General features: G+C 34.9%; 1 protein-coding gene and 1 pseudogene across 3 annotated transcripts; one reads left to right on the forward strand and one right to left on the reverse strand.

Annotated features, from left to right (window-relative positions):
* Nucleotides 1–12459: 12459 nt before the first annotated feature.
* Ltn1 (listerin E3 ubiquitin protein ligase 1) lies at nt 12460–59417 on the reverse strand. Of its 3 annotated transcripts, none has more exons than XM_078044508.1 (30): nt 59274–59417; nt 53281–53484; nt 52520–52618; nt 51654–51884; nt 49173–49225; nt 47321–47501; nt 45210–45383; nt 44478–44668; nt 43684–43819; nt 41799–42614; nt 41307–41348; nt 38435–38624; nt 37604–37843; nt 36644–36797; nt 35841–35985; nt 35300–35486; nt 32985–33144; nt 31996–32100; nt 30639–30781; nt 29651–29786; nt 29311–29455; nt 28192–28405; nt 27529–27766; nt 26921–26995; nt 22553–22739; nt 18236–18407; nt 16821–17041; nt 16195–16389; nt 15016–15056; nt 12460–14148 (listed from the first exon to the last, which is right to left on the reverse strand). In XM_078044508.1, the coding sequence occupies exons 1-30, from the start codon at nt 59313–59315 to the stop codon at nt 14064–14066; spliced, it is 5202 nt and encodes a 1733-aa protein (XP_077900634.1). In that variant the 5' UTR covers nt 59316–59417; the 3' UTR covers nt 12460–14063. The 3 variants fall into 3 exon arrangements, with proteins under 3 accessions (XP_077900634.1, XP_005323627.2, XP_040142894.2); XM_005323570.3 differs by having other exon boundaries at nt 15016–15183; XM_040286960.2 differs by lacking the exon at nt 59274–59417 and adding an exon at nt 58854–59144 and having other exon boundaries at nt 15016–15183.
* On the forward strand, nt 22888–23910 carry LOC106144815 (E3 ubiquitin-protein ligase RNF220 pseudogene; annotated as a pseudogene).
* Nucleotides 59418–67608: the final 8191 nt, after the last annotated feature.

The following is a 67608-nucleotide window of genomic DNA, read 5'->3' on the forward strand; positions in this document are numbered from 1 at the left end:
AAATGTTAATGGCTTAAACTCACTAATAAAAAGACATACGCTGGTAGGTTGGATTAAAAAAAAAAAAAAGACCCAAGAATATGCCGTTTTTAAGAGACTCATCTCACAGGAAAAGACATCCACAGACTGATAAAATATACATGGCCTACATAAGCAAGCAGGGGGTCTCCATCTTCATATCAAATAAAGTAGACTTCAAGCCAAAGTTAATCAAAAGGAATAAAGATGGACATTTCCTACTGCTTAACAGAACCATACATCAACAAAACATAACAGTTATAAATATATATGCCCCAAACAATGAAGCATCTACGTTCACCAATCAAACTCTTCTCAAGTTCAAGAATCAAACAGATCACAACACAATAATTCTGGGTGATTTTAACACATCTCTTTCACCAACAGATGAATCTACCAAACAAAAGCTAAACAAAGAAACTATACAACTCAATAATACAATCAATAACTTAGATTTAACTGACTATATATAAAGTATATTATCCATCAACGAGCGAATACACTTTCTTCTCAGCAACATAGGAATCCTTCTCTAAAACAGTCAATATGTTATGCCACAAAGCAAATCTTAGTAAATACAGAAAAGTAGAGATATTACCCTGCATTCTATCTTACCACAATGGAATGAAATTAGAAATCAATGATAAAATAAAAAATAAAAGCTACTCCAACACCTGAAAACTAAATAATTCACTACTGAATGAATAATAGGTTGCAAAAGATATCAAGGAGGAGATTTAAAAATTCATAGAAATAAATGAGAACACTGATACAAAATATGAAATCTCTGGAACATGATGAAGGCAGTGCTAAGAGAAAAGTTCATTGCATGGAGTTCATTCCTTCAAAGAAGAAAAGGTCAACAAATAAGTGACCTAACATTACATCTCAAAGCCCTAGAAAGAGAAGAACAAATCAACCCCAAAAGCAGCAGGAGACAGGAAATAGTTAAAATCAGAGCCAAAAGCAATGAAATTGAAACAAAAGAAACAATTGAAAAAATTGACAAAAAGTTGGTTCTTTGAAAAAAATAAAGAAAATTGATAAACCATTAGCCATGCTAATGAGGAGAAAGAAAACTCAAATTACAACATCCATGATGAAAAAGGAAATATTGCAGGATCACATTGGTTGTACTCTGTTGCCCTCCCTATCCCCCCTCCCGCCTCCCCTCCCATCACTATTCTCTACCCATTCTACTGTGACACTTATCTTTTTTTTTCTTCCCTTCCCCCTCACACCATCGTATATGTATTTTGTGAACCTACGAGGGTCTCCTTCTGTCTTCCGTGCAATTCCCCTTCTCCCTCCCTTTCCCTCTCATCTCTTTTCCTTGTTTCATGGTAATTTTCTCATGCTCTTCCTTCCTACTCTGTTTTGAGTCACCTCCCCTTATATCAGAGAAGACACTCGGCATTTGTTTTTAGGGATTGGCTAACTTCACTTAGCATAATCTGCTCTAATGCCATCCATTTCCCTGCAAATGCCATGATTTTGTTATTTTTTAGTGCTGAGTAATATTCCATTGTGTATAAATGCCACATTTTTTTAATCCATTCATCTGTTGAAGGGCATCTAGGTTGGTTCCACAATTTAGCTATTGTGAATTGTGCTGCTGTGAACATTGATGTAGCTGTGTCCCTGTAATATGCTCTTTTTAGGTCTTCTGGGTATAGTCCGAGAAGAGGAATAGCTGGGTCAAATGGTGGTTCCATTCCCAGCTTTCCAAGGAATCTCCACACTGCCCTCCAAATTGGCCGCACCAATTTGCAGTCCCACCAGCAATGTACAAGTGTACCTTTTTCCCCACATCCTCAGTCAGCACTTGTTATTGTTTGACTTTATAATGGCTGCCTTTCTTATTGGAGTGAGATGGTATCTTAGAGTGCTTTTAATTTGCATTTCTCTGATTGCATTTCTCTGATAGAGATGGTGAGCATTTTTGTGTGTACTTGCTGATTGATTGTATATCCTCCTCTGTGAAGTGTCTGTTTAGATCTTTGGCCCATTTGTTGATTGGGTTATTTGGTTTTTTGTTGTTTAACCTTTTGAGTTCTTTGTATACTCTGGAGATTAGCGCTCTATCTGAAGTGTGAGGGGTAAAACTTTGTTCCCAGGATGTAGGATCCCTATTTACCTCACTTATTTTTTCTTTTGCTGAGAAAAAAACTTTTTAGTTTGAATATGTTCCAATGTTGATTCTTGATTTTAACTCATGTGCTATTTGTACATGTGGAAAAATGAGAATTCATACCCTATTTGAATCAAATGTATGATATGTCAAGATCATTGTATTGTCTTGAGTAACTAATAAAAAAACTAATAAAAAAAAGAAAAAGGAAATATTACAATGGACACTATAAAAATACAGAAGATAATTTGAAATTATTTTGAAAATTTGTACTCCAATAAAATAAAAAATATCAAAGACACTGACAAATTTCTAGAGGCACATGATACGCCTAAACTAAATCAGGATGATATACACAATTTAAACAGATCAATTTCAAGCAAGGAAATAGAGGACACCATCAGAAGTCTACCGACCAAGAAAAGCCCAGGACCGAATGAATACACAACTGAGTTCTACAAGACCTTTAAAGAAGAACTAACACCAATACTTGTCAAACTATTTCATGAAATAGAAAAAGAGGGAACACTTCCAAACACATTCTATGAGACATTATCGCCCTGATTCCAAAACCAGACAAAAACACATCAAAGAAAGAAAATTTCAGACCAATATCTCGAATGTATATAGATGCAAAAATTCTCAATAAAATTCTGGCAAATCGAATTAAAAAAATATATCAAAAAGATAGTATATCACGATCAAGTCGGATTCATCCCAGGAATGCAAGGTTGTTCAACATATGAAAATCAATAAATGTAATCCATCACATCAATAGTCTCTAAGATAAAAATCATATGATCATCTCAATAGATTCTGAGAAAGCATCTGATAAATTACAGCATCCCTTCATGTTCAAAATGCTTGAAAAACTAGGGATACAGAAACATACCTCAACACTGTAAAGGCTATGTATGCTAAGCCCCAGGCCAAAATCATTCTAAATGGAGAAAAATTGAAAGCATTCCCTCTAAAAATTGGAACAAGACAGGAATGCCCTTTGTCACCACTTCTATTTTATATAGTTCTTGAAACTCTAGCCAAAGCAATCAGACAGATGAAAGAAATTAAAGGAATACGGATAGGAAAAGAAGAACTCAAGTTATTACTATTTGCAGATGATATGATTCTATACCTAGAAGACTCAAAACATTCCACCAGATATCTCCTAGAACTAATAAATGAATTCAGCAAAATAGCTGGATATAAAATCAACACCCATAAATCAAAGGCATTTCTGTACATCAGTGACAAATCCGCTAAAAGTGAAACTAGGAAATCCACCCCATTTACAATAGTCTCAAAAAAAAAATACTTTCGAATAAATTTAACAAAAGACCTCTTCAATGAAAACTACAACACTCTAAAGAAAGACATTAAAAAAAAAGACCTTAGAAGATGGAAATATGGGCTGGGGATGTGGCTCAAGCGGTAGCGCGCTTGCCTGGAATGCACGAGGCCCGGGTTAGATCCTCAGCACCACATACAAAGATGTTGTGTCTGCCGAAAACTAAAATAAAAAATATTAAAATTCTCTCTCTCTCTCTCTTAAAAAAAAAAAGAAGATGGAAATATCTACCTTGTTCTTGGATAGGGAGAATAAATATGATCAAAATGATCATACTACAGATTCAATGCAATCCCAATCAAAATTCCAATGGCATTCCTTATAGAAATAGAAAAAGCAATCATGAAATTCATCTGGAAAAATAAGAGACCCAGAATAGCCAAAGCAATCCTTAACAAGAAGAACGAAGTTGTTGGCATTACTATTCCATATTTAAAACTATACTACAGAGCATAATAACAAAAAACAGCATGGTATTGGCACCAAAATAGACCTGTAGGCCAATGGTACAGAACATAAGACACAGAGTCTAACCCACATAACTTCAGTTATCTTATATTAGACAAAGGCACCAAAAATGTAAGTTGGAGAAAAGATAGCCTCTTCAACAAATGGTGCTGGGAAAACTGGAAATCCACATGTAGCAAAATGAAATTAAACCTCTATCTCTCATCATGCACAAAACTCAACTCAAAGTGGACCAAGGACCTAGAAATTAAACCACAGACCTTGCGCCTAATGAAGAAAAAAAATAGGCCCAAATCTCATCATGTCGACTTAGGCCCCAACTTTCTTAATAAAACTCTTGTAGCACAAGAATTAAAACCAAAAATCAATTAATGGGATGGATTCAAACTCAAAAGTTTCTTCTCAGCAAAAGAAACAATCAGTGAGGTGAACAGAAAGCCTACAGAATGGGAGCAAATCTTTATCACAAGCACATCAGATAGGGCACTAATCTCTAGGATATATAAAGCACTCAAAAACCTTAACACCAAAAAACAAATAACCCATCAATAAATGGGCAAAGGAACTAAACAGACACTTCTCAGAAGAGGACATACAATCAACTAACAAACATGAAAAAATGTTCAAAATCTCTAGCAATCAGAGAAATGCAAATCAAAACTACTCTAAGATTTCATCTTACTCCAGTCAGAATGGCATCTATTAAGAATACAAACAATAATAAATGTTGGCAAGGATGTGGGGGAAAAGGCATACTCATACATTTCTGGTGGGACTGTAAAATGGTGCAGCTAATACGGAAAGCAGTATGGAGAACCCTTGGAAAACTGGGAATGCAACCACCCAGGTATCCCACTCCTCAGTTTATACCCAAAGGACTTAAAAATAGCATACTACTGGGCACAGCCATATCAATGTTTGTAACAGCACAATTCACAATAGCTAAATTGTGGAACCAAACTAGATGCCCTTCAGTAGATGAATGCATAGGGAAACTTAACTATATATACACAATGGAACATAACTCAGCACTAAAAGAGAATAAAATCATGGCTTTTGCAGTAAATGAATGAGGCTGGAGAATATGCTAAGTGAAGCAAACCAATCCCAACAAACCACAAACTCAAATGTTTTTTTGATATGAGGATGTAGATGTGTAATAGCGACTGGGGATCGGGGAGAGAAATGGAAGAACTTTAGATAGGGAAAAGCAGAGGAAGGGGAAAGGAGGGGCAAGGGGATATGAATGATGGTGGAATGAGTTAGACATCATTACCCTAAATACATGTATAAGACATGAATGGTGTGAAATATTTTGTGTACAACCAGTGTCTTGAAAAAAATTGTGCTATATATGTGTAATATGAAGCAAATTGCATTCTGCCATCATGTATAATAAATCAGAATAAATAAATTTTTTGAGATGTTGATAAATATTAAGGCTATAATCTCAAATTTTAATAATAAAATATAAATATTTTATTTATAATATAAAACAAGACAGAAATGGAAATAAAAAGTTCCCAATTAATAAAAAAGCAGACACAAGAAATTATTAGAAAACTAACTATAATGCATCAATAATTATATAAACTATCTAAATATCACAATTAAAATACAAAAAAACATACATTTTAAATGCATACTCAGGCTGAGGTTGTAGCTCAGTGGCAAAGTGCTTGCCTAGCATGTGTGAGGTACTGGGTTCAATTCTCAGCACCATATATCAATAAATAAAATAAAGGTTCATTGGCAATTTAAAAATATTTTTTTAAAAAAGCGTAATAACCTCTAGAAAATTATGGCCCTTCCAAAGTTTTCAAATATTGACATATTAACTAGTATAAGGAAAGACAAAGGTGCTTTCACAAAATCTAGATTAAAAATACTAGTTAAGAAGTTATAAGATACACTGTTACTTGTTTCTAGAATATATTTTCCTCATCTTCCCCAGCAATAAAATTTCTGATTTTTGCCAGCTTCTCTTGCAGTTAGCATGGACACAAGAATAAATCCTTTCTAATAGGCTGTAAGTAAAATTATCTATGTGACTTCTAAGGAATGTTCTTTAAAAAGGGAACACAGTCTTGTTTTTCCTTCCTTTGTACTAATTATAAAGTGCAAAATAAATGTCTGAATCTTGAGGACTCATCTTGGACCATAAAGTGGAAATCATGTTGAGAATATTGTCCAGCAACCAGATAGTACAAACCCAGGTCCTGATGATAATAAAGCTATTACAGGCCTGAACTGCTTATATCTAGACTTCATTTACAGAGGCAAGTAAATTTCTTAGTTTAAACCATTTTATCTTTATTGTTTTTTCATTATGAATCAAACCTAATCCTGTGTTCAGAAGAGCATCTCCCATAAGTAAATATTCTTGCCATTACTCAAAACCATTCTCTCTCCTACTGCTTGGTTTGCTTTCTCTTTATTTGTTCACCTATTTGTACAGATTCTTGTCTTATGTGTTCTTATTTTGTCCCTTATTGTCTTGTGTCTGTTGAATGTATGACATTGCTTCCTGCCAATTCATGAAAGAAGTTCACTTTGTTTAGTCCATATTTCAGGTGTTATCAGTTGTTGGAATCCTTGATCACAAGGCTCTTTCTTATCTTCTGAATATTTAACAAGCACACATCTGACTAATGTAATTGTCTATCCCTGTTGACCTTATGTCAAAGTCATAACCTCCTCCTGGCAGAATTTTCACTATAATCCTAACTCATATGATTGATTGATAAGGAAAAAATTGCTTAAAAAGACCCTCTCTTAAAGAGACACTAGTTAGTTCGTTCTCATTCAAGCCATTCTGAAACCCTCTCTCCTTGTACAGCTCTTTTTGTGATGCTGGGCATGGAACTCCCAGCCTCACACATGCTTCAAGTGCTCAACCACTGAGCCAAATCTCCAGCTCCTTATCTGGATTTATTTTTACCATAAATTTAAACCTTCAATCCTTCTGCACATTCCTTTACCTCCTAAACAAGTAATCCTTTTCTCAAAGTTTTTCTTAGGAAAGAACAATTACATCATATCATATTCCTTCAAAACTATTAAACTAGCACATAGATCTACAGAAAATGATTTTGAACCTTGGTCTAGAATCAAGTTGAGGCTATTAATTAATCTCTTCTTAACCTTGAAGTGATTTGCTGCAGAATTCAGATTACTATTACTTACTTATTCTCCCGAACTACCAAGTATGTATCAATCAGTTCAATAATCATTATCCCCTTCTGTGGGAGAAAAAACGGTTAAATGTAGCAAATAAAACAACAAACCTAAGAAATGGTTTAAATAGCCCAGCTCTTCATAATTAAAGAACTTATCTTGAAAACGTAAGCATATAGGAAACAAACTACATAAGAATGGGAAGCTATGATTAATGACACGTGTAAGCAGAGGGGCCATGGGAAGAATTAACATCCTAAGAAGCAAACTACCCAAAATTCCTATAGCAACAGCACTCCAGGAGACATCAGTACTTAACAATCCCCTAATATTCTTCTAAACTCCTTCAGAGAATGGTCTACAAATATTGGACAGTGAAATACAGATATATCATGTTACCTAATTCTCCTAACATAGAACATCAAATCCCTCAGAGTACTAAAGCTACAAAATAAGTGGAAATTTCTAAGAACTTATTACATAATTTTGGGAACATTATCAAGATATAGTACTTTTTTTCCATGGCATAGCCATTGCTAATAATTAGGGATTGACTTAACAAATGGAACTTCAGGTAAAATTAATTACAGAATTATTTTTTAAGTTCTAGAAAATTCTGCATAGAATTAAAGTATAGCTAATCTGGACATATACCTATACTATGTATGATTTAAAAAACAACAAATGAGCTACATCACAGAACTCTAATGAACAAGACTGTAATCACAGGTAAAGTATCAGGAGCTGAGCTTAAGAGTTCAGACTGACTCTAAATTATCATAAACCTTTCTTTTTATATATACATGTAAGATTAGGTATATACTATCCAATATAGCAACTTTGCTGGGCATGGTGGTGCACACCTGTAATCCAGCAACTTGGGAGGCTGAGGCAGGAGGATTGCAAGTTAAAGACCAACCTCAGCAACTTAGCAAGAACCAGCCCAAAAACAAGGGAGTGGGGGGATTAGGAACTTGGCTTAGTGGTAAAAAGCCCCTGGATTCAATCCCACCTACAAAAAAAAAAAAAAAAACACAATAGCCACTAGCTACATGTGCCTACTGAGACTTAAAATGTGGAAGTGTAACTGAGGAACTAAATTAACTTAAATTTTAAAATGGTCATTGCTTGATATAGTTATTAGAAATTTTAAGTATGTTTGGAACTTGGGTATGTGAATTCACTTTTCAGTTGTAAATTTTCTGAAATCTAAATACAGATCAAGTATCTGTAATGAAAACTTCATATCCAAATTGAAATGTGCTATAAATTCAAAATATACACTGGACTCCAAAAACTTAATATGAAAAAATGTAAAATATGTAGTTGATTTTTATACAGATTACATTTTAAAATAATATTTTGGATATACTGAATTAAACACAATGTGTTAAAAATAATTTCATCTATTTTGTCTTACATATTTAATATGCCTACTAGTAAAATTTAAAATAACATGTGGCTCACATTATATTTCTATTGAATGATAATTAATCTGTGTTCTAAGGCAATTGTTCTCTACCAGAGGCAATTCTGCCATCCAAGGGATACTTGGCAATGTCTGGACACTTTCTGTTGTCACAAGGGGGGTGGTACATGGCGATCTAGAGGACAGAACCAGGATACTGCTAAACATACTACAATACACAGGACAGATCCCCAAACAAAGAATTATACAGCTGAAAATGTCAAAAGTGTTACAGTGAGAATAACCATTTCTCAATAACATGGCACACATCAAAACTCCATTGCCTCAAAAAAAAAAAAAATTCATTGACTTACTGGGCATAGTGGCAGGCACACACCTGTAATACTAACTACTTGAGAGGCTGGGGCAGGAGGATCCCAAAGTAGAGGCCAACTTTGGCAATTTAGCAAGACTTGTCTCAAAATAAAAAATAAAAAGGGCTGGGGTAGAGCTCAGAGGTAAAGCACTCCTATGTTCAATCCTCAGTATTGAGGAAAAATTATTAATTACCTGTTATGCTTATCATTTGACCCAACAATTGACCACTTATATTAGAGAAACTGCATCCTAATTAGTTGAAGGATCTTCAGATCCTGTACTAAATTCACCTTTAAAGCTGATTATATCACTCAAAGCTAACATCACAGTGGTGACTGATTAAAAGCAGCCCCCCAATATATCCCCCCATCCCCATCAGCTAAGTTCAGGAAAAACATAAGGATATCTGCTCTTACCAGGGTACTTAGGAAAAACAAAGAATTAAAAGACATCCAGACTTTAAAAGATGAAAATCTATTTCTATTTGCAGGTGACAGGCTCTGTTTAAGGAGAAAAAGCAAGGAATTCATTTAAAAAAAAAGAAAAGAAAAGAAAAAAAGAACATACTAGAATTAACAAAGGAGGTTTCAGGGTATAAAATTAATATGCAAAAATAATTATAATAATGCCATAAAAAGGATAATATTATCAATTTCTCTTGTTTCCCCATCTACTGGCATAACCCTCTGAAATCGGAAAAACTTTTTTACCCTTAGGTGATGAAGAAGAAACCCATGATTATGGTTCTACAGTTTGACAAATATCCATGCTCAGAAGTCAGTTTGAACAATTCCTTCCCAAATTCTCACAGATATTTCTTGTTAGTGGGTTTTAAACAGTGAAAACAAACAATGCCAACTGGTTACATAACAATTAAACCAAACTCTTTCAGAAGCTAGTACTTTGCCAGAACCCAAATATGCTCAAGCGGTCAAATCTATGGTTCACTATTGTGTATGTCATATTGAGAACAACTGATGTAGATTTGTTTCTGAAATAGTGATGAATTTGGAGACAATCTAGATTCTTAATCTATTCAAGTACCTCAGTAAATCTGGACACAAACATAAAAATTATCTGATGTGTTGGTGCTGCTAACAGAAATTTTTGTTGTTCTTAAAAGAGAAATCCACAATGAAAAGACATTATCAAAGCTGCAGAAAATAGAAGACTCCCATAATAAATACCCTATTCTAACAAGTCCCTTTGCAAAGAACATTTATTTAAAAAAAAAAAAAGAAAGATGAATAATAACTGGTTGCAGGACCCCTGAGTAGAGTATCTGGCAAAGCCAGAAGAGCCACCTAGGTATACCAGAAAAACTTAAGTTGGACATTTACTGTCCAATTCTTCCCCAAGATGACCTATTCTAGTAAGAACTGATTGATCGTGATATTAAACAAATGAAAGAGACAAGATTTTCAGGTAGCAGAAGTCATAGCAGAGCTATCTTCTTTGGATAGCTCCAAAGAAGTCAAGAAGCATGGGAAAAAGAACAAGACTGAAGAACTTCTCATAACTAATTATAAAGCTATTTTTTTAAAAATGTAGAATTAATAACAGATAGATAAATAGATCAAGGGGACAAAATAAAGCCCAGAAACCAACTCATACATACAAAAGGATATAGTAATATAAAACAGGAGGCACTATAAAGTTAATGGGAAATGAGTGTACTATTTATATTTACTAAATGATGCTATCAGAAATATCTATCAATGTGGAGGGCGGGGATATAGCTCAGTGGCAGAGTGCTTGCCTAGCAGGAATGAGGCACTTGGTTCAAGCCCCAGTACCTCAAATAAATAAAACAAAATAAAATAAAGAACTGCTATCAATATGGAGTAAGAATTCTATCTAACAACAGTAAATATATATATATATATATATATATATACACACACACACACACACACACACATATTAACCAGCAATATATACATATACATTTAATATACATATGTATATATTGCTGGTTAATTATGCACATTTTGAAATTTAAAACTTTTGTGACAAAATATAATCAAATTTTCTTTCTTCTTTTTTTAATCTCAGGGGAGGAACAAATTTTTAAAACCTAACACCAAAAAAAGGTTCATTCATAAAGGAAAAGAATCATTAATTTGATTAAACTAACTGAAAAATTTCTGCAAAATCAAAGATTCACAAGACCATGTTAAAGACAAGCCACATACTAGAAGTTCTATAACAGATAATCAGGAAGACTGCAAGTAATCTAGTAGAAAAACAGGCATAGATTATGGACAACAAATTTATAAAACAATGAACAATAAATATAAAAGAAACAGTTTCTTGGCAGATAGGAAAATATAAATTAAAGAGCTACTTATCTCATAGCCCTCCAACTAGAAAACTTAAAAATTCTGATTAAGACTAAGTGTTGGTGACAAGGTAGGAAAAAAAACAGAATCCTCTCACATGGCTGCTGGGAGTGCAAACTAACACACCACTTTGGAAAGCAATGATCTAAAGTCAGAGTACACATATCCTACTACCTGGAATTCCACCTTGAGGCATATATCATTTAAATAAGGAAGAATGACAAAGAATGTACACTTGCAGCACTGTTCAAAATGGCAAAAAATAACTGAAATGACCATCAGTGGAAAGACTGGTAAATAAATACTAAACAGCAATTATAGTAGGTAAAAAAGCAAGTTACAAAAGATTACCTATAGTAGGATATTATGACTAATTTTTTTAAAAAACCACTACATATTATTTATGGATTCAAATACATGATAAAGTATAAAATCTTAAATAGAAAGGAGTCATACCAACTTCAGAATAGGAGGCTAGCTCTGCGGGTGGGAAGGAGGAAAATGGCGCCGGGAGCAGTACAAAAGAGTAACATTTTATTTCTTTAAAAATCAGAGGCAAATATGGCAAAATAGAAGGTGAAGAGTACAAGGGCATTTATATTAATTTTTTTTGTATATTTGAAATATTTTGTAATTAAAAAGAATTTTAATGGGCACATATGGTATATCAATCAAGTAACATTATTCACACCACAAAAATGTATCAATAACATTATGTAAACCACAAAACATATGCACATACATTAGAGCATGAGATAAATAATAATCAAAAATAAATTTTAAAATCTGCAATGGGGGTTTTAAATTAATAATTTTGTAATGAGGTCTGAATCTCATGCAATTTTATTATGTCCTTATGCTAATATTTTAAAGGCTACTATCCTTTTTTATAATTGTTAAAACTATTATAAATAAAATTAATTTAATATTCTAAATTTCAGTATTATTTTGGAAAGTTTTTTCTAAATATAAACAGTAACAAGCTTTACAATTATACTTACAGGTCTTAAGGACATATATTAAGAGTCCTAAGTATGAAGAGTAGTTATTTAATTAGAACTACTTAATTACACTGTTTCAACAAAAATCTGTTGCTTTAATACTTCTGTAGAAAAACAATGCTCTATTGTTCCTTCTTTTTCCCCCCTACTTGGGGTTGAGTGAGAAGCCAAGAAATACCAATACTGGAGAGGTTATAAACAAAGTTTTATTATAAAACCATTTTTAAAGGAAACGTGTGTAACTTTCACAGGAGAGTAACACAATCCTTTGGGATTACTATGTCAAAGACAGACATAGAGAATATTTTAAAAGAGGGGTCAAGAAGAGGTAGTAGAATTTTTGCTATCTGTACTGCATTTACTGACTCCGAGTCTCAAGGCTAGAAAATAAGATATTACAAAGAAAACTTTCAAGAACAAAACTGTGTAGGACACTACACCTACAAATACAGCTCAAGAGATGTGCAACTCACACATTATATTTCACTCAACTATAATCCTCTGACCACATTCATACTATTTCAATAATAGTCATTTTACCCAGTTGATGGTAAGCAATAATTTTATTTAACATGAGTTGCTTTTGCCAATTAAACATTTGCAACACAAATGATTAGCTGATCTCTTAAATAGCCTAACTATTAGATATGCTATTTTCCATGAAATGGAAGACTGTAATAAAATTATTCTAAGTTCCAAACTTCCACACTTTTATACTTTGGGCACAATTTTTAAGAGTAATAGTGCTGTGGCAAAAGGCAGGTTTTTACCTACACATATACTTCAGCCTATTATACTTAATTTTATTTAGTACTAAAATCCGTAATTTTCATTTCTGGATGCTGAAAAAAAAAAATTAGCTTCCCTAAATCCCTTATTTAGTGTAACTTTGGCTAGTTAGAATAGCAAAATTTGCTTACAAAATTGAAAGCCTCCTAAAACATTTTTAAATGTTGGTTTTTCCATCAATCTTAAAGTTCCAATTATATGTATTTCTTCCCTCTCAATAGAGGGATAACTTCCATTTTGCTTCACAAATGAAATAATCAAATTACCTTTTCTCTCTAATTCCCACTCTCTGAAGATACACTCAAAATGAGTAATAAATTCACTGACAAATTTACTATTCAAATTTCACTTAATACATGGAAATAATTCTTCCACAAGCAAAAGGTCAGTGTCATGAATTTAATTTTCTGAATTTCGTAACCCTTGATAAACGGAGGCACCTTAAAGTTCAGTTTACATTCTTTTATATAGGATTTCATAGCATGCTTCAAATAGCTTAAGATAAGCCATATTAATAGCTTACAGTTAATTTTTATCATTAAAATAATCTAAAAAATCAAAACACTACTAAATTTGCTGTCATAACTAATAAATAAGTCTTAAATCAACTCTCTCAATTCATTTTGGCTGACTCTTGGACTATTCTAGAACACAGACCAACAAACCGAATGGGTTTATAAGTTATAATATAGTTGTACAATGTTTTCACAAATTTTAATTCTATAATTTAGGGCTTTTGTATTCATTTTTAAATATACAAAGAGATTAAACCATTAATATAAATATTTTCTCTCAAATATGTAATATTCTTTTGTAAAAGAAAAAGTTTCCAAACATTTACAAAGCAATCTAAAGATAGGTAAACCTGATTTTAAGATTATCACATTAACCAAAATAATTTTCCAGAGAAGGTCCTATTTAAAAGTAATGCTGACTGGCTTTCTCACATCAACACCTTAAGTTGGATCCAAATCCAATGCCTTTGCTTAATTTACTTCAGGGATCACTTCCAATGGAAAAAAATCTCAGAAAAAGGTCTCACGACAGAGTGGACAGGTGGACTTGTTGCTAGATGTAAACCATTTGTACTGAAAAAGAAAAGGTTTTAAATGTTAGGAGAATTTTTTAAAGCTATCATCTCATAAAAATACATCAAAGTAACCTTCAAATTGATAAGATAATATTAAGGGATAATATTAAAATTTTTCTCTCCCCACGTCTAAACACAAATCAGCACAGTGAACATTACTTCCAATTGTATATAACTTCCAAAGGCTACCCTAGATTCTTTCTTTCTAGGCTCATGCTCAAAACCATAAAAACATAAGAAAGACCAGTGAAGCAAGTTAACATAGGGAATTGCCTTTTTGACATGATGTTTAAAAGTGTAAAGGGCTCTGATGCCAGAGGGCCCCAGCTCAACTCCTGTATCTTTTCTCATGTCTAGATCTCACTTGGTTATCCATTTCTTGAGTGCTAAGAGCTCCATTAGAAATATCTACTATAGAAGAAAGACCAATAGAGTAGAGGAAGGGGATTCAGAAGGAGAAGGAGAGAAGGGCACCGGAAGTAGTGGAGATGAAATCTACCAAACTGTGCTATGATCATGTATGAATATACCACAATGAATCTCACTTATATATATATCATAATGCACTAATCAAAATAATAATATAAGAGAGAGATCAGTAGAGTACATCAAGCTAATTAGGGGGAAGAAAAAAGAAAAGGTATTGGGGAGTTAGGCTGATTAAATTATGTTATATGCTTGTATAAATATGGCATAATAATTCCCATGTTATGTATAATTATATTATAAAAAAAGAAAAAAATATCCTTTTATTAAAGTACTTAGATGCTATAAGTCTCTATAATAATTACTAATTGTGTTCTTTCCCAAAGTTAAGCATCGAGACTACACAAACATACGAAAGTTAATTTTGCCTCAGACTTACCAAACAGGCTGAATGGAACTTTTTCTTGCATGTTCTACAGGCTTTTTTGGGAAGAGAATAGTTGAAACCATGAATGACTGAGAAACAGATCATGCAATCTTCAACACCCTCAAAACGTTTATCTACGTTATTTTTCCATAATGCTAAGCCTTCCATAATACTTCCATTCTGTTAACAAAGAGAAAAATAATCAGTATATACTAAAGACTATGTTATTTTTACTCTCAATTTCACAAATTTCAAAGTTGAATTAAGACAATCTGCCTGACTACATTCACATCTTCTAAGTTTTATAAGTGCTGGCTTTTTTGTTTTGTTTTGTTTTAATAATCTCCAAAGTTTTTAGGAACAGATGTAATTTTTCTCCATTAAAGTTAAACTTCAAGGGCTTCTGAACTATGATTTTGATTTTTTTTGACGAAATTCTTAATAATTAAATCATAAATGACCTAAAGATCTCTCAACTATTAACAAAAATGATCAGATTACTTTACCTTCTCAAATGATTTATTCCAGCTTCACAATATTGGTGAAAATGTTTTAATTTTTCTTTAATGCAGAATGTCTGAGATATATCACAATGTTCAAAGAAAACTAGAGGAGACTTACAATGTGTTTATAGTTCAAAGGTCTTTCAAAGTGGGATTTCTCTAACCAAAGAAGAGTTGAAACATAAAAGTAGCCCAGAGCCAGGCGCGGTGGTATATGCCTATACTCCCAGCAGCTCGGAGGCTGAGGCAGGAGGATCACGAGTTCAAAGCCAGCCTCACCAATGGTGAGTCGCTAAGCAACTCAGTGAGACCCTATCTCTAAATAAAATACAAAATAGGGCTGGGGATATGGCTCAGTGGTCCAGCACCCCTGAGTTCAAACCCTGATATCAAAAAAAAAGTAGCCCAGAAAGAAAGCATTCACTAGTCCATTATCCTTCAAAAAAGTCTCAATTTCCATTTCCTTAATACCATATATTATTCTACATCTTCTATACTGCCAATGAAATAAAATCAATCCCTCTCATACACCAGAAAATAAATTATAAAGCCTTAAGAACTAAAGCAGAGATGGCATATTTAAGCACATATCTTAAGCAGAAGAAACAACAGTTTGTGTTTAACTACCTTTCAAAGACATAATCTCTCTCTCTAGTTTGGGAATCCAAGTGTATGAGCAAAACCTTACCTGATGGGTGAGATAAGTGCTGAGCTGCAGCATCCAGTTCCGCCACTGCTGAACAGCCACTCCAACTCGTTTCCCACTTTCCACTGTTATTGAACCCAATGGATAATTTGAAGGCAGTTGTATTATAAGTTCAATGACTATGTCCTCAATAGTGTAAGTAGCCATTACTTCTCGAGTAGTAGCTCGAGCTTTAACCTAAAACACAAAAGGTAATATTTTTGCCAAATTCCTTTCTTCCATTCAAAACACATTTTGTTAGGTTGACTTAGCAGCTAATGTCTTCACAAGGAAAAAACAGGTAAACATTCATTTATCTGACACAAGCCATTTAATAAGTAAGTATACTTAGCATGTTTCACAGTGATTTTCTGACACAGTTTGTGTTAAAAGAAAATATGCTATTCATAAAACTGCATATTATTATTAGGTTTGTCATATATCATTTTAATAGACAAAAGATGCCCTAAGTATTAAATATTACTTTTATATCTACCATATCTTTCTCAAAACACAACAATCAGAAAATAAGGTAGACAGATTTCTGTAAATTCTGAATCAACTCTGTGATATTTATAATGACAGATATAACCAATTCGTAAACTTTTCTGGAAAAAGACAATACTAACCGTCATGCCATTAAATAGCTGTGTACTTGTTTGCACAGAAGATATTTCTTGAAAAGAAAGAACATTGCTGACATACTTGCTTGTAAATCTATCTACAATATTAAAAACACGCTTCTCACTGCTATTCCACCACAGCCTAACCATGGCAGGCAAATCTTTTAAAGTCATATGATAGACTGAACAAGCCAAGTGTGGAATATGGTATGGAAGAGTTGTAGTTTCTGAAGAAAAAATAAAATTCTTAGTTAGTTATATGCACTTACAAATAACAACAGCCTTGTATTAGTAATTTCCTTAAAAAGTCATCCTTAATCAACAAGAGTGTCTAGCTCATAAAACAAACACACCAGAGAAACCAGAACCCTAGAGTATTAGCATCCTGCCACACATTCAAAATGAACTGCAAGAATCGAATCAGACACTACTATCCTATGTGCATATATGATAACATGACCATTATAATTCTATATCACATACAAACAGAAGAATGAGAAGTTATTCTCCATACATATAGAGAATATGGTATGTACATATGTCAAAATACATTCGACTATCATGTACAATTAAAACAAATATTAAAAAATCTTCTGTAAAACAGAAAAAAAAAAATGACAAAGGAGGGGATGAGATTGTGGCTCAGCGGTAGAGTGCTTGCCTAGCAGGTGCAAGGCCCTGGGTTTGATCCTCAGCACCACATAAAAATAAATAAATAAAATAAAGATATTGTGTCCAACTACAACTAAAAAAAAAAACTACAAAAGAATGACAAAGGAAGTAAGAGTAAAAAATCCCACCTGACAATTAAAATCTGCCTAGAAATAATACTCGGTATTTCACATAAAAGACCACAAATAAAATGGAGCCCACATATTCTTTGTCATAAATTATGAAAGGGAGTTTGGCCTCCTCTTCTTTCTCCAGAGCTCACTGAGCTGCTGTGCAAAAGTCCTAGAATAATCACTTTAATATTCACAAGACACAGTTCAGCTCTCTTAAGACATTTAAAAACTTTTTATTCTTAGTAAAGTATTTATAATGCTGTAGTATAGCTAAATGACTTTATGTCTACCATTTTGACTAATACTTTAGCTACTAGAATGAAGGAAACAAATTTTACTCATCTTGTTTTCCTAACTGAAGACTACTTATTATTAACATGGCTACAAAATATTACCATATAACTAATACTTGCTTATAGAGTAAAAGATAAAAACCTCTACACTTTAAAATTATTAAATTCTCTACAACCTTATCCACAAGATTTATTTGTCCTACTTAAAGAAGTTCAGAAAATCTTGCATTTTAACATTCTTTAGCTAGGACTCACATTTGTCATTATGCCCCAGGGTAAAGTTTATTACAACCTAGTCTGAGCCTAGTCTCTAGGAAAGGACACAAATCTGTATCTTACTGACCTCTAATACTCAGCTGGAGCTCCTCAGTAAAGAAAGTTTTAGGGTCCTTATTTGAAACCTCAATAGCTGCCTCTCCATAGGTTGGATTTTCTGGCATAAGCCTGAAGAGGTGATAGAGTAATTTATTCAAACTCTTTGTTTTCCGAAGGTACATTGAATACAGAGCCCGAAGCTGATAGAAAGGCAAAGAATTTGTTAGCAAATCCAATTAAAGCAAGACCATCAGCAGAACAAAACAAACTGTAACAAATTGTAAAAACACAATTTAAAAAATGCATTAATTTGAACACTCAACTACATGCAAGAGTCATACAAAATATATGCCATATTCTCACTTTCCAAATGTATCATATGATGTGACCCTGCCTCCTTTCTTCAGACTGGCAGAACTTCTCATTAACCCCTCCTCCCTCATTATTATACATATGCTTCTAACTTTTTCTCAAATTGTGTCCATTAATATGCTCAGTATGGATGGCTTGGAGTCACTTAGCCAAGAAAATCTTTTCACCATTTTCCACAGATGACTTTGACTTGCTCACTGTCCTCCCAAGTCTTCCCCACATTCCTTCCACACCATAGTCCTTAATCTTGTAAATTCCTGAGTAAAACAGAACTCATCCCATTTTCAAGAATAACCTATTATCAAAACTACATCATCCTTTTAGTATAGAAAGCACAAACTAGTTAGTAGTTCATTATGTCTTGGGGTCTCCTCACTTGTTTATCAATTAGGAAATTTCATATACAAATTTGGATTTCTGGTTTCTCTTTTAAAAACAGGAAAATCTGGTACCACTGGAAGCACCAAAGGTATCTGTGTGATACTTGTGTCACATTTACTTTGTAGTTCTTTGGTATTTTCATCTGTTTTAACATTAATTCTCCTACTATACCATATATCTATCTCTTAGTACAAAAACACCATTTTGTGAATGTTATGACTACTCAAATACAATGATCAAGCTATAGGATTTGGGGCTGATTCTGAAAACATGTTGATCAAAGTACCTTTACAAGAGAGAAATCTGTGGATACTACCTTTATTGAGCAATCAAAATTTAACATCACCAATAAAATCACTGATATATGCCTCCTGAACTAACACCCTGAGGATACATCACACAACTTGGGCAGTAAGTACTATTGCTAAGTTATTAACCAGAATCTACCAGAAATATCCAAACATCTGAAAAAACAGAAACAATCAGAAACATCCAAAAATCAAAAATTACATGATAGGCTACAAACAGCTATCCAAAACAACAAGAAAAACATGAAAAGTATGGGAATTATAGGTTAAAGAAACTAAAGAAATAAAGCAAACAAATGCAAACATGATCCTTGACTGAATCCCCAATAGAGAAGGAAATAAAACTAAGGATAATATGAGGCAACTATAGAAATCTGAATATAAATTAGACTATATTCATGTACCAAAATTATATTTCTTAAATATAATGATTACATTTTGCTCTTATAGAATGTTTATGTTTACTTATATCATGCCCTTATTCTTAGGTAATTATATACTTAAATACTTTTGGCAAAGCATCCTGACATCTGCAACTTAAATCTCAAAGGAGGATCAGCAGAAAAAAAATATAGAACTAAATTATGTTGTGTGCATGTATGAATATATAATAATTAATCTTACTAATAAGTATAGTTACAATGTGTCAATAAAAAGACTAAGTAAATATAGAGAAAACATAAGCAAATTTAGCAACATGTTAAGAAAAACTTGTGGATCTAGAAGGGTGTGTGATTTTTTCATTCAAATTATTTTCCAACTTCTCTGTAAGTATAATTTTTTTTTTTTTTCAAAACAAAAAACTGGGGCTGGGGATGTGGCTCAAGCGATAGCGCATTCGCCTGGCATGCGTGCGGCCCGGGTTCGTTCCTCAGCACCACATACAAACAAAGATGTTGTATCCGCTGAAAACTAAAAAAATAAATATCTTTTTAAAAAATTGGAGAAAGAAAATTTTTTAAAATTAGATCAGTGGGTTTTTTAAAATTAATAAAAAGAAACAAACAAAAAACCTAGACTATGAACATGACCTGGACACCCCATGCTCAAAAACTTGTATAGAAATGTTCACAGCAGCCAAAAGTATAAACAAATGTCCACCCATGGATGCACAATATGTGGTATTATCCTGACAATGGAAGATCTTTCAGAGATGGAATTGTTTACTACAAAATTGAGTAAGTCTAAAAACTATTGTGCTAAGTGAAATAAGGGAGATACAATTTATCAAGTTATCATAAAATATCCAGAATAGGCAAATCCATAGAGACAGAACATAATTAATGGTTGCTGAGAACCATGGGGTTTAAGAGGGAATGGGAAGTGAAGAAAGTTAGTATTAATTTCCAAGTGAGGAGGTACCCCAGAACATAACAGAAGTCTTCGCTTAGTGGCTTAATAGTAACTATTTGCCCAACAGGAACACACCCCAGAACATTTTCATATTAAGATATGAGTTTGTTTGGGGGATCTTAAAAATATTATAAAATTAGTGGTTGGTTGTACAACTTTAAAAATATACTAAAACAGCCAAACTGTACACTTGAAATGCATACACTTTATAGGATGTGAAATATATTTCAATAAATTTAAAAAACACAGAGTTTTGTTTCCAGTTCAATCTGATTTGCTAGAAGTTTTTGTTGTTGTTTTTTTTAAGAACGTTAAGACAACCCATAATTTCAGGATTTATCTAATTTGCTTTATTTACTGGGTTATTCTGACATTATCTTCACAGCTCAGTTCAGGTTTCAGGCTCAATAATAAATGTTGCTATATAATTATCTGCACTCCTGCCCACATCCTGACAATAAAAACATGCTAGATGGCCATTTTCCTGATTTTTGAATATAAGATAATAAAAAAAAAATTCTTCTATATCAGAGGTTCAATCTGCTGCAATCTTTAAAAGATCAACAATATTTTAAGAAACAAATGTAAAAGCTTAACAAGGACTTCTTGAAAAACATAAGCAAATAAAACCAGTATAAGTCACAAACTGTGACAGGCCTGAAGACAAATAAAACTAATCTATGAAACAACTAGATCAACGTTGATTTGATCTTCTCCTTACATATACAAATGTAAAGACATATAAACTGATGTATTTCTGCCACAATATGGATGTGAGCAACAACACAAACAATAACTTTAATAATTCTGAAAAAATCACAGTGGAAAGGAATACCACAATATTTAATCACATTTTAAATATGAAGTAATAAACTAAGCTTTTTGTATTGACCTGTCAAAGGTGGCACTTATTTTATTAGGCTGATTCAATTGAGATTTGAAATTTTTTTCTAAAAGAAAAAGAAACTTGGGCTGAGCATAGAGGTAGAGCGCTCATCTGGCATGCGTGAGACACTGGGTTCAATCTTCAGCACCACATAAAAAAATAAAATAAAGGTATTGTGTTCACCTAAAACTAAGAAATAAATATTAAAAAAAAAAGAAAGAAAGAAAGAAAGAAAAACTAGAGTAGATCTTCCCAATTTCTTCCTGGATAATGAGAGCTTTCTTCCAAACATGAGACAACAGAGACATCTAGTGGCTACTGGAATACTCTGGGCATAATAATTACAATAGAATATTTTCTCCATTTAGATTACACTTTGAATTACACAGGTAATGTCTCATAGATCTTTCCCTGAATACTGATTTTTCTAATAGGTAAATTTCCATTTATATAACCACTTTTAAAAAGCAAGATTCCTGCCAGCATGGTGGTGCATGCTGTAATCCCAGAGGCTCGGGAGGCTGAGACAGGAGGATCAAGAGTTCAAAGCCAGCCTCAGCGATAGCGAGCAACTCAATGAGCCCTGTCTTTAAATAAAATACAAAATAGGGCTGGGGATGTGGCTCAATGGTGGAGTGCCCCTAGTTCAATCCCCGGTATCCCCCACCACCACCAAAAAAAAAACCAAGATTCCATGCCGGTTCTTTTGAAATTACTATGACAGTACAAAATTAAAAACTATATGAAATATTGTTCCTTATAATAAATAGGTGTGTGACTACTATATTCAGTTAGAATAAAAACTGATGAAGTTGCATTTCAGAGCTTAATTATTTTGCCAAAAAAAAAATTATATCTGGAAGAGTAAGGAAGTAGTAAGAAAAGTAAGTAATAGCAGAGTTATCTAAACTTGGTCAGATAAAATTAGATTAAAATGTAAGGCATGTCCCCTTTTGTTCTAAAAAGGATGGTGTTTAGAAAAGTTGTCATCTGGATTTGATCACCAGCATGAAGGAAAATAAAAAGTTGCCATACATTTATTTACCTGAGATGAAGCAGCTTTGAAGAAAGTTAGTATTAATTTCCAAGTGAGGAGGTACCCCAGAACATAACAGAAGTCTTCACTTAGTGGCTTAATAGTAACTATTTGCCCAACAGGAACACACCCTAGAACGTTTTCCAGCAAGTCTTCTTGAGTACTGAGAAGAGACATCAATACTGCTGGTGGTGACCTAGAAATCAATGTTTAAATAGCAACATTTTCTTCAAAAGTTAACATACTGACAGTGTTTATAAACTTCAAGCATTTTTTTTTAAATAGCCATTTTCCAAAACCCTTTTAAAAATGTTCTCCTTTATACATCCAATTTTAACTCCTAATTTCACATAACGACAAATGACAAATCTAAAAGATATGCTATAAAATATGGACCCTAGAATCCGCCAGCATTGTCACCACCTGGGGCCCAGAGCAATGGAGGCCGGGGCTGGGGCAGCCATAGGGTCCCATTAGAACAGCCTCCGATGGCTATGCCAATGGACTGGGGGAGCCGGGGAAGCAGGGGACCGGAGGGAGGAAGTACAACCAGCACACCTGACTAAATGTGTAGATTGGGAGCCAACCAGCACACCTGACTAAATGTGTAGATTGGGGAAATGAAATGGAAAAAGTAAAATGAGGCCCAGAAGGAAGGTTCCTGCATGGCTGAGGATGATGCTGTGAACATAGAACAAGAAAACAGCAACCGCTTTGAAAAGTATGAGTGCTGTGGGCAGACGGATATGGGTCACTGCTCTCCCAGAAGGTGGCTACCAAGGCTCTGGCTTTCTCATGTACAGCCGCGAGAACCAGGACAGTGATCTGACTTGGATGTGGATGGGGATGACAGTATGGGAAGCCACAATACACGGAGACAGAAGTTGTCATCTCTTATGTCAGCTCGAAGCCTGGTGAAGCCAAGGAGAAAGAAGCATTCCAGGGAAGCAGTCCTAAATGGTGGCCCTCCCAGGACCTGTGCCACACCTGAGTTCTCTAAATGGGCCAGTGATGACATGCCATTCACCAGCAAAGATAAAAAGTAGCAAGCAGGAGGTCATGCAGAAGATAAACAAGAACAGGGACATGGAGAAAATCTCTGATTCAGCTGTGACCATGTTTGAGGCCCTGAAGGCTCTGAGCGATACAAATGCCTCATCTGCATTGATTCATACTCATTGCCCCTAATGTCAATCCAGTGTTGGCCTGTACAGTACAGGAACGCTGGCTGTGGACTCTATGTTCCAAGAAGCTCTGCCCTCAGTGCAACACCATCACAGTACCTAGAGACCTTCAGAGGATCTACTTGTGAGCTAGCCACCCAGGCGGGCCTCGCCCCAAGCAGCCTCACCTGCTCCCATCCTCTGTGACAGTGACCCTCTCCCCTTGTACATAATGCACACAGGATCCCTATGTACATACATTCACATGCATGCACACAGATATACACACACAAGACTCTGGAGCCAGAGTGGAGGCTGAGGCCCAGGCCCTGCCTGCTAGCTCCCACCAAGCCTGGAGACCATACCCATTGGGCCTCTGTTCCCAGGGTGGGGTAGGGAGATGGGGTGGGGAGTAGAGAGGCAAGGCTCTTGAAATTTCAGCTCCCAGAGGGACAGACATACAAACACCAGACTGAAGTACATGTAATATAGACCATGTATATTTACAATGTTGTTATAAATAGGACAACTCCTTTGCCCTCCACACCCCTAGCTTTAGTTGTATGATTTTCTTTTTTCTTTTTTTTAAAAACCTCTCTCTGGAAGCAGTGCCTCCCTCAGGGCTGGCTGAGGGCTTGGCCCATCCCCTCTTAGGGTACCTATCGGCCTCTCCCACTCCAGTCATCCCTTCCCTCTCTCGTGTGCTTGGTGTTCAGTGGTGTACATTTTTCCTCCCAGATATCAGGTACATGCCCTGAGAGACATAACCCTCTTTAGTCTTAGCTCATGAGGTTCTTCATAACAAGTTGAGAGTAGGGCAGGAAGTAGGTCCAGAGCTGAAGCAGAAGATGAGGTTGGGACTGACTGAAGGTGCCCCTGGCTGCCCAGCCTTCTGCTGAGAACCATTCCTGGGAATAGAGATGCTGTTCCAAGGGAAAAGTTGTCTCCCCGTCCATCCTGTGGGCCCTGTGGTGTGATGCTATGACTGTACATTCTATACAAAGGTACTTACTTGTTCTTTTCCTTTAAATTACATTTGACATGGATTAAAACAATATAAACAAATTTTTTAAAAAATGGATCCTAGATGTTAGCACTTTATGACACTTGAAAAACATCTATTTCAACTTTCTGCTTTATAGATAAAAATCACACAATCAGGAAGTCAAATGATTAGTACAAAAGCTAGGAGAACTGTAAGTCTTCCAAGTTTTACCAAATCCTTTATCATTCTCTAAAGGGCAGAGAGAGGATTGAGACTTGGAACTCTGTCACTACATCTTACTTTCTATTTTGCTGCATACGTTCTACTTAGCAGTATAAATAATGTCACAATCATCACGATTTATCAAAAGAATAAACAGGAAATAATTATGTGCTTTTATAAAACAGGAAATATTTATGTGCTTTTATAATCATAAGACTAGGCTGGACAATGTAATGAGACTTTTGTCTCAGAAAATAAAGGGCTATGGATGTAGCATTCTCAGGAAATTTAACATTTACATTAATTCACAACAATGTAAGTTGATTTTCTCCTTTACTGAACAAATTAACACTTCCAGGAGAATTTAAGAGATTATTTACATCTTCTTCTTTTTTTTTTGACCCAGGGCCTTGCACATGCTAACCAACTGCTCTACAACTGAGCTACATTCCTAGTCCTTTTTATTTAATTTTGAGACAAGAGTCTCACTAAATTGCCCAGGCTGGTCTCAAACTTGTAATTGTCCTGCCTCTCCAAAGAAACTGTTTTATAATCATGTGCCCCACCCTCAATTTTCTCCTTTTGCATCTGTGATCTTTCTTCTCTGTGACTTCCTTCTTTCAGACCACAAATTCAGGCTTTTCTGCCTTTATATCTTCAACATCTCTATCTTCAAGTACCAGGACTTCTCTATTCCTTAACAGTAGTCGCCACACCTTACAAATACCAGGTCTGAAATCTTTTTACTTCTCATAATGCCCTCTACATGCTGCTTTTAACTTCTGTAATGGCCTCCTCCTCTGTTTGCTTCTTAAGTATAATTCATGCCTCACACTATTGCTAGAATCAGCTGGTTGTATCTCAACTCCTACCAAATAAAGTCTCAAATCTTAATTTAGAATGCCATTTTTGCCACATGTGGTGACACACACCTCTAATCCCAGCTACTTGGGAGGCTAAGGCAGAAAGATCACAAGTTCAAAGCCAGTCTCACAGTGAGACTTTTATCTCAAAATAAAAAATAAACAGATGTGGATGTACCTTGGTGGCAGAGCACCCTGGGTTCGATCCCCAGTTACACAGACACACACAGAGCCATTTTTAAGGACATCATCTATTCACTTATCCTGATCCCTTGACTACTCTTCTAGCTTAATCTTCCACCAGACTCTGCCTACTCTGTATCTAGTGGCTTATTTTTTTTCATTCAACAAGTGACAGTAGAACCATTCTGAATGCTGTGGATATAGTAAAGAATAAGACAAAAATTCCTGCCCTCACAGGGCTTACACTTTAGCGAAAGAAGATATTGACAGTAAAAAAATGTTAAGTGGCAACATTCCCCAAGGGCATCCAGAACATTCATGCCTCAGTGGCTTTGCACATGACATTTTCTTAACCTATATTCTATTTTTTGTCCTGTTGAAATGTTAAACAACTTTATTTTTTAATTTTTTAAAATTTGTTCTAATTAGTTATACATGTTAACCAACTTTAAAGGTCCAGTTTAAACGTCTCTTCCTTAAGAGAAAGGCTTATCTTCCTGGTGTACAATAACTATGTACCCATAATATGCTATCCTTCCTTTTTCTTAGCACTTATCATACACTATACCTTTTATTACAAGATAGTACCATCGATATTTCATTATTGTATTCTTTCCACAGCATTTTAAATACTTTTCACAAAGTGGGAGCTCAATAGATATTGAACTCATACCCTTTTCCACAGCTACTATGTGGCCAAACAAAGTTTTACAGAATAATAGGCAAGCCAAAATGTGATTTAGAAACAATTAAAAGAGAAAACACTTTTGGGTAAATTTTACATTTCAAGATAACTTTAAAATAGTCTATCCACAGAATGAATATGTACTCTAAATTGAGAGTTTCTGTGTTGTTTAGTCTTAAAAAGACATAAGGTAGATTATGACAACCTAATAAACCAAGTTATAAAAGCAAACAAACAACAACAAAAAAGGACAAAATAAAACAAAAAGCCACTCACAAGGCTGGTTCTTCTTCTTCATCTCCATATGACTTTAGATTATCCTGATCGTACTGTGGTAATTCAGGCATTAATCTGGAAATAGATTATTTTAAATATTTTAAATTAGATTATCAATTATTATACCATATTTCAGATCACAAAGACTAATACTTATTTTGAATGAGGAAACCTTTTGTGTTGTTTTGGGTACCAGGGATTAAGCCCAGCAATGCTTAACCACTGGGCCTTATCCCCAGCCATTTTTACTTTTTATTTTGAGACAGGGTCTTGCTAAGATTCCAAGGCTGGCGTCACACTTGCAATCCTCCTGACTCAGCTTCCCAAATTGCTGGAATTACAGGCATGCACCACCATGCATGGCTTATAATGAAGATACCTTTTAATGAGTTCTTTATAAAATAACTATCTATGGCCAGAACTATTTCAACATAAATTGGGTAAGAAAAAAAATGACCAAAAAGATCAAAAAAACAAGTTGGCATTCCTGTTCCTGAAATAGTCAGGTCTCCTTTTTATTTTTAATTTGGCTTTTTTTCAATGATTAAAAGTAAAAAATGTATATATTCTATTTGTTAGACCATGGTAATATTCACTTAATTGCTTACTTGAAGAGCATATGATAAACAGCAATTTGCACAGGCCTAGCTCTGAAGAGGAGTAATGGGGCCAATGTATTTAACAAAGTCTGGAGATGTTCTGGCAAATTTGTTTTTTGGCCAGCAACCAATTTTACAGGAAGTTTCTGACTCAACAGCTGATCCTTCGAGATGTATGTTAATGTTTCACACATGGGCTTCAGCATTGCATTCTTAAAGGATGTTTCAGACAGATCTTTGTCTTCTCCTGAGAAAACAAATTAAACACACACACACACACACATACCAAGAGAGAGTTGATTGATTCATGATCAACATCATTTAAGAAAATGAAAATTAGACATAGACATTACAGAATTCCTAACTAGAAATAAGAAGTGAATACTTATTTCAGTTAATCAACTGTTTTAATGACTTTTACTACATTCTTTAAGAAAGCAAGCAAATATTCAATAAAGATGTTCTACTCACATTACCCGAATTACTATTATTTTCATGTATAATGGTCTTTGGATACACTGGCCATTTTTCTATTTGTGTCCATACTGCAATGCAGCATCATATACAAGCTTTTTCTTCTCTTTTCTTTTACTGTATAGTACTATTCAATTCAAACATCTAAAGCTGTTGTTTTAATCTATCATTCTCATTATTATTTCCTTTTTTACTTGCCTGTAGCAGTCACCAAAAGAGGCAAAAGCAAACTGTGGATGCCTTGGGAAAAAAATTCTTTCCATTCACTGATTAGATTTACAGGAAGATTGCCAATGGTATCCAGAGTTGTTGAATCAAAAAAAGCACTGAGATCACAGGCCAAATCACAGCTGACACAGGCAAACAGTTGTATAAGTGGAACAGAACACAATGCCTGATTCTCATTTGTTGTCTGAAGAAACAACAGAAATGAAATCAGTAAGCTGACTTCTACCAGAATACTATGAACAAATAAAGGGAAATTCTTCTTATACTTCTCTGTATTATAAAATAAAAAAGCAGTTGAAGTGTACAGTCTGAAGAAGTTTATGTATGTTACATCACAACAACTTTTTTCAAAGTAAGATACTAGCAACAACTTATTCTGAGATGCCCTTTTTTATTTATAAACTCTGGAAGAAAATATTAACATCTACTACTTCCCAGTTACAATACATTAAACGTGCATTTCCAATCACCTCAATAGCCCTGTTACAAGTTGCACACTAAATTATTTTACAATAAAGAAACTGAAATCATATAGGTCAAGTTTAAAATCCCAAGTCACACAGCTAATAATCAGGTAAAGCAGAGACTCAAAAAACAATTTAGTCCTGACTGACTTGCCATCCTGAAGGCCACAACCAAACTCTGGTTGCTTTGGGTCATAAAAAGAATACCAATATCCTCTTAAAATGCATTTTAATATCAGCTCAAGGATCTCATCACTGAATTATGACGATAGTCATCATCAGTCATTTTCCTAGTCTGCCTAATAGTACCCTTGTGAGTATAACATCTACAAAAAAGAACTAATTAAAATCACCTAAAGAATGTGATGAGTAGCCAGGCATGGTAGCACACATTTGTAATCCCAGTTACTCGGGAGAGTGAGGCAGGAAGATAGCAAGTTCAAAGTCAGCATTAGCAACTTAGCAAAACTCTGTCTCATATAAAAAATAAAAAGGGCTAGGGATATGGCTCAGTGGTATAGTGCCCCTGGTTTCAATCCCAGTACCACCAATGAGTAAATAGTTCTGATACACACAGGTAAGCACAAAGACCAAACAGAAGGAAAGATATATCAAGTTAATTTACCTCCAACCAAGCCAACATGGAACACATGATGAAGTCCCATTCACTCTGTGCCAAAGGAGATGAGCAATACTTCAGAAATAAGGAAAGGAACCGGATTATTTCTATATTTACACCCAGTACCTCTGGACTTGCTTCTGATAAATTACTGTAGTGAAGATAAAAACAAAACAATCAAACCATATTAAAGAATTATATTTAATTAGAAAATACTTCGTTTTAAATCATATACTTATAAATAACTGACTTAAATATCTACCATCCTATTACTGTACAAAATTATAACTACACATAACCTAGGTCCACCTTATATATGGGAAGAAAAAAATATAAAATCACCTACCAACTAAAAAGAAAAATATCTTCATGTTCTTTCTTCCAAGATATTATAATTTTTAATATACCATGTAACAGCTCTCCATCATCTATGCTTCTGGTTTGCAGACAAGAATTAAAAATGGCAAGATGTCCAAAACCTCCTAGAATAAAAAAATCAAAAGAAAAGTTTAAAATTTTTGAATTATATTGCTACTCTAAAAAAGAAAGTCTACTTTGAAAAGCTAAACTCTTTCTTGAGAAGTGCCCAAATCAAAAACTCTTTAGAAAGGCTTATATGAAGGAGTTAACAAATGAGCATATTAATATAGGCCAGAGATCCTATCTCCATAATAGCACCTAGTACAAAACAAAAACTATTCTAAATCTGATCAGCTCTTACAGAGTCTGAATCTTTAGAATCCCTACAATTTTCAAAATCCATCTTCTGATGCATCCTAACACTTACCTTCTTTCCTTAAGGACACAGTATTCCTTAACTACAAAATGATAAAAGCCAATCTTCAGGCACCGTCATCCTAATGTCTTATCAATTTGTTATATAACAGAAGCATAAAATAGGAACAAAACAGGGGAAAGGCAAAAAAGAAAAAAAAAACAAGGGGGAGAAATGAATTACAGTAGATGGGGTAGAGAGAGAAGAGGGGAGGGGAGGGAAGGGGGGATAGTAGAGGATAGGAAAGGCAGCAGAATACAACAGAACTAGTATGGCAATATGTAAATCAGTGGATGTGTAACCGATGTGATTCTGCAATCTGTATATGGGGTAAAAATGGGAGTTCATAACCCACTTGAATCAAAGTGTGAAATATGATATGTCAAGAACTATGTAATGTTTTGAACAACCAACAATAAAAATTTTAAAAAAAATAGGAACAAAACAACGGTAATTCAATTTATTACTTTGCTACATTTAGTTTTACATATTAAAAAAATACTTCTTTCATCTCAAGTAATTATTAAGATACTGAAATATTAATTGTCAGGCAACTAACCATCAGTACTGCAAAGGTCCTCCTTAGTCCAACCCAAAAGAGCAGGTATACATTGAGCACTGAATTCTTTCTTTTCTTCTTTTGACAAAAATGGACAGAGACTTTGAATGGTATGCAAATTGCCTTCTGTTAGTGGAAAGAAACTGTTTAAAGAAGAAATATGAATCACATTTATTCTACGTATACAGTTATTTCATAAAATTCTTATTCAAACTATTCCAAAGAACTAATAATTCCACTATATAAATACTTGACTATGATGAGACTGACAACTGCTGATTCTAGATGATGAAATTTTACTTGGTTTGGTTTGGTTTTGTTTTACTGCTCCTCTTTCTATATAGTCTTAATTTTTTTAGATGAACATAATTTGTCCCCTATGTATGACTTTTTAAAAAATATTTTTTTAAATATTAATAAATATTTAATAAATAATTACTATACCAACGGTCTGGGGTATAGCACAATGATTCAGTACCCTTGCCTAGTATGAATGAGGCCCTAGGTCAATTTCTATCACTGCAAAAAATAAAAATAAAAATGTACAAACATACACACATAATTATAAATATGTATATATACAGATATATATATATTATATATACATATATATGAATATACTATCAATATTATTTCTTTTTTTAATATTTATTTTTTAGTTTTAGGTGGACAAAATATCTTTATTTTATTTTTATGTGGTGCCAAGAATTGAAGCCAGTGCCTCTCGCATGCTGGGCAAGTGTGCTATCATTTGAGCCACATCCCCAGCCCTCAATGTAATTTCTTATTTTTTGTGTCATTTTTATTCTTTGAGTTATTTTTACAATGTAAGCACATCTACTTATCCCAAATAAAAAGTTCTAAAACAAATTTTAGATAAGATCTATAAAAATCAAAATTTAGTTCAGACTTTTACTATGCCAGAATACATACATATCATTAAAAAATTCTTCTTGGTGAATCACTCAATTCAAAATGTTTGTGAATCTCAGCTGATGATAAAGTTGAAGTATTAATGTGAATGCTGAGTGCTACACTAGTATATCCAACCCCACAATCTACTTTTGTAACAAATTTATTGCATTTCTAGAACATATTTCATGGGATAATCTTTATTTAAGAGAAATAAACCATTTTCACATAGTGAATAAAATGATGAAAGAAGTGTGTTGGGAACAGAAAAAGATTTGGGGGGAATATAGAACATGAGTTGCTTTAAAGTTTTACTTTTCATTCTTTAATTTCCTCATTTCCTAAACCTTGTTTTTCAGATTTATTAAACATTATTCATCAATTGGAGATTGCCAGGTAAGCAATTATAACAAATTACAAAATAAAAACTTTTAAATAAGAATACCTTTCTTTTCTTTTATAATGTGGCTTTACTTCATCAGATGAAATACTTCGGGAAAGGATCAATTTGGCAATAATGAGAGACCAGAGTGTGCCATTTTCCCTGGATCTAAACAAGGAAGAAAAAAAATTACATTGCATTTGGGAAGCATTCTTAAAAGAGTTTTAAACATTGGCTATCTAGACTACTTTTACAGAATTAAAATAAATCACTTTGTAAAGGCATCAATTCACCCAAAACTTCACATCCAAGCAAGTATCATAATTACCCAAAGGACTGGGAATTTAGGCTTTTAATTCTCCTTCCACAACTGAGACTGAGCTCTCATTCCAAGTCAATTCCGAAGTCCCTCAAATCACAACAAAGGTGATGAGCTTGAAAACCAGACACTATAGCTGAGAAAAGGATATCTCCCAGAGGATAGCTAGTCTGGATTAGGGTGAAAACCCAACAAGCACTAATACCCACTGAGGAAAGTTGTGAGTGTCAAATTTGTGGATTGGGGTTGGAGAAGAAGCGAGGTCCTCTGCCACTATAAAACATGCTCAAACTATTATACACAACTGATAACCTCTTAAACAAAAAGTCTTTTCAAAAAATCAAATACCTAACTACCATAAGATCCACAATGACTGTTTTCATTATGTACTTTCCATAACTTCATGCTGTGGTTGCAACATTAAAACATACCTAGAACATGTAATAAAGATTGAATCTGAAAGTAGAGGCAGGACTGATCACACATAACAAATTAAAATTTTCTATAGGGCTCTATTTCTTTCATCAACATCTGCTCCCTGAATATACAAGCCAAGACCAAATATCCCCCCCAAAATATTCAATAATATCCATTAAGTATTTACCATGAATATGGATTATTTCACTCAAACCTCCAAAACATTAGCATGAAGTGGGCTTATCCCTTAGAGAAGACAAAATCATACACAACCAAAACGGTCATTTAAAAAACAGAAATTGAAAAGGATTCTTACCTATTAAACAGAAGCTGTAGAAGGCCAGCAATATTACCAAGCACACGAAAGTTATCAAATGTAATGTCCATTTTTTGAAGCATTTCACAAAATCCAGTCACAAAAATAGGTGGATTGTCTAGCTCTTCACACCACTGAAGTGAATAGAGCAGTTCTGCAACTAACAGAATGGACAGGACTAAATTATCAAGTGTACATGTGACTAAACTCTTCAATCATTTTCACTTCGATGCCTCATTTTCTAACACTGCTATGCCCACTTACCTCAAAACATCTATAAAATGAGTTTCAAATCTGATTTGAGATGTACAAGGATAATGAAAACTGAGAAGAGTTGTCTGACAAAGTATCACCCTTGCCAGGTATGGGGCGGAGCCTGTGCCCTAGTCTGAGCCACGCAAGAGGCTTGAGAGAAGATTGAGATTAGGAAACTTGGTTAAAAATATGACAGGGGAAGGGGGTTAAAAAAACACCACCATGAGCCCAAGTAACAGAGTAGTCTGGTCTGGATTCAATTCTATGTCCGCCTCAACTGTATATACATAGTTAACCCTGAGGACACTACAACTTATCTTACAGGACTGTTGTGAGAATTAAATGATCAAGTGTCTATCACAAAACCTGGCATTCATAGGTTTATAATACATAAAAATCACAGCTCCCTTTTCTAAAACCACATACAGATTGTGGAGTCAGAAGCCTTGAGACCTAGTTCAGAAAAGACCTTCACAAGCTATGTTAACTCTTATCAAGTCAAAATATGTATGTACATTCCATGTATGTATTATATATCAAAATACATTCTGCTGTCATGTATGACTTAAAAAATTAAAAAAATAAAAAATAAAAATAACAAAAATTTTAGAGATCAAGTGATAGGGTTGATAAGAATTAGTAGCATGGGGCTGCGGTTGTGGCTCAGTGGTACAGCACTTGCCTTGCATGTGTGAGGTATTGGGTTTGATTCTCTTTTTTTTTTTTTTTTTTAAGAGAGAGAGAGAGAGAGAGAGAGAGAGAGAGAATTTAATATTTATTTTTTAGTTTTCAGTGGACACAACATCTTTATTTGTATGTGGTGATGAGGATCGAACCCAGCGCCTTGGGCATGCCAGGCGAGCACGTTACCGCTTTAGCCACATCCCCAGCCCTGGGTTTGATTCTTAACACCTCATAAATAAAAATAAAGGTCCAGCAACAACTAAAAAAAAAATTTTAAAAAAAGAATTAGCAGCACAATTAATAAAAATGAATTATTCCTCTAATTTCCACTTTTGTTTGGACAGATTAATTCTGAGCAAAACTGTAAACTGTGGATTTGCCTCCCCCTGTCCTCAACGAAATGTGCAGCTGGCTAACTTCCACAGAGGATATATTCTCTTCTATTAGTAACTATGTTAGAGCTGAGAGATTACAAGAAGACTGACACAGTGCAAATCCTCTACCTTTAGTACCATCTATATAAGCCACACCATTAATCACAGTTGTTGTTCTTCCCCTCCCCGCCAAAACACACAGACAGGTTTATTTAGGAAAGAAGATAGACATTCCAGGGAGAACAAAGTCAGGGAGTAATCTCAAAAGAGAGATGCCCTTGGGGTAAGCAAAGAATACAGTCTTAAGGAGAAAGCAGGCTATCTTCCATCTAATGCAGGTCTCCGAATGGAGAAATTTCCTGAGGTTCTAAGTCCTCTTGAAATTCAACATTTCAACCTCCACTTGTCAGAAAAATAATTAGGGCTCAAATTTAAAGATATAGAGAGGTTCAGCTGGGTGCTGTGGCACACACCTATAATCCCAGCTGCTTGGGAAGCTGAAGCAGGAATATCACTAGTTTGAGGCCAACCTCAACAACTTAATGAAATACTACCCTATCCCAAATAAAAAAAAATTAAAAGGGCTGTGGTATAGCACAGTGGTTAAATGCCCCTAGTTCAAGTACTTGGTGCAAAAAAAAAAAAAAAAAATACAGAAGTTCAAAAATCAAGGGAAAATTCAGAATGTTTGATAAAAACATACCAAAGTTTCACAACCACTCTCCTTAGGGCATGTGCCCCAGGATCTCCTTCTCCCTATGTCATACCAACTTGATAACTGATTTTATACCAAATTATGCTGTACAGCTAACAAATTATAGCAAGATTTCAGTATATATGAATCCAATTTGCAATTTAACATCACTTAAGTAACTGTAAGCTTCCTATCACTAAAATAATTAATAGAAAGCTAAAGATTCTTAAATATTTAAGTTACTATGTAAATATTATTTTAAAATTATATTTATTTGTGCATTATATCTAAATTCTCATATTACTTACTTATTTTCTCAAGCACATTATTTTCTAGGACTATTTTCTTCTTTAGTGCAACAAAGATCATCTTGCTTAATAATGCTGAAGTACACAAATGGCTGGGAAGTGTTTTTGTATCTTGTTCCTTAAAATCTGTTTTAAAACACTCATAATTTAAACTCAGTCTTCCCTCTAAAAGCGGTCTGTATAACCACTGTGAAAAAAAAATAGATACAATTATATACAAAAATCATTAACATTCTAAATAATTTACTATCTATGTAATTCATGCAGGAAACAGCTGAGGTTATTAGAATGGATAGTTTATTAGTAAAACCTCAAAAACATGGAAGTTTGGTTTTTATTACAGGAAATTATCAACATGTATATTTCTTCAAGATTTCTAAGGACAAAACCAAGCCTCATTCACCTTTACACCCAGCTCTGACAATGTCAAAGGCAAAACAAGATACTCATTTTTTTTTCTTTCCCCAGAAAATAAAATATTCAAGTCTGTATGAAATCCAAACTTTAGAATGTGATATGCACTCTCCAATCTCAAACATACCTGAATAGGAAGAGACTGTCTCATCTCTTCCCACTCACTGTTGTTTGGCATTACACTTCCAATATAAACTCCCAAAAGATAAGTACCTTCACTCTCTAGAAGTGTATTTAACAAATCATCAACAGCAGACAAGAGGACCTGCAGACTGAAAATAATGTAAAGAATTTAACTGTTGTAATTATGACCAGCTTTAATACCCTAATAGATAATGAAAGAAAAAAGACAAAAATAGAAGTAGCAGTAAATGACGCCCTCTTCCCTGTAGACATACAGTCAAACAAAATAGAGAGCTGCTTCTATTTCATAATGAAGGGGACTAGATCAATTTCAGATCCGATATTTCTGAAATACAACTAACTTATTTCATGAAAAGAGCACAATTCTTTGATCCAACCCCAAAAACCTCTATAGGCACTGTTTCCACTCTTATTATATGTATTTAGGTATGATATGTGAAATATATTTGTAATTCAATAAAACAACCAAGAACAATGAATACACATGTCATGAGAGATTACACTTAAAAAATCTACACCAGCCTTCAACACAGGATAGTAGTACCACCATATCACTGACCACAAATTAGCAGTCCAGCAGATAAAACAAATCATTCTTCAATTAATTGAAAGTTTAATGGAAGATCATTTTAAAAAATTGTTTTGGAAAAAATATGTATATTTGCATCATCTCTTAGAGTCCTATAAGTTATTTTTCATAGGCACTCACACTAATCATGAAATCTTATTCAAGGACAATGGCTTAGTATAAAAGAGACACTGTGCAATTGTCTACAAAAAATTTACCTTGTGTTATCCAAAGATGAAGACTGAGCTTGTGTCTTCAGCCACAGAGCAGACGAATGTAGGAAGGTACTCTGTTTATGTGTACTGCCAGTTTGATGAACCAACAAATTTACACCAGAGAGCCAAGTATTTTTCAGTTTACAGATTAGAAAATCTAAAATTAAGATGTTAATAGGAATTTATAATCTCACTGAATTAAATCTCATCAATACAAAATATCTTAAAGAACTCATTGCAGATCTGTGATATTTAAGATATCATTTTAAAAATAAAATAAAAATTCAATTGCTAAAAATCAACTGTGCTGTACACATGCAACACTACAAGCTAGCCTGTATCATATAAATGTAAAGTAGTAAGATTTTATAAGTTAAGTCATTTACTGCTCTGAACTTTTTTACTAAAGAAGTTTTCCTTTTGGAGATACAATAAGGAGATCACTATTTCCAAACAGACAAGTTAGTATTAAAGAAAGGGCTGGGAAAGAAGGGTTCTCTATCATATCATTTTTTATATCCCTTTGATAAATAAATGGGAGTTGACACATAGGGCAAGAATAAGTTTTGCAATGACCTCACATAATCTCAACTTCATTTTGATATGCACCAAGACAGAATGTTTCTTACAATAACAAAGAAATAGTATTTCCCTCTTCTTATGAATGAGGAAACTGAGGCATCAAGAAATTAAGCAAATTGCCAGAGCTACTAAGTAGAGAGGCTAAGATTCTAAATTATCTATTATACCCCCTTCCAAAACTATTTCTTTGATCAAGTAATACCTAATACATCTTTAATTTGGTTTCTAAAACTGATTTAAACAAGATTGTAGATATTTACTTATAATGCTTTAAACTTTCAAACACGTTATGATTCAATTAATAAAGCCTGGGCACTTACACTCACTATGAAGGTCAGAGCCGGAGATTCCCAACAAAATATTTGAGCAGTAGGCTATTACCTGGCAAATGTGTTTTTTCTTTGCTCTGAGCACATAACTGAAAGAGAGTTAATAATAAATCTTCAGATGATGGCATTAGCAAGCATCCTTTTGCTGAGCTGAAATAGTTATACGCCACATCACAGATAAAAGACACTGATGAATCACTATTTTCAGCTTCTGACAATGTCTTTGTTTTGTACAGAGTTTCATGAAGTTTATCAATAATTCTTCCAACATATACTTCTCCAATCAAGTAATCTAGAAAAAAAAAAAGTCCAAACAAAAAATAAAAAATATTAACAAGTGTATTTTAAAATATCTTACCTTGAATTAGCTTTTTTATGTGGATTTTTAAAAAATATTTTTATTAGTTATAGATGGACACAATCCTTTATTTTGTTTATTTTTTGTGGTGCTGAGAATTAAACCCAGTGCCTCATACATGCTAAGCAAGTGCTCTAAAACTGAGCCACAACCCCAGCCCTTTATGTGGGTCTTTTAAGGTGCTCATGTATTACATAAAAGATTACATTAACAAATCAATCTGTCCTGACACATAAAAGTCCAAAGATAAAGCAGTTTTAAATTAAGTTAAAAAAATTGTAATAGTTTACAAAATTAAGAGTAGCTTTGCCATATCCAAAACATTTTGAATAGAAAATACTAAATACCTTTGGAGTCACACTATGAAGATGAATAAACATTTAGTGTACTTAAAAAAAAAATCAAGATATTTGAATAAGTCTCATTAATCTGAACCAATAATTTGCAATCTGAGCAAGGAATCCCCTCAAAAGGTGAAAAGAATTATTATCTCCTGCTAGAGAACAAAAAACATATTTTCCCTACCATTTTTAACATGTTGGGATAATACCAAGCTTAGAAGAGTCCATTCTTCCGAGAAGTGAGAATCTGAAGACAAGGTGGGTTCCAATTTCTTATTACAAAGACCATCTGCCAAGGCAACCAGTTTCTCTCCAAGGATATTGCCTTTTAGCCAAGAAGTTACTAAAGCATGTTTATCTGAACTAGAACATGCCTAAAACCATAAAATTAAAGCAAAGATTAGAAGCAAGATCAAAAAGTACAAATTTCTAAATTATTATCTGTACCATTATCACCACCCTTCATCATGATGGCCTTAACTTTATCCCCCACTCCTCCTCATCCTAGTGTTCAAGGAAGATTGGCATATACCCTGTTCCCCACTACCTCTGGTTCATGTACACTTCCATGTGTTACAATGTTTATCCTCCCAACCATAAATATTACCCCTCTTCTTTATCAAAACCCCATCCACTCTTTGAAAATCAGTTTAAATCCCACCTGCTTTATGACATCTTCCCCCATCCACTCTAGCCCACAAAGATCACTGCTTTTCTCTGAATTTCTAAAGCACTTACTGGATTGTATTATTACTTAAATGTTTCATCTGTGTATGTCTTGTCTTTCCAATGAGATTGTAAGTTCCTTGAGAGCAGAGACTGTCTTAAACTTCTTTGATACCTGCTATCAACACTGCAGTTATGTTCAATGAATAATGAATGCATGAACTTTGAAGATAGATTTATAAATGCTCTATAGATGACATTTTGTTCATTAATTTTGCTAAAATTAAAGAACAATTAATGTATAATAATGGTAAATTACTTCAACATGAATAAATGGACTTATTTCCCCAAATTCTATGAAACAGAATTACTGGGGATAGGTATCTGACAGCAACTTATTTATTTGCATTGGGTGGAGAAGTAAGGAAAAAAACTTGTAAATCCACCCCCAAAAGCATGCTGATCCATGTTCCCAGAGCTTCTTTTGCTTTATGGGCTGAGAAGAAAGGAATTTGCAACTTGGTTCATTTCAAAGCAATCTGGAAAAAAAAAATCCAAGTGCGGATTGGGTAATGCCTGATAAACTGCTTAACCTTTTATTTAAAAATTGTAAGTAATCAGAGCTTATATTTTAGTCCAAGCTTTACCATTAAACTAGCCTTATGACCTTGGACAAATCTCTTAACCATCTGGGCCTCTCTACTAATTTGAAAACTAGAAAGATTAACCTGCATAAACCCGAAGGTCCTTTTATGATTCCAAATTTCAGTTTTGTTTTTTATTTGTTCATTTTTAAATAAACTGATTTTATAACTCTACCTAAAGAAACAGGTTCTATAAATCATTTAAAAATATTTAGCATTTAAATGGCTATAATACTGGCTTTCCTAAAGTAATTTACCAAATAAATCCAACCTATTCTATAGAATTCTTGTAGTGAAAAAAAAAAACAAACTTGTGAGTAAAATGTCTCTCAAGTTAGCAAGTCATAAAGTTCAACATCTTATGCACTGACATGTTTAATGTAAAAATCCAAGCAGCTGTAAGGAGATGCAAGGCTAATGAGTCATAGAAACACAGGAGGCAAATACTAGCTAGGAACTTCCAAACAGTATGCTGGAAGCAGATATTCTTCTAAAAAAGTCTGAATACTAGGACTACCTGGTAGGAGTTATCAGTCTATGTTTATCTAATTATTGACCCCTGCTGAGGATGTAGCTCAGTGGTAGAGTGCTTACCTAGCAAGCCTGAGGCCTTGGGTCCAATACCCAGTACTGCCAAAACAGTACTCATCATTCTAATTATTGACTCCCTCAGCTGAGATTCTAGGCTTATCAAGCAGCCATGTGATAATTTGGCATTTCATGTAGCTTGGCTATGGGAAAGGAGGCACTGAGTAAATTAATAGTGTGCCTGGTAAGTTATACGTTCATTGAATAATAAGAAATGTAAAATTTTGTATGTTTTGTAAAAGTAAACTACTGGGGAAAATGGGAACTTATTGTTTAATATACACCAAGTATGGGTCTTACAATACAAAAAAGTTCTAAGGACTGGTTGCACAACAATGTGAATATACTTATCACCACTGAACCGTATATTAAGAAATGGTTGGAACAGAGTTAGGATATATATAAATCAATGTTAGCATGCATAAGGCCCTGAGTCAATTCCCTTCCTTCCCAGGAAGGAAGGAAGGAAGGAAGAAAGGAAGAAAGGACGATAAATTTTATACTAACTTTAAAAATAGAAAAAAAAAACTTGTAAAACAAAAAAGCAACAAATGCTTTAAAAGGAGGAAGAATTTTAGATGGCTAGTCATTCTAGTTGGAAAAATGCTATAACCTATCTTCATTAGAAAGGAATACTTAAGCCATTTTTTAAAATTCTAAGTTGTGTGTTCTTTATTTTCACCATTAATATTCCTATTAAGTCAAGTTACATGTCACACAAAAGCTGGAATATTTTAATTTGCCTTCACAGTATTCCAGAGTAGGGAAAATTTAATTTTCTGAACTGTTCTAGCAAAGCTACAACCACTCAATTCACTTCTACAAAAGATAAAGTACCTAGGATAAGAGTAGCAACTTGCATACTTAATTAAAAGATAATAAAATGTTTAATTCTCCCTGCATTGCTTGTTAGGAAAGAAACACTGGCTTTCCCAGAAATTGTTTGTTTTTTTCCTGATATGCCTAACCAGAAGAATAACTGTACAAAAAGGCAAAACTAAATGTCTTCTCAAATTAAGGTAAGGAAGTTAAAATAGTAAGGAAGTTGTCTAATACAGGTACCCGATTACCTGGCCATATTCAGTGTGTGAATATAACTGTGGCTTTGACTTTTCTATACCTACAAATACAAAAAAGAAAGAAAAAAGCCTAAGATACCTTTTGAATAACCTGATGAAGAGAATTCCATTCCAGGTCCTCCTGAAAGAAGAAAAGGAGTTAGAAACAATATGCTAAAATGAACAGCAAAACTTTTAAAAGTACTGAAATCTCCGTGTAACCAATCCAAAACTAAAACATTTTCGTCCAATTTTAAAAATTATGGACTGAAAGAACTCACCCTTTCATTCCTAACTTTTTGTCATTTTGTTTTGCTGAACCTGCCCAGAAGCCTCAGATACTTCTCAATCAAAAATACATAGGGTTATTTTGTTTTCTTTTGTTTTGGGGTGGGTATGAGGTGCTGGAGATTGAATCCAGGGCTTTGTGCATGAGAGGCAAGCACTCTACCAACTGAGCTATATCCCCAGCCCATATTGCTTGTTTTTACATTGACATTCATAGGCAAGAAATAAAGCAAAAACAATCCCAAGAAAACTTCTTACTCTCATTAATATTACAATAACTTAGAAAGATATACAAAAGTAATACCTTGGTTAGATCATCCAAGACATCTTTTCTTTCTACGTCACTTTCACAGCAACAGAGGGCACTATACAAAATGTCCACCAGGAAACCAGCATCTTTCCTTTGATCTTCATTTAGCCAACCTATTAGTTTATGATATAAAAATTGCACTGCAGGATTTTTTTGTGCAAGTTTGGTTATTTCAAGAGGTTTGCCTTTGACAATACTCTCTTTTTCATCACCAAGGAGCATTTTAAATACTTGGCTTGAAGAGAAGGAGTCAAGAAGAGTAGACAGAAACCTTAAATGTTGCTCTGACTTTTGTTCATTAACATAATTAATACTCATCTCTGCAAGTTTACAGACCAAGTCTTCCAAAGGTTTTTTCCTTAGAGGAGACATAATGTCTGAAGAATTATTAGTGAGAAAAGATTCAGATTCAGTTGGTAATTCAGAGGCTTCACTGTTCTCTCCTTCTGAAGATACATATTTTTCAATCTCTTTATTACCTTCAGATGTCTGATCAGCAAATCTAACCTTACCATTTTTTTTTTTATTTGATTTCAAGGAGCTCTTTGGCTTCTGAAGGACCTCTAACAGGTTAGATACACCCAAAACAGATTTAACATCAGCCTCTGGCTCATTGATTTTCTCGACACAGATCTCTGATAGTTTTTCCCAGAAATTGAACAGTACATTCTCCAAGTTTTGCACCATTTTATCATCTTTTTCTATGTCTGCTTTAGCTTCCCAGGAACTTAAAGTTTCTGCTAAATGGTTAAATAATTGACCATGTTGCAATCCTGGATCTTTGAGAACTGTATCAATAAAAGGGATCAACTGAAAGAGAAAGTAAAATATATAAACATTCAGTTTTCAAGAAAAATAAATTTTAAACAAATTTATAAAACTATAACATTTCATATTTAATAACCAAAAAACAATTTTTCCTCAGAACTGCGAAAAAAAAGATCATTTTATATCATACAAAAAAGATCTATCATACAAAAAGCTTAATGATTCTACCATATTCCACCTGAAATTATTTATTTTTGTGATGATTAACCATGATTTATAATCCAGTTTTCTTTGCATCTTCATGACTTTTTCAGGTAATTTTTGGTTTTCTTTCTTTTACAGGAACATCTAGATATGAGACTACAAGTAAAAGATGAGGCCTAAAGAATTCATAACTTCTTAATAAATTTCAAAGGTAAGAGAAGTTACCTATCTGAGACAATAACAACTAAGATCTAGTCTTCTGTAATTTCATTAATTTCTTATTATAGGGACCATACTGTGGAACCTGCTTTCATTACTAGATTTAAAAGCCAAGCCCAACTGATTCACAAAAGTATAAATGTATTTGAGTATTTTAAAAGTAACAAGATGGGGCTGGGATGTGGCTCAAGCGGTAGCGCGCTCGCCTGGCATGCGTGCGGCCCGGGTTCGATCCTCAGCACCACATACCAACAAAGATGTTGTGTCCGCCGAGAACTAAAAAATAAATATTAAAATTCTCTCTCTCCTCTCTCACTCTCTCTTTAAAAAAAAAAATAAATAAAAATAAAAAAATAAAAGTAACAAGATGATATTATACAATTTAAACTTAATACAAAAGATAACAAACAGCATCTTTCAAATTCAGAAAATTTTGCACTGTATATATCTCAAACAGGATTTTAAATCCAGAATTTGGTGTATTTAATCAGCCTAATGTATAGTCATTAGATATTATATTACACTAGAAACTAACAAAATAGAATTTTTACTTACTTGGTCGAACATACACATTATTTAAATAAAATCTATATATGGAAGGCTAACTACTGAAAATGGCAACAAGAAACAATGAGCTTATGTCTTTATTATGTTTGTACAAAGCATTGTTGATTTTCATGTTAAGTACCTGATCATTGATGAGCATCTGTTCAATCTCTTCCTCGCCTAAGTTTTGTTGCATTATAAAACGTAAGCATTCAAAAAAAGCAGACACTACTGCTGAGCACTCTGAAAAGCTGGTTCTAATTCTCTCTGTTGCCAGCCTAAGAAATAATAAATAGCTATAGATTAGTCTTTCATGAATAAGAACATAAGAAGAAATAGAAATTTGAACCATACTGTATATCTTTTACTAAGTGAAAAGATTTTTCAAGTATTAATAAACAACTATAAAATTTATCAGTGAAAAACTGGTTCATTTTCTGCATTAAGGCATTTGTTATCAATATTAGAATAATGTAACATTTGAAAAATGGACTATTTCTTCTAGGAATTTCACCATATTTACCTAGCTTTTTGCTAGGTACTAATAAGAAGCCTTGAGAGTACCCCAAATAAGAAGTCTGGGCTGGAGGTATGGCTCAATGATAGAGTGGCTGCCTAGCATGCATGACACCATTGGTTTAGTAGTAGGGTGGGGTGTGGAGGAACAACACTGAGCTGAGAATACTCTCAGGTGATTTAATCCCAGCCACTTAGGAGGCTGAGGCAGGAGGGTCACTTGAGTTCAGGAGTTCAAGCCCAGCCTGGACTACTCATAATGAAACCCTCATTTCAGTAAAAAATAATACCTCTAATTGTATTTTTCCAAAAAGTTTAACAGTATTTAATGAACAGCAAAACAATTTGGAGAAATTCAAATAAGAATATAAACAAGAAAATGTCCTTTGCTTTTAAAAATATAGAATTTAAATTCTTTACCCTGCTACTAGAGAGGTGAGGAAATTTTTGAAGAAATCCAACTTTGGATCTGTAATGGACTGAGGCAATTTGCTGATAAATGGCAGAAGATACGGATATATGACTGTAGCTAGGCCCCGACCACCATCACGAACCACAGTCGACAACTTTGGAAACACACTTTTTTTTGCATTTACATGAAGCCAACAGTCCTAACCAAAGAAAAAATTATAAAAATAATGAGAGATCATAAACACTTTTCAATTGAGACATAGACATATAGACTCTCAAAAATAAAAATCAAATATTTTACCTAAAAAGACTAAATCAAAAATCTAAAATTATAAATATACTACATATAAAATCACATATTCCGTATGCTTACAGGACAATATTAATCAGGAATAATTATTTAATTTAAAGTATTTTCATAAAAGTTGGTCTCTTAAAGAGACAAATTATATTTTATCTTATATAAGATTCAGGCATGCTGACTATACTAAAACATAGATTCAAAAAATAATTAATATTGGCCAAACACAAAGTAAAATAAAAATCTCTACACCATTTTTATAGTCACTTGAATATTTGTACTAAGTTTAGATTAAGTATTTATTTCCAAGAGGCATTTTTCCAGTAAGTCTTAGATATTATTATCTGATGGTATCTCTCTCATATTGTATCTAAGATTTCTAAAATACAACTCGAAAGAAAAGTGTTCCCCCAATGCATAAATGTGCCTCTCTTACATACCTCAACAGTTGTAAGTGTATAGAGTACAGCCTCCCAGAGTGCTGGACAAACAACTGGGTCACTGTCATCAATGCTAAGTAGAACAGATGGGCTCACTTTGGAAGCTTCATCTTTCATTAAATGTGGAATGCGTTGGCACAAAGCAGACACTAACTCAAAATATGCTGAGCGGATCTAAAAGAAGCCATAGAAAGGTGAATTAAATTAAAACCTAGTAAAGTTTGATAAGATTTATTTATGATAGTAGCAGATAAGAATATTCACATAAACCCTGCCACTGATAAAACTAAGTAGCTATAAAAATACTTTTTAAAATCTACTTAAGAATATCAAATGGCTAAAAAGACATCAGGAATTATCAGAGCAAAGTAAAGACAGAAAGATTTAATTTAACATTTTCAATGATTAAAGTAAACACAATTCCTTTTTCTTAGCAGAACCCTCATTTGGAGCCTATAAAACAGCCAAATGAACAAAAAATAAGCCAAGTGGAATGTCCATGCCTGATTGCAAGTTTGAGGTCAGCCTCAGCAACTTAATGTGGCCTTAAGCAACTTAGTTAAGCCTCTTCTCAAAAAATAAAGAGTAAGGGATGTGGCTCAGTGGTTAGGTGCCCCTGGGTTCAATCCAAAATAACAAAAAAGAAAAAAAAAAAGGAAATTCTCAAACTTTATAAAATCTAGAGGAAACACCATACTTAACATTGAAAGTCTAGAACTATTTCCACTGAAGTTGGAAACATGAAAAATATGCTATCTTAACCACTTCTTAACATGGTAAGAAGACAAATAAACAATACAAATAAGCCAATACAAATAAGTCAATACAAATAAATAAGAGGGAAAAAAAGACTTGAAAAAGAACCCAAATAACTATAATTGCAGCAATATAACAAGATAGGGAAAACATTCAATAAAATCTACACAAATAATTTTGAGAACTGGAGTCTAGAAGAGTGAAAGAGTTAACTGGATACAAAATTAACATATAAAAGCACAGCCTCCCTATATAACAGTAGAAACAAAGTAGAAAATGAAATAAAAAAGCCCATTTCATAATAACAATAAAAGCCACAAAGACATATTCACTGTAAAGAATACTAAAGCATTCTTAGATGCAAAGGACCTAAATAGCAAAATGTACTTTCCCAGCTGTGGTCAAAACAAAGTGATGTTCTGCCTTCTTATTTTAGTTCTTAAACTATAGAAAGTATTCTTTTTAGGCTTTACCATATCTTTTAAAATTCTGTGCTTTTGGTTGATGATTTTCACATTTTAAATGGCCTCCAAGTACAGTGCTAAAGTGCTGACTACTGTGTCTAAGGGCAAGAAAACAGTGATGTGCCTTACAGAGAAAATATAACAGATAAGCTTCATTCAGGCATGAGTTCAGTGCTGCCATTTGTGAGTTTACTGTTAATTAATCAGATACACACAGTGTTTTAACTAGAAACCCATAAGAAAAGGCTATATTGATCAGTTTAAAAAAAAAATGCAACCAGAGGCTCATAGAAACCTAACTTTGTATTTTCCTTAGAAGCAAAGCTTTAGTATTCACTAATTCAGTAGTTATACTGTCACAGAATATAAACTACTATGAATAATGAGAATGGACTATACAAACAAAATACATACATTAAAAACGTCAGAAGGATCAGCCAGTGGAGATGGAAAAGGGGAGAGAGATAGGGACCAAAGAGAAAAGATGATATATTAAATGAGAAGAGTGCTACACACATGAACAATTTTAATGAATCATGAACAAAGAAATGATAACTCAAGGTTGAACCTGAGGCTCAAACTAAATTAAAGACGTGAAAATAGACAGTTAAGGTGGAGCTTGGTTGTAAAGCAGGTGCTCAGCAGGCAAGAGATCCCTGGATTCAATCCCCAGACATGTGTGCGCGCGCACACACACACACACATACACACACACACAAAAGAACGAAAAAAAAAAAGAACACCATTCTAAAAGAGAAGTACTTCAGACCTAAATGACCCACACAAGGATGTGCTTGCAGAATTTTAAATATAAACAATAAACATAAAATATAAGCATAATCATTTAATAAGAAATGTCTTGAAATTTAAAAAAAATAAACTTAAAGATACCTGTGGTACATTGTGTTTTCCATATTTCCAAAATTTATTCTGTGATAAAAGAGACTTAAATTTTTCCTCCAGAGAATCAAGCTCATTATCAGGTAACAGGCAAAGCAATTTCTTTAATGCCAATAAAGAACAAGTTACAACTCGATAGAATTTAGCTTCTCTTTCTTCCTCTGGAACAGTTCTTTATTTAAAAAGAAAATAAATAACATAAGAATTGAGAATAAGTCAAACTACATAATTTGCATCTCTATTTTAAATGTTTTATCATTAAATATCTACCAGAGTTGCTTTATTTCTATCTGCTGCTCTTCCCTTTGCCAATTCCCTTCAAAATGCACATAGAGAATTTTAGTTGCAAGTTTTACTACTAGTACAAAGTGAAAAGATGAAAAGTTATTGCTTGAAATGACTGAACAAGTATGCTGCTCTCTGTAGCATGTACTGGGGGCATTCTAATAAGAATATCAAAGCATCTCTGATTACATTCCCTTATTCAGTCTTAAGTTTAATTAGACAGAAAAGTAAATAAAACAATCAAGCACAATGCTGCCTGTCTATAATTTTTAGCCACCTGAGAGGCTGAGGCAGAATGATCACAAGTTCAAGGCTATGCTTGGCAACTTAGCAAGTCTCAGAAAATAAAAAGGGCTGGTGATGTAGCTCAGTAATAAGAGTATCTGCCTTCTTATTTATACACAATGGAGTATTACTCTGCATTAAAAAACGACAAAATCATAGAATTTTCAGGGAAATGGATGGCATTAGAGCAGACTATGCTAAGTGAAGCCAGCCAATCCCTAAAAAACAAATGCCAAATGTCTTCTTTGATATAAAGAGAGTAACTAAGAACAGAGTAGGGACGAAGAGCATGAGAAGAAGATTAACATTAAACAGGGATGAGAGGTGGGAGGGAAAGGGAGAGAGAAGGGAAATTGCATGGAAATGGAAGGAGACCCTCAGGGTTATGCAAAATTACATACAAGAGGAAGTGAGGGGAAAGGGAAAAATAATACAAGGGGGAAAAATGAATTACAGTAGAGGGGGTAGAGAGAGAAGAGGGGAGGGAAGGGGAGGGGAGGGGGGATAGTAGAGGATAGGAAAGGCAGCAGAATACAACAGACACTAGTATGGCAATATGTAAATCAGTGGATGTGTAACTGATGTGATTCTGCAATCTGTATATGGGGTAAAAATGGGAGTTCATAACCCACTTGAAATATGATATATCAGGAACCATGTAATGTTTTGAACAATCAACAATAAAAAAAAAAAAGATGCAAAAAAAAAGAGTATCTGCCTTCTTGCATGATGCATAGGCTCTGGGTTCAATCCCCAGTACCACCATAAGAAAAAAAAGAAATAAAACATTCTACTACTCTTTCAATAAAACTACTTTAGAACTACTTACAGTTTATTCAACTATATTCAATGAGAAAACAGTTCCTAGAATAAATATCTCTTTCTTTTTTTTTTTTAAGAGATAGTGAGAAAGAGAGAGAATTAATATTTATTTTTTAGTTCTCGGCGGACACAACATCTTTGTTTGTATGTGGTGCTGAGGCTCAAACCTGGGCCGCATGCATGCCAGGCGAGCGCGCTACTGCTTGAGCCACATCCCCAGCCCTGTAAATATCTCTTTCTAATAGAACTAAATCTGCAGCTCCCTGATAGCTCTCATTAAATAGCAAGACAACTTGCAAGTAAAAGCATCTGGTATGTTGCAATATATTAAGTTCTCATCTCTGCATTTAGAATTCCTTATTTTTAGAAAATAGTATATTGAAATTATATCTGGTTATCTATGAATAAAACAAATCATTAACATGAGTTACTTACAAACAATACAACTTACTGTGGGTCACTGAGTGTATCAGGTGTTTCTTTTAGAAGATGGTCTTGCAGCACCTAAAGATGGGAGAAAAATAACAGAGTCTTTAAGATTTTATTAAACCATCAAGGATGAACAGAGAGAATATAGATAAGTTTATTTTTTAAAATCCCATAAACCTCATCTTACCTAAGCAAAATCAAGGAGTAAAACTAAAAGGTCTGAATTTTACTCACTGCCCTTTTCCTATCAATTTCCAAGGCTGACAGCTGCTGGGGTAAGAAGGACAAGGTACTCCTTTTCTATACCTCCAGTTCCCATCAAGAGAAATTTTCCATTAAATATTTTTGGTCACTCGTTCCTTTATTTCTCTTGTACACAGCAATGCAATGTAATAATGAATTAGTAAATCTCAGAAAGAAATTAGGCTCTACTTTCCTCTTCCTTCCAGGAATCTCCTGGCCCAGAGAGAACACACATTGTGCTCTACTTTATCTAATAGGAAGGTCTAAGATTTTCAAATGTTGGGTAAGTCTGCCTACTTCTAGTGTGCAGTACCAGGGAATCCACTGTTCAAGTATCAACTTTTTCAGCAGTAACAACAGCTAACATTTATTGAGCTTTTCCACATGCCAGGTATTGCTTTAGGTATATTTTGTGCATAAACAAAATCACTCCTCATAACAACTCCATGAAATACAATTCCTGTTTTACAGATGAGGATAGGGAAGCACAGAACTTACCCAAGGTCACACGCCTAAATAATGGCAAAACGGCAAAACCCAATGGTATGACTCAGGGTTAGTAGTAGATAGTGTGTTGTATTTTTTATAATGCCCCCCCCCCCATATTTTGTTTGGTACTAGGGATTGAACTCAGGAGCATTTTAACACTGAGCTACATTCCCAGCCCCAATTTGTTTTTGGTTTTGTTTTTTTCTTTTTAGTAACTTGCTAAGTTCCTTAGAGCCTTGCTAAATTGCTGAAGCTGGTCTAGAGCTAGTGATGCTCCTGCCTTGTCTTCCTGGATCCCTACAATTACAGGCTTTCAACATCACTTCCAACTATAATGCTGACATTTTGATCTTCCTTTTCCTAATACCTCTATAATAAATTGGCTTTGAACTTGGGAAAGTTATAACCCAATAGTTATAAAGAACTATGGCAGAGACAAATAACAGGAAAATAAAATGGAGAAAATAACCCACATGTGATCAAGTATCTACCCACAACAAAGCCAAAATCAAAAATTTTTAGAAAGGCCTATGAACGGCCAAATCAGTTGTCTTTAAAACCATTTTTGCTGGGCACAGTGGCACACGCCTGTAATCCCAGCAGCTTGGGATGCTGAGACAGAAGAATCACAAGTTCAAAGCCAGCCTCAGCAAAGAAGAGACACTAAGAAATTCAGTTAGACCCGTCTCTAAATAAAATACAAAATAGGGCTGGGGATGTGGCTCAGTGGTAGAGTATCCCTGAGTTCACTCCCTGGTCTCCCCACCACCCCCTACCAAAAAAAAAAAAAAAAAAAAAAAAAATTTTCTCCAGACACAGTAGTATACACATATAATTCTAGCTACTCAGAAGGCTGAAGAGGGAGGATTCCAAGTTGGAGGCCAGCCTAAGGTTCAAAATAAAAAAGACCTAGGATATAGCTCAGTTGTGAAGCATCCCCAGCACCAAACCAAAACACAAATGTTTTTCCTGAAATTCTTTTTTTTTTTTAAAGAGAGAGTGAGAGAGGAGAGAGAGAGAGAATTTTTTATATTTATTTTCTAGTTCTCGGCAGACACAACATCTTTGTTGGTATGTGGTGCTGAGGATCGAACCCGGGCCGCACACATGCCAGGCAAGCGCGCTACCGCCTGAGCCACATCCCCAGCCCATCCTGAAATTCTTAAAGAGTCTAAATCCATGACACCTCATGCTCATAACATTGATCATTTGTATTTTAAATGGAGCAATGGAAGGATTAGGACTCCTTTTGAAAATATGGTTGAAGATACAAATCCTCACCCTAGGGGGGAAAAAAAAAAACCCTCAATTAAAGCTATGTCCAAGAAAACAGTATCAGAACAGAATTAAGTCCGAAGACATCCAGCAGGTGGAAAGAAATCCCCATACCCTTTGAGGTCATGAAAGTCTTCTGTGCTGACTAAGATCAAAGTAGAGGATAAAACTTTTATCCTGGCCAGGCTTGATAGCACACGCCTATAATCCCAGGGCTCAGGAGGCTAAGGCAGGAGGATTGTGAGTTCAAAGCCAGCCTCAGAAATTTAGCAAGGTCCTAAGAAATTCAGCAAGACTCTGTCTCAAACTAAAATACAAAAAGAGCAGGGGATGTGGCTCAGTGGTTAAGGGCACTTGGGTTCAATCTCTGGTACCAAAAAAAAAAAAAAAAAACCTTTTTTCCTGACACACCTACGATGGCAGGTAAGAGAAATGTCATTGTAACAGATACCTTAAATGCTTAAGAAAAAAATAGAAAAAGTTTCCAAAAACTTACAATGGTAATTTCATCCTTACAAAATGCTATGGCTTCAGGCTGCTTGCTTGGAGGGAAAGCTGCTTCAAATGCGTCTTTTGCTGCACATGCGGCTGGTGTATATGTATCACACTGAGCCATTAACCAATATCCCATTACACTTTTTAAGTAGGGAGCCAAGTGTTTCTTTACTTTTAGGATAAGTTTTTCAAAAGCTTGCTGTGTGGCTTCTCGAACCCGGCGGTCATGATCCTATTGAAAAAACATGTCATTTTAAAATAAATACAAATACAGACATTTCTATTTAAGCTACAATGACCCATTATTAAGAATTCACCTGTGTACAGAGCCAAACTAAAATCAATTTTTTGAGGGTATAGCTCAGTGGAAAAATACGTTTTGTATACATACAGCCCTAGGTTTGATACCCAGAATAACAACAGAGAAATTATTTTGAAATGTTGAGAACTTGAGACTTATTATATCAGAAATTATGTAAAATAATTAATGTTTCCTGTTTCCCCTTCCCCAGTAAGATTAAGATTGTATTCAAGACAGATTCAAAGCTGAGCACTGATCATGTAATTCATTCTCCTTCTTTGGCAGCAAATATACAAGGAAATAAAATAACTGCCAAAATTTATTACAACTGCAAAGTATCTGTGTCATTCTCTAGTAATGATCTAATTTCTGAAAATACAGACTCTAAACACTCTTTCAAACCAACATGATTTAAACTGGATAACAATCCTGAGATAAGATTTCATAACTCTCACCAATAATGGATCACTTAAATGACAGTCACCATGATTTCACCTAAATATATGTGTGTGTGTGTCACACACACATACACAACAAAATTAAACTAGTAAATTCATAATACTTACAAGTGAAATTTTACAGAAAATTCTTGGCCAATATGGAAGAACTCCTTTTACAATTTCTGTCTCTCTCTCTGTACACATGGTTCCAAATTCCTGCATGGCCTAAAAGTAATTTATTGACATCATTAAGTACTAACAACTGTAATATTGGCTACTGATTATTCTGTTCTGAAGCTCAGTCTATTTTATGTAATGAGAGAAGATATTATTTCTGTGTATGTCATAGGGACTAATATACACAGTAGTTTCAGTCTATAAAAGTAGAAATTATTCAGCTGCTTTTTTTATTTTTTATTTTTTTTGTTTTTTTATTCAGCTGCTTTTTAAAGAAATTAATGTACAAACAAAAAAAATTTTAAATCACAGTGCTGAGCTGGACACAATGATACCTCTGTCTATATCCCAGCTACTCAAAAGGGTTGAGGCAGAAGGATCATTTGAGACCAGAAGCTCTAGATTAGTCTAGGCAATATAGTAAGACTCCATTTTTAAATAAAAGATAAAATTACATTCCTTAATAGTAAAAAACATATAGTCAAAATTCTAAAAATTTAAAATGTTTCAGAGCAACAAACTAATTTATAAGCCAGAAAGTGTAACTAAACTTAAAACAATATGTCAGAAAAAAGTATATGCTATAAAAGAATTAATAACAATTTATTTTTCTTTGCACTGGATATGCCCATAACATTTGGTTTTTTTTTTGTTTTTTTTTTTTAAAAAAAGGTGTTTTTTGTTTATTTTATGAAAACAAGAAAACTTGCTTTTAATTTTGTTGTGACGTCTTTCTTAGAAAGTTTCCGAAGCACCATTCGGAAATCAGAATCTACAAGACTGTCTATTTCTTCAGCTCCTTGAATAGCAGGAACATAGCCTAGGTCACTCTGAGATGTTCCAAAACCAATAAATCCAGGCACTGTTCCCTGTTCTTTGGCAAGGAGTTCTGCAGCTCGGCCACTGTTTGAAGGCTGATAAGAAAATAGGAAAAAAAGAAGTCAGATTCCAAGAAGAATTCAAATTTTAATTTTAATTACATAATTCCTTGACAACTCTCATTAGAACAAATTTTCGTGAATAATTTTTTTCCTAGTCTAAGATTTCATCTATTGCAAAGTTTCCCAAAGATGACTATTTCTGTCACCAAAAACTTATCAAGAGCTGGGGATGTGGCTCAAGTAGTAGCGTGCTTGTCTGGCATGCGTGCGGCCCGGGTTCGATCCTCAGCATCACATACAAACAAAGATGCTGTGTCCGCCGAAAACTAAAAAATAAATATAAAAATTCTCTCTTAAAAAAAAAAAAAAAGAACTTATCAATAATGATCCTACAAGCTACCCACTATTTCCTGGTTTCAATGTTTTTGAACATTGAACCATGTTTTTGAAACCGTGGATACAATCCATTAGTGGCTTATGGTATCAACATAATGGGTCATTTGAGAATTTTAAAGAATAGAATAAAATTTTAAAAACCAGAATGCATCACGTGTGGTAAAATTTTCATAAATGTTATTTTGTCAAGTTTTTTTGTCAGATTTTCACATAATAGCCCTTATTCACATATATGTGCATTTTATAATGATATAAAATTAAATGATAAATGGGTCTGATCTTTTTCATTTATCTATTCATTCAAAAGGTATGTATTTATTTATCTAATTTCAGTACTGGGGATAGAATCCAGGGGTGCTTAGCCACTGAGCCACATCCCCAGCCCTTTATTTATTTATTTATTTGTTTGTTTGTTTGTTTTCAGTGGACACAACATCTTTATTTTTTTATTTTTTTATGTGGTGCTGAGGATCGAACCCAGTGGCCAACGCATGTCAGGCGAGTCCGATACCGCTTGAGCCACATCCCTAGCCCTCTTTTTATTTATTTTGAGACAAAGTCTCATTAAATTGCTTAGGTCCTCACTAAATTGCTAAGGATGGCCTTAAACTTGAGATCTTCCTGCCTCAGCCTGGCATGCTACTGGGAGTACAGGCATGTGCCACTGTGTCTAGCCCAATAGAGATTTATTGAGCAATCACCATGGGCTAGATCTAATGACAGCTGCTTCTAGATAGAGTCCCTCAAGAGTAGATACATTTATTTCCACACACTCAACACCTAACCTCTTTGGGATAATATTACATTGTTATGGATACAAAGATCAATGCAATGGTCAAAATATAAAATATTCTCTTCTGTTTGAACCATGGTCAGGGATTTGACTGATAAACAATATAGTATTCCCTTAGTACTAAAAGTTAAACAGTTGTTATAGAAAAAGAAAATATTTGAACTATTTAAAAGAAAGTAACTTATTCATTATCATTTCAGCGGAAAATGCCTCAGTTCAACCACCATGATGACATTACACTGGAATTATGACATATATATTTCTATATTTCCTACTTCTCTATAGGCATATTTGCAAAGGGATACCCAAATGCGTGACACAAACAACTCGTATCTAGCAAAATCATGTTTGGAAAGCTTACTTGACAAGGAATAATCTGGCCTACTTTCTAATCTAAACTGAGTAATCAGAAATAAAAATCATGGCCTGAATAACATTTTTTTTTCCAAACTGCAGCATTTAAGACTAATTCAACAAAAAAATCTCTATATTTGAAGCTTTATTAAAATGAACTAATATTATTCACTTCAGTTTTCTCAATATTGGTACATGAATAAAGAGTACAAAGGTAATTAATGAATTATAATAAAATGCTGAAAACTAAATACAATGAAAATAGGCTATCAGAATGTTACTTATAATTTCATTTGTAAACAGTTTTTCATTATAAAACAATAAGACTAATTGCCACTGAAGGAGTGACGGCTACATTCCAAACTAACTTGAAATACCAAAGCTGACAACAATTACTAAGGTAGAATAAACAGTATCATATTTTCAATTTCCAATTTAAAAGTAACCATTATTTTTTTAAAGTTACTAATTGTATGTTTTACTCATGTCTACTTTGAATTTTTTTTAAGAGAGAGAGAGGAGAGAGAGAGAATTTTAATATTTTTTTTCTTTTCTTTTTTTTTTCAGTTTTCGGCGGACACAACATCTTTGTTGGTATGTGGTGCTGAGGATCGAACCCTGGCCGCACGCATGCCAGGCGAGCGCGCTACCGCTTGAGCCACATCCCCAGCCCCTCTATTTTGAATTTAAAATACAATTGCAACAATAATTTTTGTGGGTTAGATGCTTATACACATACTTTAATCAAAATTAAGAACCTTGATTCTATTTTTGGCAATTAATTTCTCTTATCCTGTCTCTACTTCTGTCTACATTCTTTTGTGCCTGGCTTCTGCAGGTATTTGAGGTAACAACCCTTAGTCTAGGTTTAAGGACCAAACTAAAGAAGTCTTACAAGATCTTTCACACTGGTGGCAATGTCACATGACTGTGATCCCAGCATCTGGGGAGACTGAGGCACGAGAATTGTAAATTTAAAGCCAGCCTCAGCGACTTAGCAAAGGCCTAAGCAACTTAGTTTGACCCTGTCTTTAAATAAAAAATTTTAAAGGAATGTGGCACAGTGACTAAGCACCCTGGGTTCAAACCCCAATAGGAAAAAAAAAAAGTCTTTCATGAGCTGTTCATATGTCAACTTTTCCAAATCTTTTCTCCTCTCTATCCAAACCTACTTTCTCTTAATTTTGCTGCCCTTGTCCATGTTCCAGTTCCAAATTGAATTCAAATTCCCTGAATATGTCACATGCGCTTTGCCCTTTCAAAATTCAATCTTTATATAAAATCCTTTCTCCAACTGAAAACTCTTCCTTTTCAATGCCTGTCAAACTTCTACTCATCCTTCAAAACACTCATATTTATAACATTTATCTCACTCAGATCAGTCACCATACTTTTCTGTTCTCCCATGCTTTCTGCTTATACTGTATTATAATTATTTAATACATTATGACATTGGTTATGATCTATCGCTATCTTCAAACCAATAGTTCAAGAACAGCAGACATTTTTCTATCATCTTTGCATAAAGGGCATGCAATACTCAATTTTCTGTTAAATGAATGTCACTCTAAAGTTCAATTCTAAACTCTGACAATTCCTGGCTTCATGAGCTTAGGCAAGTTAATGTCTCTAAACCTCAGTTTAGAGACAAGAGTAATTAACCCATTCCTTGAGTCCCTGTCAACATCACTTTTTTAATATAGATAGATTTATTTTAATTGTAGATGGACACAATACATTTATTTTATTTTTATGTATTTTTAATATAGATAGATATTACTATGATTTTAGTTGTAGATGGACACAATACCTTTATTTTATTTTTAAGTAATGCTGAGGATCAAACCCAATACCTCATGCGTGCCAGGTGAGTGCTGTACCACGGAGCCATAGCCCTAGCCCCAGCCCCAAACTTAAGTTTTTAAACTTATTATTTAAACTTATTATCTTATTTAAACTTATTATTATTATCCAATAATAAGAGATTTCAGCAAGTAATGTCAAAGGATGCTAAAATCATTAACGAAAGTTTGTGGGAGAATTCAGTCTCAGATTACCACTCTTCATATTTGTTTTTAGCCAACGGGAAAAGATAACTTTATTTTTTAATGGAGTTAAAAATGGATCAATCAGCATTTTTTAAAAATTTTTTACCTTTATTTGATATATTTATGTTTATGTGGTGCTGAGGATCAAACCTAGGGCCTCGAACATGCTAGGCAAGTGCTCTACCAGAGCCACAACCCCAGCCCTGGAAAAAGAGAACTTTATAGTGGAGGTTACACCTTAACCTAGTGATTAAACAAGTACCATTAATAATGGGACAAACAAAAGTCATATGCCCTAGTGAGATGCACTGAAAAAGATGTATCAACTTTGAAGCATTTCTGTCAAAAACTGTTTCAAATCATATGGAAACCATTAGAAAATCTAAATTAAACAAAACATTCACCCAGACTCTTGCAAGTTCTGAATGTTCCCCCAGTAGCAGGGGAAGGCAGGGAACCACTGGTAAAACTCTCTAGATCAAGAGAACATGGTTTTCAAATGACTTATCTTTTAAACAAGAAAATAAAAAGATTATAGAGAACACTACTGAGATGAGTACAGAATGTAAATACATGGCCAATTCTTAGAGTGTTATACCAAAATTAAAATTTCTGCATGTTATAATTGCTCTCAATTATGAAGAAAGGCATTGTTTTTAGAAAATACATCCTAAAGTACTTAGGAGTTAAAGAACCCAATTTTGAAATGATGGTGGAATGGGATGATCATTATTATCCAAAGTACACGTATGAAGACACAAATTGGTGTGACTATACTTTGTATACAACCAGAGATATGTGCTCTATATGTGTAATAAGAATTGTAATGCATTCCACTGTCATATATAAATCAATAAAAAAGGAACCAATTTCTGCAACTAACTCTCCTAAGGTTCAGCAAAATACATAAATTGAGACTAAAAGCAAATGTGACCAAATGCTAACAATTGGTGAATCCAGGTAAAACACATACAGATTGTTGTTCTAATATTCTTGCAACCTTTGCTCATATTGAGAACTTTTCAAAAATATTGACAAATGTTTTACAAGATAAATCATTAAGTGAAAATCCAAGTAAAGTACTTAGCACAGTACTTAAAGTAAGTTACTACAATTGTTGATATTATCTTCCAAAACAGACTTAAGTGACAGATCTAAATAAATACAACTTCAACATCAAAATTAACTGAATCCAAACAGAAGAAGGGCCTTTCCATACAACTGGACATAACACATTGTGCATCATAAATTGTAACATTGTTACATCCCTAAGGATAAGAGCAACAGAAGTAGCATATAAAAACACTTGCCTTCAAAATATTTACATTCTAGTGGGCTGGGGTTGTGGCTCAGTGGTAGAGCGCTTGCCTCACGTGTGTGAGGCACTGGGTTAGAATCTCAGCACCCCATAGGGAAATAAGTGAATAAAGTAAAAGTCCATCAACAAGTAAAAAGAACTATTTTTACATTCCAGTGAAGTAAGTCAGTAAATTACGTAGTATGTTAAAAGTCATACATCCAGAGTAAACGTAGGAAAGAAAAACAGGGAATAGGGGACAGTATTTAGATTTAAAATAGGTCGACCACGGGAGATTTCATTGACATCACTGAAATGTCTAGAGGAAAATCTGGAGCCACCTAACAGAAGAGCACTGGGAACCTGCCAGGCAAGGCCAAGGCACAGTGAGGTCAGCGCAGCCAGATGAAGTGAGCTAAGAGGAGGGAGTTGGGGATGAGGCTGGATGGGAAAGAAGCAACAGAAAGCGGAGAAAGCCGCCCATAAACCATGTATACCACCTAAGGCCACTCACCTTTATCCGGAGGCACGAGCGGAGCCACTTCAGGCTTCTGAGCAAAGGAAGGACATGGCCCGAGGTATCTCGCACGCCGAGCTCAAGGTAATTTCCTCCCGCCCAACTCTACCTCCCAGCCCCCAGCCCCGCCGCCCGATACCTCGGCCAGGTAACCTTCCAGTTGAAGCTGACACTGAACCATTTCTCAGTGAAAACCGTGCACGCTCTAGCATCGAACATCTTTTCTCTCACGATTGCCCAATCTGCTCAGAGACAGCCCATCCCGCCCTCAGGGACTCACAACAGAGAGGTCACACTCGACACGGAAACACACGCCTCCCCACAGCCACGCTCCAGACACCCTCAGGCTACGCGCCCGGCGGAGCCACAGGCGGCGAGGCGCAGCCTCCCCAGTCGGCCAGGCCAACCCGCACTCACCCTCAGATTCCCCTTGGTCCGCTGCTTGTTCTTCCCGCCCATGATCGCTGTAGCAGCCGCACTCTCAATCTGCAGCCCCGAGGTTGACACGGCCGGGCCACAACTTCCGGTCTCTTGTGCCGGAAGGGGGCCTAGAGTAACAACTTCCCCCGACCCTCCCCTTCCGCCTCCCACCCCGCCCTCCTGCCGCCCCACTTCCGCTCCCGACTCCAGCTGAGTTTCTGACTGTCGGTTGCCGGGGTCGCCACAATTAAAGTCACGCCTGCTTGCGTTTCGTCACTACTGGCCAATAGGAAGCCAAGCTTTGGACCCGTGGCGCCAAATCATAAGGGTATCAGTAAAATAATATAGTAGTACAACTGTAAGGCACCGATTTAAAAATATGGAAGAAATGATATTGGAGTGGCTGTGCAAAGCTAAGAAGGTGCTAGGTTTTTGAAGTGATGCAATCACTGGCAACACCTGTGTGTTTCAACGCTCAAGCCCACCTTGGATCTAGTGAACCAGATTTGAATTTTAACAAGTTTCCCATTTCTTGTAAAAATTCGAGTACTGGTCTAGACGATATTCTTCCTTTTTTCCATATTGAAAATGTTAGGTGCAGTTTTTAGAAAAGAAGGTAGCACGGCAGTCTCCACTAATGTATGATATGTACAGGTCCTGTGACGTACTGCTTTGCTTCTCAGAATCACATAAGAAAATCATAAACACTTGTGTGGTAGATGTTGCCTGTCTTGTCCACACACTCACCTTTCTACTTAATCATGACAGGGCTCTGCAAACTGTTTCTCTTTTTATTCATCTATCTTCCCGTTAGAATCCCTTAAGAGGGTCACTGGAGAAAGACAGGAAGACAAGAGGAAGGAGAAGACCTTGCTCCATTGTTAGCATCATTCTGAGAAACTGATGTGACTCTATTTTTGAGAAACAAGCCTCTGTCTCAGAGCAGGGCCTGTCCAAAGGGGGGAGTGGTGACCCTTGTCCTTGGAAAACCCGTTTTTTAGGCACATAGCTATCCTGCTGAGTCATTTTGGCACCAGACTCCAGATGTCCTTGACTCAGCAAATGCAAGTTCCTAAAAAGACCAAAAGAATGCTTGAGGCCTAATTCGGACCAGGGAAAATATCTAAAATGTCAGGTGACCCTCCCAGAGTATGATTGATAACATGATTAAGCAAACCTGCAAGTTTAGCATATATACTCTTGCAACCCCTCACAGCCTAAACCAATCAGTCAAAAGGAATCCACCACTTGTTCCCTTACCCGACTTGTTCCCACCAATGAATGTGCTAATCAATGTTGAGAGTTGTTTGATTTTCCCGTGGTATGAAATGATTTGCTGTGTGATGTTGTGACCCATCGAGTACCCCCCAAAAACCTAGAAATCCTCACTGAACTAAGGGCCAGGATTCACTCCTTGGTACCACTGCATCAGAAATGGTTGAGTTGAGGCTGGAGCTTGCAATAAAGACTCTTGCGTGATTGCATTGGATTCAGCTCCTGGAGGTCTATTGGGTCCCACGAATCTGGCATTACAATTCCAATAACAGCCCTTTACCCTAGGAGCAGCATTTGCTTTAGCCAGCAGTAGATTTCTCCAACAATCTTAGAATGGACTTTATTGCCCTCCTCAAAGGGACCAGTGAGCAATCAGGTAGCACTGTCTTCAAAGGTCTTAGTACTATTTCATAGAGCCCCTCTCCTAAACTCAAAAGAGCCAATAGTGCCCCCTTCTTGGGTCTTCAAAGCCCGACCATACGGTTTTATTTGAGTGAATAAAGCATTGAAAAAGGTAGAAGAGCTTGGACACTATTTCTCTTTCTTGATTGCATGAATTGCACTTTTACCCATGGAGACAGTGGGATAGTAGGGTAGTTCCTGGGGTCCATTGTATTGAAGTCAGCTCATCCACTAGATTTGGGTGTCAGCTGCCAGTCAGATATAAATTCCTTTTGTGTTCCTCCACTATGGCTGAGGCCTGGTGTTTTAAATGACAAAAGCTTTAATTTTACCCCTACAAGGTGGGTGGAAGAAGAGCTTCAGATAGGAGAAATATCCTTGGACTTATTCTCCATATCGTCCACTCACTAAACTACCTAGAAAGGCCTTGAATTTTCTATCCTGACACAATCTCCAGAGTTGCTGAGATTACAGGCCTGCATCACCATACCTGGCTTGAATTTGTTTACAATCACACAATTAATACATGAATATATTCTCCTTATGACTCAGTGATAGAGCACATGCCTAGCAAGTGTGAGGCACTGGGTTCAATTCTCAGCACCACATATAAATAAATAAATAAAATAAAAGTCCATTAACAACTAAGAAAATAAGAAGACTTGAATAGCATTAAAAAAAAAAAGATTTGGTATTTGGTCTTTCCAAACTAATTCCAAATATCCTTGTTGGTCTTTTTTAAGTCCTAAATAAGTATGTGGAATAGAGGTCACTTTCCTGACCTCTTAGTGATTCAAGTCGTCATCTTTCGTATCTTTTTTTTCCATTCTTCTTCATCAACCACCATGGTTTTATCCTTATTTTTTTTATTTGTTCAACTTAGTTGTACATGACAGAAGAATGCATTTCAAATCAATGTACATAAATGGAGAAAAATATTTCAATTTTCTGGTTGTACACAATATAGAGTCTCACTATCATACAATCATTCATGTACGTAGAGTAATGATGTCCATCTCATTCCACCACCTATCCTGCCCCTATGACCCCTCCCCTCTACATCCTTCCTTTTTCCCATTCCAAAGTTTATCCTTATATTAATACATAAATTTCTCTAGCCCCAATTTCACCCTGCTCTTGGACTATAATTTCTTCTTTTCAAATTCCTTATTTAACCATTTCCATATAGACATTATTCAAACCAACCTTGACCTTGCATTAGTTCTTACAATTTTCCTATAACTCTAAAGACTCTATTTATTTCCTTCTTTACTTACCTTGTTATGGTTTGGATCTTAAACCTCCCCCAATAGCTCATGTTTTGAAGACTGGTCCCAAGCTGATGGCACTATGGCGAAATGGTAGAATCTTTAGAAGGTGGGGGCCCAATGGAGGGAAGTTAGTTGACTGGAAGCATGCTCTTGGTGGGCATACTGGCCTCACTCTTTCCTCTTTTGGCTTCATGAAGTAAGCTAGTTTGCTCCATCATGTCCTCTCCACCATGATGGTCTGCCTAACTGAGGGCCCAAAGCAAGGGAGCCAGGCAACCATGGACTGAAGCCTTTAAAACTATGAGCCAAGGGCTGGGGATGTGGCTCATGCAGTAGCACGCTCGCCTGGCATGCGTGCGGCCCGGGTTCGATCCTCAGCACCACATACAAACAAAAATGTTGTGTCTAGTAAAATTCTCTCTCTCTCTCTCTCTCTCTCTCTCTCTCTTTAAAAATAAAATAAAATAAAACTATGAGCCAAAATAGATATTATCTTCTTTTTGGTTGATTATCTCAGGCATAGAAATTTTGATAGAAAGCTAACAAAATTGATTAAATTAGATTTTGTGATCCTTCAAATCAATTACTCCTAACAATACCATGAATAAGAGAGTCCACCTGTTTGTAGCCTGTTCATTTGGGAAAACCAAACACTACACAAAGCCAATTATCTTTTATCAGGTTCTTTATCAATGAAGTTGAACCCTAGCTAAAAAAGCAATTTAGTCAATAGAAGTTTTGAATTCAGATCCCAAGACTCATTTGTGTCTTCAATACATGTCAAAAATTGTAGCCTATTGCTCTAATTTTTAGGACTTCTAACAATTATTTTACCACTTCCTCAAAATTCTGACTTTCCTATCTACTTCCTAGACTTTAGCAGATGACCTTCACTCCAGTTATATAGTGTAAGGAAACTATGAGATGATGTTCCATGTTTTTCCAACAGTGAACATAAATAGACCTGATATTCAATAAGTATGCACTGTTCAGCTACTTTGCAGTTAGAATAGAAAGATACTCCTATATCAGTTAATATCCAATGGCATCCCTAATCCCTCTAAAGTTTTCCTCCACTGCCCTTACCACTTTCCTATGACTTCTCTGACCTCCCCTGTGATTTATCACTAAAGTCAATTGCTAGCTCATCAGGGGACTTCTAAAATCATGTGAATATTTCAATGTGTCTATTCCAAAGGATGGTTATCATGTAATAGTAATTGTCAAATTTACTAAATATCATCTGCATCCACAAAACTTTCTTCCATCTTCAATCATAATTCTTATACAATTTTGCTAAAAAGGAAATATTAAAGATACTTGGACAAAAATGTGGGAAAAATGAACATCCAAGCCTAGTTATTGCAGCACTGTTTCTAGGTAAAAATAGTAGAATAACATAAATCTTTTGGTTGTACTGGGGATTGAATTCAGGACCTCATACATGGTAAGTAAGCACTTGTGTCATTAATACATACCCACCTGAAACAACACAAGCATTTATTAATTAAATACCATCTGAGAAAATATGATATCTCACGTAATGAAATATGTGAATATGAAGTTTTTTCGTGTATTTATACATATAACATAATATATAATATTTGTTAATTGGCTTGCAAGGAAAGAAAGAGAGGAATATGTCCACATACTGCTATGGAGTGATCCTCATATTATTAAGTGAAAATAGAGAACAATGTGTATATAACTCTTTTATTTAAGAAAGAATAAAAGGGAAATATATTCATAAATTGTACACTTGAATGTGTGTGTGTGTGTGTATGTGTGTGTGTAACCTGAATTATGAGTCCTGAACTGTTCTGTGACAGAGGTAATACCCCTCTGGAGAACGCTCAATGAAGGTGCTGATCAAGATAGCCCAGTTGCTATGGTGATGTTCTATTCAGTAGGAGGTTTTGTGCCAGCCATGGAGCTATTCAGTTATTGTCCTTGAAGTTTAGACTCCAAGTTCAGCTATTCTGGGATAGAAATTTATGGGCACAAGCTGATAATCATAATTGGGCTGTTCATACTCATGACCTTGATTCTGCTTGCTTTGAAGAAAATTTCTCACAATAAATACTTTTGATGTTTAAACCTATATAATAAACAAGTTGAGCTTGCTCGTGGTCATCTTCCCCCATCGTGGGTTGGCTGAACCATCAGGTCCCAGCTTTTTCTCTATTTATTTGTCTGTTCGTCTTATCCCAATCCCCTCACCACCTGGCTCAGCAACCTGAATAAACAGCCATGCACAACACAGCATGTCTATTTTTATCTATTTACCCTTAAATGAGGTAAAGATACCCTTTACTGTTAAATGAGGTAGGGATTAGAATCACTGCCCACTGCACAGACAGAAATCCACATAACTTTTAAATTTTTTTACATATAATAATGGTGCATGTTTATGGGATGCAATGTGATTGTTATTTGTGATGCTTGGGATTGTACCCAGAACCTCACATATGTTAGATAAGCTTTCTACCCCAGAGCTATGACATCAGACAAAATGTAATGTTATCATTTAGGTATACCTTAGGTAATGATGAACCCAGAGTAATTAGCATATTCAACATATTAAACTTTTATCACTTCTTTTCCTCTGTTCTAACTATTTTGAGATATATAATGCAGTATTATTAACTATGTTCATCCTGTTGTGCCTTCAAGCATCAGAAATCATTTCTCATGTCAAACAATGACATTGTACACATTGTCTGGCCTCTCCCACTCCTCTCCACCTTACAATCCCCAATCTCTGGTAACCACTATTATACTCTTAAATTCTAAGAGATCTACTTCTTAGATTACACTTATCAAAGGGTGAGATCGTGCAATGTTTGCCTTTCTGTGCCTGACTTATTTCCCAGGTCCATCCATGTTGTTGCAAATGACAAGACTTCATGCTTTCTATGGCTGAATACTACTACTACATTATGTATGTATATCACATTTTCTTTATCCATTTTTCCAGTGCTGGACATTCAGTTTGATTTTCTTGTCATGGCTTATTGTGCTTAGTGCTTCAGAAAACATAGGAGTGCAGGTGTCTTTTTTACATGTTGATTTCATTTACTTTGGGTAAATACTCAATAGTGGGATTGCCGGAGCATATGATAGTTCTGTATTTAGTGTTTTGAGGACGCCATACCATTCTTGGGTAGAGTTAAGATTCCTGGAGAGAGTTAAGATTACTTATAGGGCTGGGGATGTGGCTCAAGCGGTAGCGCGCTTGCCTGGCATGCGTGCGGCCCAGGTTCGACATACAAACAAAGATGTTGTGTCCGCCAATAACTAAAAGAAATAAATATTAAAAAAAAAGATTACTTATAATACCTAATCCAATGAAAATGTTATATAAATAGTTGCCATACTGCATGTTTTATGGAATAATGACCCAAAAAGCTTGTACATGTTTAGTTGCAGATACAATCATATTGTAAATATTTTTGTTGTGTTCAAATAGTTGAATGCATAGATTTGGAGGCTGATTTAATCAGGTTTGTGTTATGACCACAAAACCCTGAGGTAATCACTTTTAAAGAGATCAAGTCTATTTAGTTCACAGTGCATAGTAGGTTCCAGTTCAAGACTGAGAAGCCTCATTTGCTTTGGGCCTCTGGTGGTGGTCTTGGATGATAATGTCAGGAAGTGCCTGTTGGAGCAAACTCCACTTATATTCAGAATGAGAGACTGAGGGGTTGGAGATAAAGCTCAGCTGGTAGAATGCTTGCTTTGCATGCATAAGGCCTTGGGTTCAATCCCCACAACACACACACACACACACACACACACACACACACAAACACACGGGGAAAAAAAGGAGAGAATGAGAAACTGAGGTCCCCAAATCCCCTTTGAGCAAATACCCCCAAAAGACCTAAGGCCCACCCACTACACTCTGCCTCTGGAGGGTCCATACCCATTATAAGAGGACCAACCTGGGAATCAGGCCTTCACATGTCTACCTTTGGGGATGCTCATCAAAACTATAGCAGAAGTCAATAGTTTGTAATTATGTTAATATTTTGAGGTATAAAGAGAAAGGAAATACAAATATAAAATCAAAGAGGTTTAAAAATATATGTATACATTTTAAGTAGAAGTATCAGTATGAACTCATTGTGTACGTGGACACATATAGATCTTTAAAAATAGTACTTCCAAATCTGTTTTTTGAATTGACCTAGAAATAATGAAAAACCCAGTGGTAATGAGCACCCACAATACACAGATTGTTCTCTAAATACCATTTTAAAATAAGAGATCATTTAGTGAAATGTGAGGAGCCATTCTCACACGTGACTGGGTGACTCCCGGTTTGGGTCTGAGGCGTTCTGGCTGTGTTGGAACTTTCCCCGCCCTCTCCTGATGAGAGAACCTGTCTGTGTGGGGGTGTGACTGACCACTGACCCCGGGGGCCCAATCACTGACCCTGACCTTGGAGTGCAGCCCCCCTCAACCTTCATTGGACGGAATTCTCCCCTGAATTTCTTGTTCCCCAATAAAAGGCTACTCCCTGGAGTGCTCTCTCTCTCTCTCTCTCCTACTTGGAGTGCTCTCTCTCTCTCTCTCCTGCTAGCCCTGAGTAATTCTTGCTGCCCTGCTGGGCAGTTAGAGGTGGCAACCAGAGAGGGGAGCTGTCTCAGACCTGGCAATAGAAATAAGGTAACTGAGTCTGTGTGTTTTATTTCGATCTCTGCTAGCTAACTTTTATGCCAAGAACCTCATTAATGAAACCATTGCACTGGCCACATGGTGGAGTGAAACACTGTCTCTTATAAGAAAAATAAGGATGCTGGGTTGTAGATCAATTGTAGAACCATCCCAGCACCACCAAACAACAAACAAACCAAAACCATGGTAAAAATAAATGAGAGTCCCTTAAAAGAATTTTGTATAAGGATAGAAAGCATTTAATGGATATTAGCTGTTAGTATTATGTCAGTTCAAATCAAAATACCCATAACTTTAATGTAAAACAAAGTCTTAATGAGCTTTGAAAAGTTGATTTAAAAGTTTATCTGCAAGAATAAAAATAAGGGAGGGGGCCGTGGTTGTGGTTTGGTGGTAGAGCAATTGCCTAGCACATGTGAGGCATTGGGTTCAATCCCTGGCTCCACATAAAAAATAAATGACTAAAAAAAGGGAGGATCAAATGAATATTTTTGTAAAAGACACTAAATTTGTCCAATTGGAAAACTCTATCTATATTTGAGGTCAATAAAACAGGTCTAAAATAAAAGATCTAAAGATAATTATTAAATACAAAGAACCTAAAAATTATAACAACATAGAAGGTACCTACAAGAAGCCTACAAACATTTATTCTAACTTTGACTAAAGTGGCAAGGCTTGTGGTTAAAGGTCCCCCCCCAAAA

The sequence above is a fragment of the Ictidomys tridecemlineatus genome, chromosome 3, assembly GCF_052094955.1.
Source record: "Ictidomys tridecemlineatus isolate mIctTri1 chromosome 3, mIctTri1.hap1, whole genome shotgun sequence".
Lineage (NCBI taxonomy): Eukaryota > Metazoa > Chordata > Mammalia > Rodentia > Sciuridae > Ictidomys > Ictidomys tridecemlineatus.

Coding starts and splice junctions, on each gene's coding strand:
- Ltn1 (XM_005323570.3), bottom strand. CDS start 59,315: ATGGGCGGGAAGAACAAGCAGCGGACCAAGGGGAATCTGAGG. Junction 47,502..49,172: donor GATACACTCAGTGACCCACA/GTAAGTTGTATT, acceptor TTTTAAATAAAG/AACTGTTCCAGAGGAAGAAA. Junction 33,145..35,299: donor TAATGTGCTTGAGAAAATAA/GTAAGTAATATG, acceptor CCATTCTGTTAG/TTGCAGAACTGCTCTATTCA.